The sequence below is a fragment of the Bidens hawaiensis genome, unplaced genomic scaffold (assembly GCF_021521415.1).
Source record: "Bidens hawaiensis isolate Kalapana, Puna unplaced genomic scaffold, B.hawaiensis_p1.1 tig00006092_1, whole genome shotgun sequence".
Lineage (NCBI taxonomy): Eukaryota > Viridiplantae > Streptophyta > Magnoliopsida > Asterales > Asteraceae > Bidens > Bidens hawaiensis.
Window position 1 is genome coordinate 581,890 of NW_027491406.1, and position 72,089 is coordinate 653,978.

Genomic DNA, 72,089 nt, shown 5'->3' on the forward strand with positions numbered 1-72,089 from the left:
GGAAGAGTCACAACACTAGGTGGACACTTGAAGCATTTGGATGCCGGATCAAGTGGGAGTTCACAAACACATGCCTTGTGTCATTCTCGTCCCTTAGGAGAGACCTTTTGGCACACTTGTTTCGATCAACAAGTGTTATCATTTTAGGTGACTATGGTTATGAATTTGTGGTTGTTTTATTTATTCTTTCTTGGTTGATTTGTGTTTTGTTTTGCATTTGGATTGTTAAAACTTAAAATCAACAACTTGCGTAAAATTGGTTCCATAGAAATCATTAGGTAATAAAATTGGTTTTATTAAAGGTTAATGATTTCACAATAAAATGGGTTTTATTATAAGGAACTTTGAAAATTGCATTTCCAACAAAGTACCATACATTTGAATGCATGCAAATGCAAGGTACAAAATAGTTTTCCAATCTAGAATTAAGAAAACTTAAATCCCTTTTTAAAACAAGTTTAACACCATCCTTTTATACAACACTCGAATCACTTGAGAATCTTGATGTGGGATAAAGGTCACCTAACCACATTGGAGAAAACTTGTGAGTTTGAGGTGGGTTTGCCATATTTGTGGGATAAAGGTCACCTAACCACTTGTATGTAAATTCACACGTGTGTGTAAGTAGGACGACATGATTTGGAAACCATGTGAATAGGGTCACCAAAGAATGGCGTACAAAGGTGTTGATGGGATTAAACATGCCAACTAAACATGAGATGTTTAACCGATCCCATAAAAATAGAAGTTGCAAAGGGTTGCAAACGTCAAATGTTGACTACCTTGTTAATTCAATAGTAGGATAAAGGTCACCTAACGACTATGTGAATGTAACGTTGGGTTCTAGATTTTAATTTTTCATTGTCTTGGAGACATAAAGGGTATTACCGATTAAAATTGATTAATGATATCGGAAAGTACTAAAGTGAACTTTGTTAAATTGTGTAGATGGCCGTAATCAATAATCCACCCAACGCAATTATCCCACCCGTGCATAACCTATCACTAAGAGCTATTCTTGACAAGGATCATTTTAACTACAATAATTTTATGGATTGGTATCGAAACTTGAGAATTGTTCTCAAGCAAGAAAAGAAATCATATATATTGGACGATCCTATTCCCGACGAACAAACATTGACGACGTTGATACCTATAATGATTGGTTAAAATACACCGAGGATTCGGTGCAAGTTTCTTGTCTCATGTTGGGAACTATGATTCCCGAAATTCAAAAGGATTTTGAAAATCATGGGGCACATGACATGATCACTCAACTTAAGGAAATGTTTCTTACTCAATCTAGGGTGGAACTCTTCGAAATGGTTTGAGCGCTTCATGCATGTCATATGGAAGAAATCCAATATGTTTCATCTTACGTGCTTAAGATGAAAAGTCACATTGATCGACTTGAACGGCAAAACAGTCCCGTCTCAAAAGAGTTAGCCATGGATATGATCCTCAATGGCCTAACCAAAAGATTTGAGACTTTTGTTATAACTTATAACATGAATGGATGGGACAAGAAACGGCCGAAGCGGGAATGGGTAAAAGGATTTTACCGGTTCTCACGATCAATGAAGGTGGCAACAAAAAGAGGCATCACCTGGAACCTAAAGTAAAGGTTGCAAATGGTAAGGGACACGTCAAGGGTAAGTTCAAAAGAAAGGAAAAAGTGGAACCACCCAAACCGAAGAAGCTAAAGTTTAGCTCGGAGGATATGTGCTTTGGTTGTGGTGAGATAGGACACTGGATGAGGAATTGTCCAACCTATCTCAAGAAGTTGAAAGCTAAGAGGGATGCGGGGCAAACCTCAGGTACAACTTTCATGATCCACATTGATCTTAAAATTATCTAACACATGGGTATTGGATACCGGATGTGGAACTCATATCTGCAATTTATTGCAGGAGTTCAAAAGAAGAAGTGACTTCAAGAAAGGAGATATAAATCTCTTCATGGGCAATGGAGCAAAGGTTGATCTCCAAGCCAGAGGAGATTATGTTTTGAAGCCTCCAAAATGGTTTAGAAGTTATTTTGAAAAGCATTTTGTATGCTCCTAGTTTGACTATGAATATTATCTCTGTTTCTTTATTAGGACAATTTGGTTATGATTTAAAGCTTGTAAACGATGGTATTTATATTTTCATGAATGATGTCTTTTATTTTAAAGCGATGTCATCTAATGGAATTTGTGAAGTAGTTCATGATAACACATCTATTGATAACTTGTTGTACCAATCTAGCACCAAGAAACTCAAAATGGATTTGAGTAAGACTTATCTTTGGCATTGTCGCCTTGGTCACATAAACAAAGATCGCATACATACACTTCAAAAGAATTGCCTTTAGGAATCAAATGATGATTCATTTGATAAGTGTGAATCTTGTTTACAAGGAAAGATGACCAAGGAACCCTTTAGTGGAACTAATGAAAGGGCGAAATACTTATTAGGTATCGTACATTCGGATGTATGTGAAAGATACATCATTACCTTTATCGACGATTATAGTCGTTATGGGTATGTGTACTTGTTAAGACACAAAGATGAAGCCTTTGAAATATTCAAATCTTCCAAAATGAAGTAGAAAATCAACTCAATAAGAAAATCAAAGTACTTCGTTAAGATAGAGGAGGTGAATACCTTAATGATGCTTTTCTAGATCATCGTAGGAGTTGTGGAATCATCTCACAACTTACTCCACCCAGAACACCACAACATAATGGTGTGTCCAAAAGAAGGAATCGAACTCTATTGGATATGGTTTGATCTCTGATGTCTAGAAGCACATTGCCTCTATCATTTTGGGGTTTCGCATTGCTCTCGGCAGCTCATATTTTGAATATGGCACCAACCAAAAAAGTGAACAAGACACCTTTTAAATATAGCATGGAAGGGTTCCATCATTATCTTAAAGGTATGGGGTTGTGAGGCTTATGTTAAGCACAATACCCAAAATAAACTTGAAAGCCGATCCACTAAGTGTATCTTTGTAGGATATCCCAAAGACTCTATGGGATATTATTTCTACAACGTAACCGAGCAAAAGGTGTTTATTGCTCGATAGGCCGAGTTCTTGGAAACTAAGTTCCTTATGGATGGAACTAGTAGAACGATGGAACTCGAGGAGGATCGAGAACCACAAGCCGATACACGTTTGGTTGATACTAGCAATCAACAAGAGGTTGTTGAGAATGATCAAATGGTTGATCAAGACACACAAAACGTTCGCAAATCTGGTAGAATTAGTAATCCACCCGAAAGATAAGGATTTTTCATGGATGGATGCTACGTGGTAGATTCGAATGAACCCACCACATACCGTGATGCAATGTCACAATCCGATTGTGACAAATGGATTGAAGCCATGAACGTTGAGATGCAATCCATGCATGACAACCAAGTATGGGAGTTGTACCACCTCTTAACTCCAAACCGGTTGGAAATAAGTGGGTTTTCAAGAAGAAAACCGATATGCATGGAAACTTGGATACTTATAAAGCAAGACTTGTAGCAAAAGGTTTTACTGAAACTCAAGGGGTTGATTATGATGAGACCTTTTCACCATTGGCAATGCTAAAGTCTTGTAGGATACTATTTTCCATAACTGCATATTATAACTATGAGATTTGGCAAATGGATGTCAAAATCGCTTTTCTAAATGGACATGTTGAGGAAGATGTCTATATGGTTCAGTCCGAAGGTTTTGTTGATCCACAACATCCTAATAAAGTATGCAAGTTAAAGAAATCAATCTATGGATTGAAACAAGCATCTAGAAGTTGGAATCACCGTTTTGATGAAGAAGTTAAGAAATTTGGATTCATCAAGAACGCTGATGACGCTTGTGTGTATAATAAAGCTAGTTTGAGCATCATTACTTTGTTAGTATTGTATGTTGATGACATATTACTATCTGGAAATGACATTCCAACCTTGGAAGGTGTAAAAGTCTGGCTTGGGAGTTGTTTTTCCATCAAAGATCTTGGTGAAGCCGTCTATATTTTGGGAATAAAGATCTATAGGGATATATCAAGGCGGTTGATAGGTTTAAACCAAAGTGCACACATCTTTAAAATCTTGAAAAGGTTCAAGATGGAAAACTCTAAGAAAGGTTTGGTACCTATTCAAAGAGGAACGATATTGAGTGCGACTCAATGTACAAGTTCAAAGGATGAGCAAGAGAAAATGGAAGGAATCTCATACCCTTCGGCTATAGGATCCATCATGTTTGCAATGATATGCACTAGACCGGATGTGTCATGCGCTTTAAGCATGACAAGTAGATTCCAACGGAATCTGGAAAGTAGCCATTGGATGGTGGCTAAGAGCATATTGAAATACCTTAGAAGGACTATGGATATGTTTCTAATATATGGCTCTAGTGAGGAGGAACTCGTTGTAAAGGGTTACACGGATGCGAGTTTCCAAACTGATTGAGATGATTCTCGATCACAATCGGGATATTATTTTGTTTTGAATTGTGGTGCAGTCTCTTGGAAGAGCGCAAAACAGGATGTGGTAGCATTGTCCACCACTGAATCGAAATACATCGCCGCCTCATTGGTAGCTCAAGAAGCTGCGTGGATAAGGAAATTCATTGCCGACCTAGGGGTAATCCGTACCATTCAGGATCCTCTAGAGATCTTTTGTGACAAAGAGGGTGTGATTGCTCAAATCAATGAACCCCGTGCACATCTAAAGACAAGGCAAATTGAGCGGAGATTCAACAACATAAGGGATGAAGTTGAAAAAGGAAAGATATGTATTCGCAAAGTTCACACTGATCAAAACATTGCGGATCCACTCACGAAGTCCCTTGAAAGGCCGAAGCATGAGGGTCATATTGCGCTTTAGGACTTCGATATTCTAGTGATTGGATTTGATCTATTTTGTATTTGGATATCGGAACAATTGTTATTTTGACTCATTCATATGATTATGGTTTACGATTATGACATTTGAGTTATGTTCCATTTTAGCATGTTTAAATACGTGAATAAGTTAATTATTCTAAATGTCCATAGTCGTTCATATTTGTGGGAACAAATATGAGGGTAAGATTATTATGAACTTGGATTGGTGGATATTAATGAGGTATGAATATAGAGCAAGGGTTTGCTGCCAAGGTTCATAGATATTTATGGGATATAAATATTAGACTGACCCACCGTCAAATGTTACAGCATGGACTCCTTGTGATTGGTGATCAAAAGTAAATTTGAGTAAAGGCGAATATCATAGTATCCTCCGACCTGAGATACTTATTGGGTCTTGATATCCACCAAGTATTACACTTTGACTTAGTTCTTCGCTGCTATGAAACATGAAAGTACATAAGGCTAATCTCAAGTGTGGTACAAGGTGATTATGAGAGACGTATGTAGTCAAAAGGGGATTTGTCCCTCTTATTCGTTGAGAGTTAGATGTCTAAGGCCTTATAAGTTAAATTAACAGAGAATGATCACTCTGTGTCTCTTGATTTAACATGACATATGTGGCAAAAGGAAAAATGATAGATTCACCTAAATCATTTTCAAGTGAGGGACTTGAAGGGGATGATGTATTGAATGGCACTTAGTCATACGTATTAGGGGTAGTGAACCGTTGTTAGGCGGTATTTGCTATTTGCATTAATCATCTACGTATCTTGTGCAAGTGGGAGATTGTTGGAATCGGTCTGCCCAAGACACATATTAGAGTTGATGTGGCTAGTACGTTATGATCCAAGTCGGGTCATACCCAATAACAAGCTAGATAAACACCCACGATATTTATTTTAAGATATGATCTAACAAATAAATATCAACACTTACGGAATTTAGAATATGGGTTTCTAAATATTTTCACTTGTGTTATAAATAAATTATATGGATAATTTACCTTTTGAGAGAAGACATTTCATATTGTTGTTTAAGTTGGTTAAATAACTTTATGTAAGGCTTGTAACATATGGATGTTACATGGACATGTTATGTTATTTAAATTATACATAACATAAGTAACATAATACTAATATTTGAGTTTGAATTTGGGAGGGATACCAAAGTGGGCCACCCGTTTCCCCCTCTCTCTCATCACTTTATTATTATTATTGATATCAACAACATGCATGTCTTGTAGTTGGTTCTTGGGTAATGTATTCTTAAACATCATCTTTCTCTCTCTCACACACACACATTTGCAAGTAAACTCTCTCTTTTCTTCATCTAATTTTTGGCCAAAAAGAAGGTTGATCAAGAAGGAGTTTCAAGTGTGTAAATCCTAGCAAATTAAGAGTGTCTTGTTGGTGGCTTGTGGGTATACAAGCTTGAGGTGCTTTAACTTTGAAGACTAGCCGTTTAATCCTCATCCTCTTTCATATTTCTTAGCATCTTGAAGGAAGTATGCTAAAACACCCTATGGTTGTTTTGATAGCATGTATTATCTAATATGGATCCGGGCATTGGGTTTATCTATATAAAATCAGTTTTATATTTATCAAACTAACAAGATTTAAAACTTTATTGTCCTCTGCGTTTTTCATATAAATGATATGACATTGATAATCTTGTTAAAACCCAACAATATCTTCAAAGATCTGATCTTGAGTTTGTTGGGCAGTAGTAGATGGACCTTGATCATTTTGAGCTTCCACTGTAACGGGCTCAAAACTATTGGTTGGTTGGTTGGTGTAACATCAGTAGCCAGCACACCTTATCTCGGATCTTACTTTCGTCGTTTTCGTAGAATGAGATCGGCGGCTGGCTCTTCTTCAACATTATCTTCATCTTGTGTCACAATAACTAATTGAGGAGACTTCAATGTAGTCGACTGGAGCTTCTCTTTAAACGCTTCAAATTCTTTCATCAATTCAACAGTAGGTACTGGTTGTTGTACCTGGTGTTCAGTCTCCACATTCTGTGCTGGAGAACTATTTGGCTCAACATCATCAAATATTGTCTCAAAGGCAGTTGTGGGCTTTTGAGCAGTAATCACATGCTCCTCATCGACAAAGGCCCTAGTAGCAGTAACAGCCTCTGTCTCAGCAAACTTTCCAAACTTTACAAGTTGATGACGTCCATGATAGACCACTTTAGACCCTTTTCTTGATGGCTTCATCAACCCAAAAGTATTGGCACCCATAGCCTTCAAGTCGAGTATTTCTACATATTTAATCAGGTCAGGATAATGAGAGTCAAAAATCATCTGTAGAAACCTCGGGTACATTAAGAACATCTCCTTCTTCTTAACCTTGAGATTGCTTATCATTTCATCGAACACGAACATCCATGATAAAAACAACCATAGCAGACATCTGGGCGTGGCTTTTCTCACCAGAACCCCCTTTCTGTCCTGACATACACGTAAAGAATGTATGAATCAAGAACCTCTAGTCTGGATGGAACAACTTCTTGATGGCTGGAGGGTAGGCTCCCTCGTATCCCATTCTTTGTGGATTCATAGCAACATCTTCCGTAGAATACTCTGTAGGGTAATCGGGTTGATCACCAAACAACAGCACCTCATGAATTATAGCCTCAGAAATAATAAATCACAACAGCTCCCCCAACACCTCTCTGATTTATGGAAGCATAATTCCAAAAATCAGTCACCATCTTCTTACAAATAACAGGAATTTCTCGTAAAACGTGAGAAATCATGCAAGTATTTAGCCCCACAATCATTGATTCGAACTCCTTTTGAGCTAAAGGAGGGTCAAAGAGGCATCTTGCAATATTATGAGTGTCAACAAACTTCAGAGATGCTTGATCAGCCATGACTGCAACAAACGAGTCAAGTTAGTTATATATCTTTACTATCTTAAAATACATATAGGAAGGACAATTTTGTCATTTCATCCAAAACTCTTAAACTAAGAGTTTTACAACTCTTAAAGCCTAAAGTACAACTACACGTAGTTTTTTGTTGATTTTAATATCTAGGGCAGCCTCATACCACAATCTCTCGTATTCTTTTCAAATCCCGCCTCCCAAACTTCATCTTCTCTCACCACCAGACGGATTTTCAGATCTAGGGTTTTCTGGTCTTGCGATTAAGATAGTGTCATCTTCTCTCATGGTGCAGATCTGTCATGGTTCTCTTCTCTATTGTATGTTCTTCCCCTTTTGTTTGTATTTAGGGTTTATTTTCCTTGTTTTGATATTATTGTCTATGTTGGGTTGCTTCGTCTTTGAAGGTCGATTGTGTCGTTAGCGTTTAGGACGTTCTTGGACTTTTGGCAACCAAGATATGACAAAAATCGTTCTTGTTTGACGAATCAGGTAAAGCCCTAAACTCAAGTTCGATCATATTTAATTTCTTATACTTTCTTTAACTGTTCATATATTAATTAGTTTCATTTTTCTAGGAACATATTGTTAGAGAAAAGAAAGAGAAACCTGATTGTAAATGTTGTTTACAAGTGGTTCGTGTTTCCGTTCTCTTTGATTATATTGCATAATGTGTGTGTTTAATTATTGGGATTTTGACGATTGTTCGTTGGTTATGATGATGTAGCAGCGTATTAACGAAATCGAATGACACTCAACTTACTGAGATTTCCAGGAAATACAATATAAAGATATCATCAGACCATCACTTTAAATTTTTAGTTTTGTTGATTGAGATTTAATGGAAATACAGTAAAGTGAAAATATCATCAGCCCAAAAATATTTTATGTTGATTGAAAGTTATACTTTGATGGATGACAAAGTCGAACAACGTATCCAGCCCGAATAGGTTTAGTTGTTATGGGTTTGGGCTGCAACTGCTCCTTTGAATAATTCGGGCCATAAATGGTCATTTTGATTCGGGTCATAAATGGCTCATAAGATACCGTCTGGTGCAGTTGTTGAGGCGAACAGAGTATTCTGCTCAAAGTTGTGCAACCATTGCTGATTCTGGAACCTCTTTGTTGGCTGGTCCAATGGTATGTATATATTTTATGTAATTATAACTTTGGAAAAAGAAGTTATGAGAGACTAACGTTCCTTGTTAACATGAAAACTCTTTTCAGGCTGTAATTACTAAACTAAATCGAGCAGTAATAGGTGTTGCTGGTGTAATGATCCAAATACAAGGAATTTATTAATCACTATGTAAAAACTATAATTGAGAGAATTTAGCTGTCGGGTTCAAAACCTGATCGAAAAAGGTTACAGCTTTAGCTGCACTGTTACAAATGTAAGTTTCTCTCTTCTTTTTTTATTTATGTTGAATTATATGTTAATATGATTAAGTTAATGGAGAGAATTTTAATGTTTATGGTAACACCTGACTGGTACTTACTAATTTTTCCATCAACTTTACTGTTATTTGACATTTATACTCATGCTTCAATAAAATATGTGCAGATTTCATCGGTTGTATCGATGCAGTAACGCTTTGCAAGAACAATGCGGCAGGATACCAAGAAAAGTTACTCACAAAGGCAGCACGTAAAAGCCATTTGAAGGTTGACTTTTTCAGAGTTATTTTTTTAATAGTTACATGTTGTTCAGGAAAAATACAGGTTTTTCGTTAATATTAAACTTTCTTTCGAGTCAATGTTGGATCAAATGGGTAACTTAGGAATATTTTAAAGGTTGGTTTGGAGTTATTTGAGTAATTGCTGGTATTTTCAAAGTGGAAAAGCCAGAATATTTTAAAATTATTTACATGAAATTAAAACACCGGAAATGGAGTCGTCGTGAGCTCAAATACATGCTAGGTTTGGATAAGAGGAAGGTGTCCATAACTGATTTAAGCTGGGCCTAATTTTGGAGTATATTTACTTTTACACAACTTTGGTACATGTATTTTTCAATTTTCAAATTTTTGTTATTGTGTTAGTACCGTTTGTTAATATATTAAATCAGAAAAATAATAAATTAAATAATACAGTTTACATGCATTTTTCAATATTCACATATTTGTTTTTTTGTTAATAATACAGTTTGTATATACTTTACAAATTGAATCTGCAGCAAATACAACGAATATGTTATCAACTTAATTTGGTTTGTTTCGTATATTTGTTTAGGGCTGCAAACTGTTTGAGACATTGAGGTTGATATGCTGAAACGGAAACAGCTTATCTTGGGAATGGATTGAGGTTGTTAACGGGCCACAATTAGGTTTCAGTCGAGTAGGGGTTAGATTTGTTAACATGGGTCAAAGGATTTGGTGATGAGTTTGTTAAGTACTTAAGTTGTTGTAGGTATGATCTAGTATCTAGCAACCTACTTTGAATAACGTTTCTTGTAGTTTTTGTATCATATTATCAATTATGATATTGAAAATGCTAGCTTTTTTTTTAATTAGCAAGCTCAAAGTGAGGCTGCCGCTGCATTTGGTGATGTTGGAGTATAACTCGAGAAGTACAACTATGATTTTATGCAGATGCGGTTGCCTCTCAGGTCGATATTATAGTTGCTTGCCAGTTACCTTTTAATTAGGGTTGTAAATGAACCAAAACGAACAAGACCTTGTTCGTGAATGTTTATTAAGATTTTTCCGGACAATGGATGATTCATGAACAGTTTATCGAAAGAAATTTTGTTTTAGTTTGTTAAGAAATTGAGCTTGTTCCTGTTCGTTTGTTAAGGAATTGAGGTTGCTCATGTTTGTTCTTTTTCGTTTGTAAACTTAGTGAATGGATACTAATGGAAACAAACAAACGTAACTGACACTAACGGACATAAACGAAGATAAATGAGTATATATTAATTCAAGAATTATAATTTTTTTAAGTTTGATAATTCTGTCAAGTTTGACTTTCGTGAGGCTTTGACTTCTGGTGGCAATGGAATGTGTGGATGATCATTGGAACATTTACTTCAATAAAGGCAATTTGAGATTACTGATGATGAGCGTAAACGATTGAACTTAATCAAAAGTAAACTAATGAACGTAAACGGATTACTCTAAACGAACGAACGTTAATGTTCACAAACATAATGCACGAACAAGACGTATTCACGTTCATGTTCGTTCGTTTGATTAAATGAACAAATTTAATTTTCTAATGTTATAATAATAATAATAATAATAATAATAATAATAATAATAATAATAACCTTATTGCCTCATATCTTCATGGCTTTACTCTGGAATTTATTTGGATTATTTATATCAAGTGCAGGCCTTTTTTTTGCTTTGCAAATTATCTTAGGCAGCAAGGCCACAACCATTGACAAATCAAAGCTCCCGAGTCTGGTATAAAGTCCCAATTTTCTCAATAACTAAAAGTTTAATATTATGTGTTATAAAAACCAATATTATACAAAACTTGTGGCACGGTTTTCTTGATGTGAGATTTGCAGTAAAGATTATGATTTGAGCTGTTTATCAAATCTGCAGTTCACTTTATTTTCTGAGGTTGGATTAAACATTTAAGAAGCACGTGCTTTCTCAACTGTTGATGACTTCTCAGTGGATGTCTTTGTTGTTGACGGATAGCCTCATGAGGTATTATTTATCATCAATAATGTATCTTTTAATTGTTGGGTATTTTTTCTATTTTGGGTTCATTTGTATATGACTAATTAAAATGGCTAGATATGTATTTTGTAGTTAGGCGGTAAATAAAAACTATGTGTAGCTTCTGACCTTTTGTATCTACATGACTTTTTAGTTATGTATATGCAATTTGTCAATTTTGATATTAGACTTTTATAGAGGGTGTAGTGCTTACCATTACAGTGCAACGTCATTTTGTTACATTATGCAGACCGGATAAACAAAAAATTCATTTTTGTTCTCCGGTTTTTGTGTTCTCGGGTCGGGTTGTTCGGGTGTTGGTTAATCAGGTTTCCAGCTGCTTTGGGTTGCGTTAGGTAGCTTTATATGTTTAATCAGGTCCGGGTAAATCAGCTTTCGGACTAATCAGGTCGGGTTTAGGAATTAAGTTTGACCAAATGTGTTGGCTGGGCGGCCTTAAAACCGGTCTGGTTTGACAAAATTGTTTTCAATAATTAGTTTGCATGGAAATGTCAATATGATAAGATGTTTTTTTTTGTGAATATCTTGTCATATACAATACATTAGGGGTGCTCATGGTCCAGTTTTACGGATGCGCAGGAAATTTTCGGCCGAACCCTAATTATAACTTTAGAAAAATACATAGATAAATGAACACATTTTTTTTTGTTCAAGTTCATTCATTAAGAAATTGGGTGTGTTTGTTTATGTTCATTCGTTTAATACATAAACGAACATATTCCGAATGCCAACGTTTATGTTAATACCTATGGTATTTGTATTTGTTCCTATTGTTTTTAGCAGATTCAAAGTTTCAGCTCATTGGTGAGATTGGAGTTCTTTGTTATAGACCACAAGTCCACAACTCTTCATGGTTTGAACCAAACGGGTACGTTAGTTACTTCGGTTGAACATAAACGAACATATTACGAATGCCAACGTTTATGTTAATACCTATGGTATTTGTATTTGTGCCTATTTTTTTTAGCATATTCAAAGTTTCAGCTCATTGGTGATATTGGAGTTCTTTGTTATAGACCACAACTCTTCATGGTTTGAACCAAACGGGTACGTTAGTTACTTCGGTTGAACCAAACTACCTTTTTGAGCATAATTCAAGCCAATGTTGGTGTCATGAACAACCTCCTCAAGGTTTGTGATTTGGATTGTATACATTTATCAAAATTATCAAGATTAATAAATATAACCATGCTTATTTTTTGCCGGTTAATGTAAACAGCATTTGAAGGAAATTAATGATCCAGTTATGGAGGGAGTTTTGCTAGAAACTGAGCATATGTTGGCTCGTGGTAGGATGGATTTGCGGCTCGTGGTAAAAGTTGAGGTCCGTATTTGAGCTGGAGCCTATATAGTAAGGAGAGAGTCTGACGACTTATTCAGTCACTCAGTATTTTTTATTTTTTTTAAGTCTTAATATGTGTGCATCATCATCCATGTTTTTATGATTACTTAATAACAGTTATGAACTTTATAAAGCCAACTATTATAACTTTATAAAAACTTATTATTTGTTTTATTTGAAATGGTATTCATGACTTACATTTTCTTATTTATAATTTTGACTTTTCTTTACTTAATTAATTGAGTTATGTAATGCTTATGGCATAGACAGAACATGCCGATGTGACGAATACGAAAACTAACAAAACTAATACATAATGTCACGTGAGCATATATAAACTAACACAAAACGAGTGTCACATAGTAAATCAACGTTGTCGCTGAATCGCGCGGGCACTTACTAGTTCATTTAAAAATATGATCAGTTATTATATCGAATATATATATATATTTGGTAGAGTAGACAACTTGATCATAGAACAGGGACCAAAAACATAAACATAGACAATATGAGTCCTCATTTGTAAATAAGTCCAATTATATTGATAATAATCTGATTAAAATCGATTTCGGTCCAATAAAGGGTTTCCAGTCCAAGTAAATAAGATATCGGTCCAAAAAGAGAGTTTTCGGTCAAAGATAAGCGTTTTTGGTCAAAAAATTTCATAAGTGACTCTGGACCACCGAGAACAGGAGTTCCCGAGTAACCAGATGGGTTCTTGATCTAAGTTTGACCGAGAACTCTTGAGATCTAAGTTAATCACTAGGTTCTCTGGTTGACCAAGGGTTTTCGTTCAACCAGTACCGAGAACCCATGATCCCGAGATCTCAAAGGTCATAGTCTTAAAAAACCCTTTGAATTTCGTCTTAAACTTCGAGCCATCTTCCTCAAACCCCAAATCGCCATTAACAAAAACCTGCAACTCACTACAACCTCATAACATCAAATATATCATAATCATCCATCACAAACATGATTCACAATCCATCATCACAATGCAATCAATCACATAATCGAAAAACCCATTCAGTCCATATATGATTCAATGGTGACCTGAAAACACATTCATTAAGTTTCATGTACCTTTAATATATATTAACACCTTAGATGATCAAGTATGAAAGAGATATAAGACAAGATAATTTGAGATGGGAGAAAGAAGGTTCTTATGCAGATTTGATAATGATGACCAATAATGAACACATAAAATGCCTTTTTAAACTTCAATATCTTTTGCTTGGGCCGAGAACATACATATTGTAGGCACATTTGGGCCAAAATAACTGGGCCGAAAACACACTTATTAAAAACCTTTTGGGCCAAAATAACTGGGCCGAGAACACCATTAGCAGCTATCAGTTTTCTTGGACTCAAAATATAAGCCTGATCCATGTTTAAAACGATCAATTAAAGAATCTGTTTCGACAAGAGTAAACATGAGGTAAAAATAGGACGAATAAAAATAAAGTAATAAAATAAAGACAAAAATAAATCAAAACAAAATAATCTAACCATCCGGCCTTCTTTAACTTGGGATCAAATATCAGTTTCGATAAACGAGCAAACTTTTATGAAAAGATCCGAACATGGAATCATATTGATTAAGATGCTTTTACAATGATTCATTTTCAGCATTATCATGACATAGAGAAACAGGTTGATAGCAGGTATTAAGATACTTAACATGATTTTTATTGCGTCAGTGATACAAATTAGATTCAATTAGGCATAAAGCTTAGATGGTCATTACTTATGCACCGGTGATGCCTCTTATCTCTTCTCAAAGCATATTTGGCTTTTCCCAGATCACCCCAATTTAACTCTAACCCCCTATTGCTTGATCAAAATATTTTCTCTATACAAACAAAAATTCTAAGCTTTAAGGTTGTGCGTTGGACTTACAAGCCATCTGGACTTACATGCCTTACATTCAGGGTGTTTAGGACTTATGTGAATGCCCCACGCTTGTAGTTCTAGTTTGACCCTATAAGCTTTAAATAGAATTTTATGACACAATATTATATACAATTTTTTTATAATATTTAAAGCAATAACTAAGAAAACATAATATTTTTGATGATCAAGACATTAACGGGCTCGTGTATGACTAGGTAATTGCTCATCTGCCTATCATTCGGAGAAATGTATCTAGAGAATTAAACAAGTACATGTACCTCAGGCTCAAGTAACTGACATATATTAAACGAAAGAATTAAACAAGACACACAACAGTCGCCCATCACTTTCAATCTTCAGGTAAATGGCTATCCCGTATGTCTACAAGTAGATAACAGGACAAAGCATATACGAGTATGTCCTTCAAAAATAAGTAACACAAATTTTAAGCGAAAGAGTGCAAAAATATTTTGAATTTTTTTATAAGAACACACACACTCTTTTTGTATTTTTTTTTTTAAATTTTTCTCCCCCTAAATTTGTGCAAAAATTTTACCATAAATACTTTTATATACAAATTTAACTTCAAAAGACTCAATCATCGAAACGAAACATTTTAATAAACCCTACAAGCACATTAAATCTGGTTGTTCCGACCGGTTTTGTAAATAAGTCTGCCACAGTATTATCAGTGTGAACTTGTTCAAGATGAATCAATTTTCAGTCGTAACAGTCACGAAAAAAATGAATTTTGATGTCAATGTGCTTGGTTTTTGAATGCTGAACATGATTTTTAACAATAGCAATACCAGCATCATTATCACAAAATATTGGAGTGTCAAAAAATTCCAAACCGTAATCCAGCAATTGATGTTGCATCCAGATAACCTGTGAACACTAGGCAGAAGCAGCAACATACTCAACCTCAGTAGTGGATGTAGACACCGTTTGTTGTTTCTTGCATTTCCATGAAATGAGTCGATCACCCAAGAATTGACATCCAGTAGACGTAGATTTCTTGTCAATATCATCACCTCCATAATTGCTGTCAGCAAAAGCATATAAATCAATTTCTGAGTTTTTGGGATACCAAAGAGCTAGCTTCTGTTGCCCTTTCAGATATATAAAAATACGCTTAAAAGCAATTAAATGAGAAATTTTAGGATTAGCCTGGAAACACGCACATTGACAGACTGCAAACATGATGTCTGGACGACTGTCGGTGAGATACATCAGGGATCCGATCATCGATCGATAGTATGTTTGATCTACAGAGTCCCCTTCAGGATCAAATGAATGAAGAGGTCTTTCCTCCATTAGAGTCGCTGCACTCTTAGAATCTTGAAACTCGAATTTTGCTAATATGTTCTCGACGTATTTTCCCTGATGTAGAAAAATTTATGTCAAACTTTGACGAACTTGTAAACCCAGAAACGTCGTCATTCCCCCCAACGAAATCATCTCAAATCTCTTCTTTATCACTACTTCAAATTCAGAACATAGAACAGTACTGGTGGAGCCAAAAATAATATCGTCAACATAAATCTGAACCAAGATCAGATCTTTCCTAACTGTTTTGAGGAATAAATTATGATCGATGGTTCCTCGCTTTTACCCATGCTCCAGTCTATAAGCCGTCAACGTTGCATACCATGCCCAAGGCGCTTGATGAAGACCATAGAGAGCTTTGTCTAACTTATAAACGTAAGTAAGATGCATTGAGTCAACAAACCCGATGGTTGGTCCACATAAATATCCTCCATTACTTCTCCATACGGAAACGTTGTCTTGACATCCATTTGGTAAATTGTGAACCCCATGTAAGAAGCATATGCCAAGAAAATAAGAATGGCCTTCAACCTGACGAAAACCACGAACTACAAGTCACGCTTTGTTTCGAACAATAAACCAGTATCATCTTGCTTGTTACGAAAAACACATCTTGTATTTAAAGCCACTCAACCAATCTCCAGACCTTAAGTTTCTCAAACTGATTCAATTCCTCAGGCATGGCCTCCACCCAGCTTGGTTCTTGTAAGCCATTTCAACGAACTTAGGTACAATCTGAGTTATGAAACATGAAAATAAGCAGCTGTTGATACAATCTGAGTTAAGAAACATGAAAATAAGCAGCCGTGTCCCGTCTGACTTCTGGTTTTGACGCCTGTTTCAAGGGGACCTATGACATTTTCAATCGGATGATCCCATTGAATTCTTGTTGGAATAGAATGACCGGGAACAGAACAGTTAGATGGTAGATTTGTTGGATCTTCAAGGATTTCAGAGAGGGGGTTCTTCCATCCAGATGCCGCAGTACTGTGCGAGTACGAGGTACTGGCAATGCACTCATTTGGTATGACATCTGGAAATAGAGTGCTACCGAATATTTGATGAATGACACTCTCCCCCTCAACTGATGATGCATCGGCCACAGAAGTCTCAGTGGTGTGTAGTTCACGAACTTCAGGAGATTCTTGTGAAGACACATACTCAGTAACACTTTCCTGTTGATTTGCAGACAACAGCTGAGCAGTATCCAATGATTCCGACGGGTCTATATGCATCACTGGAGACTTATGAAAATCAATAGAGATGTCGTGTTTTTCATCAACAACATTTGAAGTCCCTGCACCTGAGTTTTCTGCATCCACAACTGGAAACACATTAAATGGTTTCAACAACTCATTTATAATCGAATAACCAGTCAGGACCGACACGAGCATCGGCCTCGTTCTCTTCTAGCTAGCTCACATCATAGGATTCCACTATCTGCTTTATTTCCTTGTTGTAAACTCTGCAGGCAGTGGGACCAGCGTATCTAACAAAATAGAAGTCATCAGCTTTAGCCCCAAAGTTTGTAGTCGATTCGAGATTTAGTAGGGTACACGAACAACCAAAGGCTCGAAAGTGGGCTACCGTAGGCTTGTGACCATAAACAATTTCATAGGGAGTCTTCATTTATGATTTGTTAATCAACACCCGATTTTGAACATAACAGGCTGTGTTGACCACTTCAGCCTAGAAGAACAGATGTGGTTTTGAATCACGCATCATAGTCCTTGCAGCCTCAATTAGAGTTTTGTCCCTTCTCTCAGTGACACCATTTTTTGCGATGTGCAAGCTGAGATGTATTGTCTAAGTACTCCCATTTCGGCATAAAAATAATTTAACGTCGAGTTCTAGAACTTCGTGCCATGACATCGAATTCCTTTTAGCTTTAGGTTGAGTTGATACTCCATTAGCACCGCAAAGCGCTTTATCAATTCTACATTTCACTCTTATTTGACAAGAAAAACACCCAAGTAAAACGTGAGTTATCAGTAATAACCAAACAAGAAGAACTGCGAGAGAGATACATGAACGAGAACAAACAAGTCTATATGAAGCAATTGAAAAATTAAGGAAATGGTATTAACCAGTTTGGCTTGTGAGATTTACGATGGTGTTTTCCTAAAGCACAGGCTACACATTTTTCAATTGTTACAAAATCTTTAACAGGAAAGCCACGGACTATGTCATTTTTAGCAAGACGGTTTAAAGTTTTGACATTAGCATGACCAAAGACGTCGATGCCATGGCATGGCATTATGTTCCGAAAATTTTGAAAATAGACAGGTAATTTCATCTGGAACGCTTTTGTTCATGTCGATCACGTATGCATTATCTTTTCTTTGTGATCGAAAACGAACCCAATCTTCTGGTATAATGATACCATATTTTCAAATTAAACACTCTTTGTTAGTGAAATGAGTTGAAAAGCATTTATCACATATCTGCGAGACGCTGAGCAGAATGTGTTTCAATTCCGAAACAAAGTTAACATTCTCAAACTGAAGAACATCATTACTTACAATACCCTTCTGTGCAATCTTTCCCTTTTCTCCTCCCGCAAAGGAAATATACCCACCATTAAAAATTGGAATGTCGTGAAGTTGAGAGATGTCTCTTGTCATGTACGTCAAACAACCACTATCAACATACCAAGGTCTGATATATTCCTCGGTAACTGTTCCTGCACGATATGCGATATTAATTAGTTTTTGGTACCCGGTCCATAGTAGTGTTGGGTAAGCCAGATTTATCTAATCGTGTCACAGGTTGCCATGACAAGTCTTCCTGATTCTCTATAATTGAGCAGGAACTTTTGATGGCTTAGACACCGGAGATTTGGGCAACCATCTATATTTGGGTTTTAAAACTTTGTTATTAGCATAAATGGTTAACTTCGTCTTTGGTTTGTGGACGGAAGACGCATTTGACTTTGACTTCCAGACCGATTTCAATCCAAAGTCGGACTTGGGTCTCGGGATCGAAAACGAGTTTCCTTCACGCTTTTGAAACATGGTAGGTTTAGTCTGATGGGAGTTCAACCTGTCAACTTTGTTTCTTTTCCAATCACCGTTAGAGGGATTTTCCTTGTAATACATTGATTTATTATAATTAAATTTATAGAAGGTATCTCAAGGCATATTCCTTTGATGATATCCATAAACGGTGTGGACAATTTCTAGCAATATGACCAGGAATGCCACAATTAAAACATGTTTACCTTTTAACATAAAATTCATTTTGGTCTATTCCTGGTCTTGATCTGTTGTGTGAGCTAGATTATCTCGCTTTGGACTTGACACTTGATTTATCACTATAATTATCACAATTGTGAATACATGTACTTCCTTCTTTAACAAACTTAGGTGACAAATGTTTATGAGAACTTTTATTATTATCAAGTTTATTTGAAAAAACACCACCAGATTTAAAATTTTTAGAGGACTCAACCACACAATTGTCTTTGCTCTTAAAACCAGAGCCCACACAAGCATTTGTAGCAATAGAATTTAAACATGCAAATTTAAAGAAACAATAGAATTAATGTGTTTATTATTCAAAGCAGATAAATCATCCTCCTCATCCATCCAAACCTCAATAATTACTTCATCTGCACGTGAGGCAAACACATTAGTATCGTTCACCATTGAGGTTGATTCAGTAGCTTTTACTGAACCAAGAATTTGACACTCGTCAATTGCAGGTTAACTTCGTTAACCCGAACTCCGTTAATTCAAACTCAAGATCACACGAACTATGTCATTTCGTTTAACTCATTCCTCATTGCATTTAATTAGAGTTTAAATGATACGTGACAAACATTACACAAGTAGTCTTTCGTAGTTTCGCCGAACCACACATGAGTCGACTCAAACCGTTGGTGAACAAATAATAAATACTATAAAAAAGTACTTGAAATAAATACGTTTTATATTATTGGTAACTACATGCTTAGTGTGTAACATTACATCATAGAACTAAACGAATTTGCCTTAGAATTACATTAACTAGAAGTTTAGGGTGTAAAGTGTAAGTTAATTAAATAAATTAATATATAAACAAACTATTACCCAAACCCTAATCTCTTCCGCTCTCTCCCTCTCCCCTTGCGACGGCAGCCCCCCCTCTCTTTGTCGACCGAACACCACACACATACATACAAGACATTTTCAAATTGTTTGAATATCCAAGGTGCTAGCTAGGTAAATTAAACACCCTATCTAATCTATTCTATCGATTATTTGCATAATTAAGCATATTAATCATAAACCCTAAATGTTAAAGTTATTGATTATTGATGAGTTAGGGTTGCATGCATGGTTAATTGTCCATAGATTAGTAGTTTGTTGAAGTTTGGTGAAAACTGATGCTGGACAGAATCATAAATGCATGTTAAAAAAGCTGTAACTTGATGTTAATGACATGTTTGAAATGATTATTTACTCTATGATGTATTAGGTTGAGTGTAGTTTCTAACGAATCCAAGTTAATTTTTGGACGTTTGGAAGTCAGTTTTTATTAATTTACAAATTAGTTGTGCAGTTCTGATTCGGGAAGCCTTTTTATAGGTTGTTTTGCTAATAATTTATCTCACAAACGACAAGACCAATTGAGTTGATTCCACTTGTGGTAGTTAATAAATTGAGTGTGGAATCTAACCCAATTGTCCTTGCATTAATGGATTAACCATGTAACGGGACTAGTCAAGAACCTTTTGTTGCGCATGATAATGACTGCTGTGTACCTACAGTGTTGACTTGACTCTTGTGATAAAACCGTGTAAACTAAAATATAATAAAAATACTTTAAGAAACCTAACTCACGTGTGCTTCTGTGGTAAATTTTGGTGGTTTTATCTAAATGTTATGGATAGTGAAATAGAGTAATCTTGATGTGTTAAATTCTGTCTCGGTAACTTAGCTGTTGAATGCTTGATTTAAATGTGAAAAGTGATTGTTTTATCGATGTTTGAATTGTGTTTGACCTAATAGCCCTTGTGGTAGATGTTTTACTGATAATGTATCGTAGTAACATTTAAATACCATATTTAATCAAACCCGTAATTTATCACCAACGTGTTGTCGAGTCGCACTTATTTCACAAACGTAAAATGAACACATCTCATGCATAATTTTTATGTGTCGAGTCTAGAGACTCACTCGTGGTTCAAAACACTTAGAAATCTCGTTTTTGTTTTAGAGCACTAGTGAGGATTTCTTTGACGCACGCTTTTCTCAGATTTCGATAACTTTGCAAACAGTGAGTTTCACGTCCCCTTTTACTCTTTAACGCTTTTGTTAGGGGAGATAACATACTCCAACGCTTTAGATTTTGTTTATTTCTTTATATATCACTTGTAAGGCTAAGTGAAAACAAACCAACTAAGTCCTTATGAACAATCGAACTGGTTAATATTGGATAATAGCGAGTCAGTGTTGAGTAGTACTACTGGGTTTGACAAACCACCCAACTCTCAACTCGACTGTAGCTTGAGTAGGTGTAATTTTGGCTAACACATTACCATTGTCTTGGTTGACATGGTGGCAAGGCAAACGTATAATCAGTCAGCTTCGGTGTCGAACACTTAGTAATACATGCTTGATAGGTTAGCTACCTATTGATATATATTGACATAAGTCTATCTGGTAATGCTAAACGCAACGCTTAATTTACTTAAACTAGTGAACTCACCAACCTTGTGTTGACACTTTTAGTATGTTTATCTCAGGTAGACGAGGCGAGCGAGCGGTTTAGGACATGAATTCACTATGCTCTTATGATTTAAATTTCTTTTAATTTTATCATGACAACTGTTGCTAAAAGTCGTCCTGTGTGACGCAACCATTTTACAGTTACGCTTTCGCATTTACTTAAGTCGTCTTTACTTGCTTTTAAAAGACTTTAATAATGGTGTTTGATATAACTAATGACTTCGATCCTGTTAGTTCACACCCTTTGATGGTAAAAACTCTATTAGTGGATTTTGAGGGTGTGACAAAGAGAACCATTTCTTTTGCAGTTGACTTACCATACTACATAAACTTTTCCATTTCTTCCTCTTCTTTGGTAAGAGGAAGTCCAGTGTAGTTGTCATTATATGGAGGGGGAACCACACTGTATCAATACCCTCACCCTTGTTTTCTTTCCATTTTAATTGTTTCTTAATCATGGACTCAACTACAGCACTAGAGACATCGAATTTCCTAAAATTAAATTCAACATTTTCAAATTTATTAGTTAACTTATCAATCTCCAACTTAGTGGCTTCTAATTCAACGGTTAGTTCAGCAATTTTCTGTTTAGCATCTAAGTGGTGACAACATTTTAAGCTAAATTCGGATTGAAGTTTAGAGAAATCCTTTTTTTGTGCCTCAAGTTTTTCTTTTAAATCCTTTTTGAATTTCTTAAGAGTGAAGTTTTCATGTTTTATTCTCTCCATTTCTCTAATCAGATTACTATTGTGAGATTTATATGAATCTACTTAATTAACACAAGATTGAGAACGTAATTCAGAACTTACCTCAGATAAGCTTGAAGAAGTGAAGGCCATGAAGGCAAACTGAAGATCCTTAACCTGTTCCTCAGCATCGTTTTCTTCTTCAGCAAACATCAATTCGGGCAAAATTGGCAGCTTGATTGCTGATGTTGAGAGCTGTCATCTAGTCATTCCAAGAAAATTGTTGAGCTACCAATCCCTACTACTAGTTGTATTATCACCTCTTGAATTACTCACCGGAACCAATGCCCTCTCTCTGTTCCTCTCCTTAGTTGGATTCATGCATTCACGAGTGAAGTGTCCCAGCTCGTGACAATTATAGCACCTCAGAGTGTCTATTTTAAATCCCACCTTCTGGTTAGCTGGCACGTTCCAGTTGTTTATGCATGTTCTCTTGGTAAACTTTTTCGCTCGAAACACTGTCATGGCTATTTGCCAAGAGATATCTATTTCATCCATGTCATCAGGATGTATTTGATCTAGCTTAGCAGCTATAACTGGTTGAACCAGATCTCCAGCAAGAAAAGCATTGTAGCAATTCATGAAACTTGCCATCAAGGCAATGTTATCTTGTGTCTCCTTTGAAATTGTAGGAACCTAAATGGGAGACGGACTGGAGGATGCAGCAGTTGATTAAGGCTTTGTAGCAGGAACAGGTTGTTGAAAGAACACGGGAGTAGACTGTGGTGGTGGCTGTGTGAATTAAACTAGAGCAGACTTAAACATTAAGAAATTGTATTAAGATTGATGTGGCTGAGCATACTGACCCTGAGAGGATTTGAATATAGAGAAGTTGTCTTGTGAGATGAGAGCATTATTAGAAGCAACATTGTAGTCGGTCACATTGTAAGAATTGGCATGCTTAATGCACGCTGCTTATCATCCATGTCACGTGATTTAATGATTGCCATCAATTCTGACAAGGTTAGCCTGGCTAGATCCTTTGTCTTCTTACTCACTGCAACATTCATGTCCCAACTTTGTGGCAGGGAATTGACCAGCTTATTATTTGTCTCAACAGAGGTTAGGTTCATGTTTGTGGAACGCATTTCAGTGACCAGTCTGTAAGGACCCGTTTCCGGGCCTTACTTTGGACGTTGGATTTACTCATAAACACAGTTCTAAATATCAGAGTCAATTAAAACTTTTCGCGGAATAGATAAATGTCAACCATTCATTACATAAGTCTTAAATTAAAACAATATAAAACATGTCTTTTATTTCAAACATTACTAACTAAGTCTTCAGATGCCAGCTTCTTTATTCGCCTGCCATGTGTCCCTCTTCAAGCCAGCTGTCTCATCCTACTCACCTGCATGCATACTAAAATTCAGCTACTCTGAGTATGTTTTAGTAAATCAGGCAACATACATTCATACACTTACTTTCATATACGCATCCGAAGATACATATTATATACTTTACATGTTACCTTTCTTTCATGCTTTCATACATTCATTCGTACATTCTTTCATACCATCACAGTTTCTTACTTTCATACTACATACATAACTATCATTACCATCTCAGATATTAGTAGGGTCTGGTCCCTTTCTTTTCTATCAGATATTATTAGGGTCTGGTCCCTCCTGTCTCAGATATTATTAGGGTCTTGTCCTTTCTATCTCATATATTATTATGGTATGTTCCCTTCTTTCCATACAACCATACATACATTTCTTTACATACACATTTCATTATATAATTTAAACGTCTTACATATATCGTTCATACACATTAACAAATCATACACATTCACATATCATACACATTCACATATCATACATTTACCACTTAAGGTAAGTGTATTAACTATTCACTTTGAGTATGCACACAGCCCCGAAAACATAGCAAGGAAATGGGGCTAGAAACTTACCTGAGCTCGGTTCCTTTCAGAGTTAATGGTAACTCCTTTCCTTAACTGAACGCGGCTAACTGTATAACAATTACACGTATCAATTAAATATCCCTAGCCATATCATATTTCTAGTTTAGCATAACCCTCAACGAAAGGGGGCCCAGAGAGCTAGCGGGGTCCAAGAGCTCTTAGGTCAGCTTGGAAAAATTTTGCCTTTCGCCCAGGTCAGGTTAGAAAATTTTTATTTTCATTAACTACCTTAACACAAATTTCATTAGAATTCTTAAATTATTATTTTATTTGCTATCCCATTTGTTATAACGAATGGTCTCTCGTTAAGCCTCATTCTCTATTTCATTCGTTATGAGGAATGACTTCATTTGTTATAACGAATGGTCTAATTCGTTAAGAAATCTTCATTCTGGTTTAAGTATGCTTCGTTATGATGACTGGTTCCTTTCGCTATAGCGAATGGCTAGATTCGTTACTTTATCATGACGAATGATAAATAACGAAGGAGTAGTCCATTCGTGACATCTATTAGAAGAATGAATGGTTCATTCGTTACCCATACATTCTCATTCGTTATGATTGCCTAATGAATGACCAGCGATTCATTCAATCTTGACGAATGAACATCGGTCTTATCCAAAACTTTAACTCAAGGGTCAAGGTCAAAATTGCCAAGAACACCAAAACAGTCAACATACACCAGATCTGCGATTAACCCTTAAATCTTGATGAAATAACACAAAATTGGTATCAATCTACTCGTATACCTGTCGCCTACAAACCCCAATCAACTAAACTGTTAATCATTTTGTTTTTAACAGTGGGATAGATCCATTTATGTGCATGCTCCTTTATACCACTTATTAACCTATCAATCGCTAATGAATTTTAACGAGAATCATCATGTTTAATTAGTCTCTATCATTTGTACAGATCTAGGAATCCTAAACGAGCCAAACAAGTGTTTCATTGTAAAATATACCTTTAACGAGTGGCTTTGCGAACAAGATTTATTCTTGATGTTGGTTTTGGCTCGTTATGATGCTCTAAAACTAACAAGCTCGGGTTTTTACTTTCGGATCTTGGCTCGAGATATAGGAGGGTGCTTGTGTGTGTTTTTGTAGGTGTAGGCTATGGTGTAGATATGGATGGAAATGGAAAGGATTTGGGTTTAAGGGGTATTTATACTCCCTTAAACCCATGGACCTAAGGCCCATTCCACCTCTTATTCCATCGTTTAAAGTACAAGCCCACCCTTAATTAGTTTATTCACCCAATAATGATAAATGACATATTATTGAATAAACAAAATTTCCTTTATTAACATTACCGAAAGTAGGATGTTACACGGTGATATAAATCTCTGAAGCTGTGTCTTCAAAGATTCTCCCAGGTTATAATTGAACATGTTAAAATTTGCCATAACAGATCTTGTCGGCTTTTTCTCATGTCCTCGTTTCCCTCATACACTTCAATAAGGGCTTCCCATAATGCCTTAGTAGACTGTAGCTCTCTAAATCCCAAGGCAATTTCAGGTGAAAGTGCCATTGTTAAGGTAGCAAGAGCCTTTTCATCCTCTTCAATCTTCTCAAAGTCTGTGTCGACGTACAATTCGACATGCTTAATAATCACCTCATCAGAGTTTTCTCGTTGATAAGTAATAATTTGAGGACCCCGGACGATGCTCCTCCCACTAGTACAAAATCGACTATTAGTGACATACGCCCCGTCAGGTCTATGTGACACTTTTGAATAACAGTGTCACCGTATGTATGCTTGAAAATTCATGGAATGTTTGGAATGTGACCAAATGTGTGACTATTGCGTAGAGAATCAGCTCTTTAGTCACACTAAACATAACGTATGCCACAAATATTAGTGACGTTTAATTGGAATGTGACCAAATGTCACTATTTGGTCATGTTTTTCGTTTGAAACAAATGCAATTTTTTTTGTGATACCATAGATAAACATATGGTCACATATGGCAATTGTTTGTGTCACTATGTAATGGGGGCACATTCAGTGAGATAATGTTAGCGTGAATAAATGTAATTTACAATGACAGTTACATTTGTTTGTGTGACGTTAAGTTTATGTTTATTAGTCACACTAATTAATTGTGTTACCATATGTTAAAGTTTATGGTGACAGTTAAAATTACAGTGTGTCACTAACGATAACTAATAGTCATGTCAAATGTAAAATACCTGTGACTAGAAGTAACAAATGGTCAGCTTCCATTTTATTATGTGTGACAACAAATTTAAACTAACGAAATAGTTATTGAAGTATAAGAAGTTTATGGTCACAGCTAGGATATGGATGTGTGACAAATTATATATTATGGACATGGTTAATGGAAAAAAACATGTGACAAGAATTACAATTTGGTGATAGTTCACTTTATTAGGTGTGACTAACGGTTAATACTAAGAAAACGATAGTGAAGTCTAAGTAGTTTATAGTAACAGTTCATTTTAGTAGGTGTGACTGAAATTTTGAATACTAAGGCAACGTTATTGATGTATAAGTATTTATTTGTCACATCTCAAATTCGGATGTGTGACAAAATATATACTATAGTGATGGTAAATGCATACAATTTGTGACTAGAAGTAAAATATGCTAATTGTTCACTTTGTTAGGCGTGACTAAATGTTCAATAGAAAATTATCGTTTTTGATGTATAATTTGTTGTGTTTTAGCAATATTATCAAAGTCCAAAATAACCAGTTTATTAAGGAAAACGCAGCGTAAATTAAAAGTTTTAATTCTTGTTTTTACCAAACACATAAACCCGTTAATGTTAAACCCAATCCAGGATCCGTATACAATATACACACTATCAAAATCACCCATAGGGTGTTTCAAGAACATGCATACCTGCAAGTCCAGAAAACCGAAAAGGGATGAATGAGATTGAACGGCTAGAATTCAAAGGAGGAATCCTCAAGCTTGTATACCCAACAAGCTCTAACAAACACCCAAGGTTGCTAGGGTCCTTTTAACACTCTTGCAAATTATCCTTTTGTTCTTCTTTTGGGTTTTCGGACGAGAGTAAGAATAGAGAGAGTTTGGGTGTGTGTGTGAGAGAGAGAGTGTGGAGTGCAATTCTAAAACAGTGATCCACCACTCTTGTTTGTTGCTTGTTGTGGAAAATAACAAAAGGAAAAGAGGAGAGAGGAAGAGCCGCCCCATTGGGCCTTTTTCCCCCAAAACCATTTTTCAATTTTTTTATTTCCATATACATATTTTGTTATTTATTCAAATAAACAACATTTCTCTCAAACATAAATTATCCATATAATTTATTTAACACACAAATGCAAATATTTAGAAAACCCATTTTCCAAATATATAAGGGTTGATAATTATTACTTAGATCATATCTAATAATAAATATCGTGGCATTTGTCTAGCTTGTTATTGGGTATGACCCGACTTGGATCATAACGTACTAGCCACATCAACTTTAATATGTTTTTTGGGCAGATCGATTCCAACAATCTCTCACTTGCACAAGATACATAGAAGGTTGATGCAAATTGAAAATACCGCCTAACAACGGTTTACTACCCCTAATACGCATGACGAAGTGCCATTCAATAATATCATCCCCTTCAAGTCCCATACTTGAAAATGATTTAGGTGAAACTATCATTTATCCTTTTGTCTCAAATGTCATGTTAAATCCAGAGACACAGAGTGATCATTCTCTGTTGATTTAACTAATCCGGCCTTAGACATTTAACTCTCAACGAATAAGAGAGACAAATCCCTTATTGACTACATACGTCTCTCACTATCACCTCGTACCATACTTGAGCTTAGCCTTATGTACTGACATATTTAAGAGCAGCGAAGAACTAAGTCAAAGTATAATAGTCGGTGAATATCAAGACCCAATATGTATCTCAGGTCGGAGGATACTATGATGTTCGCCTTTACTCAAATTTACTTATTGTTTTGGATAAAAATCTGCTAAGGATAATGTATCCAAATCTGTTATGTGAGGTTTAGTGCTAGATAGATAACATCGAATATGTAAACGAAATAATGAGGAACACAAGGATTTGTTACAAGGAAAAGCCCTTGATCTTGGTCGGATCGCCGGCATAAAAACCCCGGGTGATGACAAATCGTCTATCTAAATCAATCAATCAATCAATCATACCCAGTGAAGTCTCACCAACAGCAAAGCTATAAGTAGTGTCTGGGGAGGGTGGGATGTAGGCACACCGTACCTCTATCCAAAGGGATAAAGAGGTGGCTTCCAGAGATACATTCAGCTCTAAAGTGCATATGAATAAAGAAATACAAAGGAAATCAAAGTTCAACAGTAATATAAAATACTAATAATAATTATAATAGTAATAATAATAATAATACTATTTATATGTAAAGAGAATATCATTCTGGTGTGTGACCAAAATAAGGAAAATAGAAGCCCTAATTTATTATTTTCTCCCTAAAAATCCTTAACTTTAATTCTACTTCTCCAAGAATTCCTATCCTCAACCATGTCCTCGGAGAGGTTTAGGTCTATCAAATCATGCCTAATCCTCTCGTCCCAAGTCAATTTAGGTCGTCCTCTACCCCTCCTCCCTTCTATAGTAATGCTTTCTACGGATCTAACAGGATTCGTCGACTGTCTTCTCTTCACATGTCCAAACCATCTCAATCTCCACTCTCTTATCTTGTCTGCTATGTTCGCTACCCCTAATCTCTCCCGAAACACAAAGTTTGTTATTCAGTCTAACCTTGTATGCCCACACATCCAACGTAGCATTCTCATTTCTGCTACCTCCATCTTCCGCACTTGTGCCTTCTTGATGGCCCAGCAATCTACTCCGTATTTCATTACAGGTCTAAATGCAATCCTATAAAATTTTCCCTTTAGTTTCGTTGGGAAACTTTTGTCGCACAATATACCTGTGGCTGCTTTCTATCTACACCATCCTACCTGAACTCGATGGGTCACATCACTGTCTAATTCCCCATCACTCTAAACAAATGACCCTAGATACTTGAACTTCTTTACCTGCGGAACCTCCTGCCCTTCAATGGTTATCTGTACGTCCTCATTGTCATTTACCCCACCAAAATCACAATGAAGGTACTCCGTCTTAGAGCGACTAATCCTTAAACCTTTTGTCTCTAAGGTTGTTCGCCACTCCTCAAGCCTCATGTTTAGATCTTGTTTCCTCTCATCAAGTAATACAATATTGTATGCGAATATCATGCACCACGGGAGCGTCCCCTAAATCGACTTTGACAACTCATCCAAGACTACTGCAAAAAGAAACGGACTCAACGCTGACCCTTGGTGAAGACCTACCTCTACAGGGAAGAAATCAGTATCCCCCACTGGCGCACGGACACTTGTTGCACTCCTGGTATACATATCCATAATTATCTCTATGTATTTCCTAGGTACTCCTCTACCCTCCAAGCACTCCCAAAGCACCTGTCGAGGCACACTGTCGTAGGCCTTTTCTAGGTCAATAAACACCACATGCAGGTCACGCTTCTTCTCACTATACTTTTCCATCAATCTTCTTAATAGGTGTATTGCCTCTGTGGTGGAACGACCCGGCATGAAGCCAAATTGGTTCACCGTAACCTGAGTTTCTCGTCTAAGTCTAACCTCAAAAAGGGTGTTACAATGATGTCTAAGTTTCTCGTCTCGTCTAATTCACTGTAACAAATCGTCTATCACCATTTTTATTAATCAAAAAAGGGTGGTACAAGGGTTGGAAGCTATGATCAGTGATTACAATGATGTCTAAGTGTGTGTATAATGCTAATTTCGTAGAGAGCAGAGTGTGTTGTGATATCTAAACGTAGCTGATCCAGCTTCTATATATACAAGAAGTAGAATAACTAATTCTCCTATTTTCTAGCCTTTAATCAAGCATTTCCATAATTATAGATGTTTCCTTCATTATCCACGCGTTTTCTTAACTTGATAGCGAGATTATAGGTTGAACCTGGTCATTAGCCGTTGTACTTACCAAAAATATCAACATAACAAAGGAAAATCGTTAATAAGTAATAAGTACTAAGGGTCATTGATCCTGACAGGATCTGCAACATATTCTAATGATAATTGATCCAGATTATATGCCATGATAACATATCCACAGTGTCAAATTTCCGTGCACTAACTATTGCCCCCAAAATGGCGGTTGTGATAAGATCACATCTGTCATTTTGCCTTTGAAATCAAGCTTCCTGCAATCCAGATGAGATTTGACAAGCTGGGTATAATTGTCATATATCAATGGAGTTTCCTTGGCAACTTCCTTTCCGGTTGTGTATCCAACACCATTAAGTTAACATAAGTGTTGATCCTTCTGTGATCCTTGTAATTGAACTTAGGATACCTGATGCAAATAACTTATGATATTAACTGGGATTAAACCCAACAAACTGGGGACAAACGCAAATAAACTGGGGACAAGCCCGTGCAACAGGAGACAAGCCCGTGAACTGGGGAAAAGCCAAAAAAACTGGGGGCAAGCCCAAACAGGTGACTGGCCCAAAGATACGGATGTTAATTGGGGACCCGCCCAAACCGGGATTTAGCCCAGACGTGGGATAACGTGAAAACGTTATAAACCGGTGGTATGGTACGTCTACCATAAATCGTAGGATCCTCCATATAGCCGAAGACAACGAAATTCTCAGCCACTAAACGTGTATTGGTCCCGCTGCCCCGGACTATACGTTGGATAGCGTGCGCTCCAGGCGAGAGTGTAGAAACTCTAATTTATAAGAAAGGTGAAAACCTTTAAACCTTAGGGGATATGACCATCGGAGGTCATATCCAATCGTGGGCTAGGCCAAGGGAAATAGTAAAGTACCTTAAATGTAAAGAAGAGGTGGCCAACCTCTTAGACATTGAACCTCTTATTGAAATATGCATTGTTATTTAAAACATGGAAAAAAGACAAACGTTAAAAATATATTATCCTTAAATTAATAAGAATCTGAAAGGAATAAGTGATCAGATAGATATTACCAATTTCAGGATCCTTGATCCTTCTGAGGATATTTGATCCTGATTACAAAAAGTATTGCTTGAGATGAATAGCATTCCATGCTCTAGGTAACCTGTTGCCTTCCATAGTCAGCAGGTGATATGCCCCCCTTCCAGCTTCTGACTCGATCAAGTAGGGGCCTTCCCACTTAGGTGCTAGCTTTCCATCTGCTGGATTAGTTGTGTTTTAGAAGGCTTTCCTCAAAACTAGATCTCCTTCTTGAAATCTTCGAATCCTGATATTTTTGTTGTATGCCCCAGCTACCCTTTGTTGATATGTTTCCATTCTGATCTTTTCTAGGTCTTTGAGCTCATCAACAGTATCCAGATCTTGGAGAAGGATTTCATTGTTGGCTTGAGGATCACGGATGCTTGTTCTGGCATTAGGAACCACCATCTCCTTAGGGATTACAGCTTCTGAGCCAAACACCAATGAGAAGGGTGTTTGACCTGTTGCATTCTTTGGTGTTGTTCTATCAGCCCAAAGAACATATGGTAGCTCTTAGGCCCACTTGCCTTTCTTGGATCCTAGTTTCTTCTTCAAGTTGTTGATAATAATCTTGTTACTTGATTCAGCTTGACCATTAGCTTGAGAATGAATTGGTGTGGAGGTAATCATCTTAATGCCCCAACTGTCACAAAAGTTAGTGGTTCTTTTCCCGATAAACTGGGAACCATTGTCACAAATAATTTCTGAAGGGATACCAAATCTAGTAATAATATTTCTTTTAATGAAGGATATCACCTCTTTTTCGTGGACTTGAACGAAAGCTTCTGCTTCTATCCACTTTGAAAAGTAATCAGTCATTGCAAGCATGAATACTTTTCCTCCTGGCACTTTAGGTAGCTTACCCATGATATCCATGCCCCACTTCATGAAAGGCCATGATGAGGATATAGGATACATAGGCTCTGCTGGTTGATGCAGAATATTGCCATGTCTTTGACATGAATCACACTTCTTTGAGGACTCCATGGCGTCTCTCTTCATGGAAGGCCAGAAGTATCATGTTCTCAGAATCCTGGAGAATAGGTTTCTCCCTCCAGTATGATTACCGCAATCTCCTTCGTGAAAGTCTTTGAGCACCTCTTGAATTTCAGGATCTTCGATACATCTCAAGTATGGACCTGCAAGAGATTTCCAATACAGAATATTATTTAATAAAATGTATTGTGATACCTTAAGTTTGAAGGACCTAGGATTCTCTGTGGCTGGAATCTCTCCATTTTGAATGAACTTCTTGATCGGGAAGATCCAAGATCCTTGATTACTTGAGGATAATGGATCAAAATGCACAATCTCTTAGTTAGTTGTTATCTCCCCAACTTCTTGTTCTCATATTGCTGGTGAGAGTATATGGATTATTGGGATCTTCGTATCTTCTGGAATCTTCAATAATGAAGCTAAATTTGCTAAGGCATCTGCCCCAACATTCTCTTCTCTTGGTACCTATATAATACTAAAAGAATCGAAGAACTTTGATAGTTCCTTCACAACATCTAGATATTTGATTAGTTTTTCACCATTAACAGCATATGAGCCATTAAAGTGGTTAGTCATCAATACCGAATCTACATATACTTGAAGATACTTGATCCTCATGTGTTTAGCTAATTGCAAACCTGCGATTAGAGCTTCGTATTCCGCTTCATTATTGGTGGCTTGGAATGCACACGCAATGGACTGTGGGGTATTATGTCCCCCTGTGGCGATTTCAGTAGGATACCCAATCTTGTTCCTCTTACATTGGATGCTCCATAAGTAAAGAGGATCCAATGATCCTTGGTTTCTTCCAGTTGTTGAACCTCTAAATCAGCTTCCTCTTGCATGTCACTATTGAAATCAGCCACAAAGTCTACAAGCGCTTGTGACTTAATGGCTGTTCTGGGCTCATACTGAATATCATATGCACTCAATTTCACAGCCCATTTAGCCATCCTTCCTGAAAATTCTGGTTTTCTAAGCACATTCTTAACAGGATAATTAGTTCTTAAAATAATAGTATGTGTTTCAAAATAGTGTCTCAACTTGTTTGAGGCCATAATCAAAGCAAGAATTAATTTTTCAAGGTGAGAATACCTGACCTCTGCATCTAATAGGCTTTTACTTACATAATATACCGAGTGCTGTTGTCCTTCATGATCATTGGCCAGAACAGCACTGATTAAATTACCTGACATAGCTAAGTACAGAGACAGCGGCTCACCATCTATTGGCTTCATCAAAGCAGGCGCTGAGGATAGATAATCCTTAAGAGACTTTAGTGCATCTTCATGTCTTTGAGTCCATTCGTACTTTTTATTTTTTCTCAAGATATCATAGAAGTCTTTGCACTTCTTTGAGGATATGGAAATGAATCTGTTGAGAGCAGCTATTCTTCCCGTGAGTCTTTGGACATCTTTAGCATTTATAGGAGACTTTAAATTAATGATGGCTTCTATCTGCTCCGGGCTCGCTTCTATTCCCCTTTTGGTCACCATGTATCCTAGAAACTTTCCAGCCTTAACACCAAAATGACATTTTGACGGGTTCAGTTTCATGTTATATTGGTCAAGGATATTGAATGCTTCTTCAAGATCTCTAAGGTGATCCTCAATCCTCTTCAACTTCACTACCATGTCATCTATGTAGACTTCCATGGTTTTGCCTAACTGAACCTTGAACATCATGTTTACCAATCTTTGATATGTTGCCCCTGCATTTCTTAGTCCGAACAGCATAACAATATAACAATATATGCCAGTAGGAGTTATGAATGTTGTATCCTCTTGATCAGATAGTTCCATCTGAATTTGTTAAAATCCAGAGGAAGCATCCATAAAGGTAAGCATATCATGCCCTGCCGTTGCATCCACCGAGCTTCCATCGTCGACTAGGATACTGCGTACATAATGGTTAGCAATAAATAAAGTTAAAATCAAACCATCGTGGTGAGGATCCTGGATACTTTTCTTATCTTCTTCGTCAAAGAAGTTTCTTTTGTCAGTCATCAAAGTAGTGGATATGACTGGTCGGTCTCCGTTCTCCAACTTTGTTTCTTTGGCGTGTCTTTTTGCTGAGGAGAAAGAAGTACCGCATATATCTGAGCCACCGGAGATGATGTTTATTACTTATGCGTCTGGTGGGGGCGGTGTTGCTTTCTATGGTACATCTTCAGGATCCTGGATCCTAGACTTTTTTTTCCAAGATCTCTTTGAAATGGCCCTTTCTCAGGAGGTATCCAATTTCCCTCCTTAAACCAATACAACATTTTGTCTGATGGCATGCACACCACTTGGACTTGTCTTTGAAGGATGTTGTTTTCTCACTTTTTTCGAGGCCACGTTGCTTTCTCTCCAAGATCCTTCATGTCACAAATCAAACCATGAGTATCAACAGAGAAGCAATATTCGGAAATACTTGGGTAGTCTTCAACTTCCCAAACATTTTGTTTGTTGAATTTGGAGTATGGCTTTGATTCGTTGTTCCTGAATGAGGATCCTTGTTTTTGGTTAGGTGACTCTTGTTTCGTTGGAGCTCCTAACCGTTCTTGGATCTTCTTGTCATCCTCTAGCCTTATAAATCTGAGTGCCCTGTTTCTGACTTCATCTAAAGTCCTGCATGGGGTCATCGTCATAAAATGGGGAGCCCCTTTGAAGTCCCATCTTGAATGCTTCAACAGCCGTAGCCATATCAAGACTAGGGATCTCTAGGGCCTCCCTGCCAAACCTAGTAACAAAATCCCTAAGGGATTCATTATAAGATTGGACAACTCTATACAAATCACTAGTTAACTTCTCAAATTTCCTACTACAAGAAAATTGGTTGTTGAACAAGTTAACTAAATGTGAAAAAGAAATAATGGAAAAGGGAGGAAGACTTAGCAGCCATTTTAATTCAGATCCTGTTAGTGTGGATCCGAAACCCTTGCATAGACAAGCCTCATTGAGTTTTTCGGGAATTGGATTGATTTCCATTCTCTCCCTGTATTGAGCCACATGCTCTTCGGGATCAGTTGTTCCATCTTACACCTTCATATTGGGGGTCTGAAATCATTTTGGGACTTCAGCATCACAGTAAGGTGGAGCAAATCTGGACAACTTGTGGCTTCCTTCTGGTATTTCAGGAATCGGACGAACTACTCCTGGCACGCTGGATATCATATCCTTAAGCTTCTGAAGTTCCTTAGCCATAGCCTGGTTGATACCTGTGTCCTGCATAGGGCCAAGGTTAGTGTCTAAGGATATATGATTATACATGTTACCTCTCGGTTGATTGAACTTTGGCATCCCAGATGTGTAGCCATGGTAAGAAGCATCTGCCATGGTAGCTGGTCCACCAGAGGCAATGGTTTGCATGGGGATGATGTCTCCTTCATGAACCTATGATGATCTTTGATGTTGAACCCTTGAGGATCCTTGATTCTGCCAGAAGGATCCTTGAGGTTGGGAGCTGAAGGATCCTTGGTAATACATCCCAGAGGATCCTGGTTGAAGGAACGAGGATCCTTAAGTTTGCTGACCCATGGATCCCTGTTGAAGGATAGATGATCCTTGTTGAAGGATAGGTGATCCTTGCTGGAAGATGGAGGATCCTTGAGTCTATTGAGCTACAGATCTTGGAGTAGTGAAATCCAGAATCCTTGGCATCGAAGTAGTCTGATCCTCTAATGGCCTCTTATTCTTCTTGAGATCTTCAATTTCACGGAGGATCTTCTAGTTGGTTTTGTTCTGCTGCTTCATGTATGCATTAACCACCGATGTGGCAACAGTGGTCTTTGAGCTTTGGAAGACTGGAATTTGTAGATTGTTTCCAGCAGCAGCAGCCCGTGATGCTCCCGTGATTGGGGGAGGCATCGGCGGCAAAGTCCTTGATGAGAGAGGAACCAAAGATGGCATGGTTGATGAAACAGAGGTTGATTGAGAGGCCATTGATGGTGATATGGGTATGAAAGGTTGAATATTGATAAGGTATTTTCTGGATTATAGCACCAATTGCCCCACGGTGGGCGCCAAATTGTTTTGGATAAAAATCTACTAAGGATAATGTATCCAAATCTGTTATGTGAGGTTTAGTGCTAGATTGATAACAACGAATATGTAAATGAAATAATGAGGAACACAAGGATTTGTTACGAGGAAAAGCCCTTGATTGTTTTGTTGAGTTGATTTTGTACTTAATTTTGGAAGACTTTGAACATTTTAAAGGCTTCAACTTTGTGCCATAACAAGAACACATACCCATAGCGACTATAATCATCGGTAAAGGTAATGGAGTATCTTTCACCATTCCTTGCTATTGTCTTAAAAGGACCACATACATCCGAATGTAATTACCTAATAAGTCTTTTGCCCTTTCATTAGTTCCACTAAAGGGCTCCTTGGTCATCTTCCCCAATAAACAAGATTCACATTTATCAAATGAATCATCATTCGCTTCCAAAAGACCATTCTTTTGAAGTCTATTGATGCGATCCTTGTTTATGTGACCAAGGCGACAATGCCAAAGAAAAGTTTCACTCAATCCAATTTGAGTCTTTTGGTGTTAGCTTGGTACAACGAGTTATCAATTGATGTATTATCATGAAATAATTCATAAATGCCATTAGACGTCATTGCATTAAAAAAAAGACATCATTCATGAAAACATAAATACCATTGTCAACAAACTTAAAATCATATCCAAATTGTCGTAATACAGAAACAGAGATAATATTCCTAGTCAAACTAGGAGAATATATAATGTTTTTCAAAATAACTTCCAAACCATTTGGAAGCTTTAAAACATAATCTCCTCGGGCTTGGACGTCAACCTTTGCTCCATTGCCCATGAAGACACTAATATCTCCTTTCTTCACATCATTTCTTCTTGTGAACTCCTGCAATGAATTGCATATATGAGTCCCACATCCAGTATCCAATACCCATGTGTTAGAAGAAACAATATTAAGATCAATATGGATTATGAAAGTTGTACCTGAGTTTTGCCCCGCATCCCTCTTAGCTTTCAACTCCTTGAGATAGGTCGGGCAGTTTCTCATCCAGTGACCTATCTCCCCACAACCAAAGCATGGATCCTCAGTGCTAACCTTTAGCTTCTTGGGTTTTGGTTCCGCCTTTGCCTTTCCCTTGAACCCCTTCTTGACATGCCCTTTACCAATGGCAACCTTTGCCTTTGGTTCCGGGTGATGCCTCTTCTTCGATCCACCCTCATTGATCACAAGATCGGGTAAAACCTTTTTACCCATGCCGGCTTCGGCTGTCTTAAGCATTGCGTGAAGCTCACCAATGCTTTTGTCCCATTCGTTCATGTTGTAGTTCATGACTAATGTCTCAAACCTGTTAGTTAAGACATTTAGGATCAAATCCATGGCTAACTCTTTTAAGAAGGGACAGTTAAGCCATTCAAGCCGATCAATGTGGCTTTTCATATTAAGCACATAAGATGAGACAGATTGGGTTTCTTCCATATGGCATGCATGAAGTGCTCAAACCATTTCGAAGCGCTCCACCCTCGCTTGAGTAATGAACATTTCCTTAAGTTGGGTTATCATGTCATACGCCCCATGATTCTCGAAATCCTTTTGGATCTCGGGAATAATTGTTCCCAACATGAGGCAAGAAACTTGCACCGAATCCTCGGTGTATTTTAGCTAATCGGCATAGGCATCCAAGTTGTTGACATCGAGTTCATCGGGAATGGGATCGTCCAAAATGTAGAACTTCTTCTCTTGCTTGAGAACAATTCTCAAGTTTTGATACCAGTCCATGAAGTTGTTATAGTTTAGACCATCCTTATCAAGAATGGATCTTAATGATAAGTTATGCACGGGTGGGATAATAGCGTTCTGTGGATTGTTTGCGGCCATCTATAAAGATTTAAGAAAATTCAATTTAGTATTTTCAATATCAATAAATTTTAATCATTAATACCCTTTAATGCCTCCAAGACAATTAGTGATTAAAATCTAGAATCCAACGTTTCATCCAAATAGTAGTTAGGTGACCTTTATCCCACTATTCGGACTAACAAGGTAGTCAACGTTTGACATTTGCAACCCTTTGCAACTTCTAGTTTTATGGGATCGGTTAAACATCATATGTTTAGTTTGCATGTTTAATCCCATCAACACCTTTGTACGCCATGCTTTGGTGACCCTATTCACATGCTTTAATTGTCAACATCCAAACATGATAAAACAATAAACATAAATCAACCATACAAGCATAAAATATAATCACATGTTCATAACCATAGCCATCTAAAATTAACAACACTTGTTGACCGAAACAAGTGTTCCAAAAGGTCTCTCCTAAGGGACGAGCATGACACAAGGTATGAGATGGTGAACTCCCACTTGACTCCGCATCCTTATGCTTCAAGCGTTCACTTCTAGTTGTGATCCTTCTTCTTTAATTGGGCTTCCGCTTGGGCTTCAACCAAAATGGTATTGTAGTTGCATCTCCTTTACAAAATATATCCTAATACATTTTGTCTAATAAAAGAAATACAACTATTCTACTTATTATTACAAACCATTTGAAAGAATAAATAGATTACAAACCCGAATAAAGAATATTACAAACAAATGAATAAATCACAACAAGTATCTTCAATATACACAAGGTCATGGTTAAGTTATGAACATCCACACAAGCAGGTCAACCCTTGACAAAATAGGTCAACCTTTGACCAGAATGGTTCCCCTTGTCCCTTAGTTCTCGGCCTAAAACAGAGAAAACATAGTTCTCGGCCAGAATACCAAAGCTTCAGAGTTTTCGGCCCGAAAGCTTTGGTTCACCGAGAACCTATTGTTCTCGGTCAAAACCGAAAACTAGTTTTCGGTCAACTCTGAGAACTATGATTCATAACCATGAGTTCTCGGTCCAACCGAGAACAGGGTTTCGCGTGTCTTCGCCCAGACCGAGAACCATGGTTTCCTACCATTGAGTTCTCGGCCAAAGCTGAAGAACACAGTTTCAACCCAAACAAAATTTGGCAACCAAAATGACCAGTTTTTCTTGTTTTTACCACATGCATGTATGGTACAAACTTGAAAAACCAAGGTGCAACCAAAAGGTCTAAAGTTCTTGGACAAAATGGAAAAAAAATACCATAAAAAACGAGCACTTTAGAACCCGATTTGAAGCATGTAATCGTATAAGCAGCTCTTGATGCCATTGTTGTGTTTTAGCAAGATTATCAAAGTCAAAAATAACCATTTTATTAAGAAAAACGCAACGGAAATTAAAAGTTTTAAATCTTGTTTTTACTAAACACATAAACCCGTTTATGTTAAACCCAATCCAGGATCCATATACAATATACACACTATCAAAATCAACCATAGGGTGTTTCAAGACATGCATACCTTCAAGTCCAGAAAACCGTAAAGGGATGAATGAGATTGAACTGCTAGAACCCAAAGGAGGAATCCTCAAGCTTGTATATCCAACAAGCTCTAACAAACACCCAAGGTTGCTAGGATCCTTTAACACTCTTGCAAATTATCCGTTCTTCTTTTCGGTTTTCGGCCGAGAGTAAGAATAGAGAGAGTTTGTGTGTGTGTGTGAGAGAGAGAGAGAGAGAGGAGTGCAATTCTAAAAAAGTGACCCACCACTCTTGGATGTTGCATGTTGTGTAAAATAACAAAAGGAAAAGAGGAGAGAGGGAGAGAGCCAGCCCCATGGGGCCTTTTCCCCCAAAAACATTTTTCAATTTTTTTATTTCCATATACATATTTTGTTATTTATTCAAATAAACAGCATTCTCTCAAACATAAATTATCCACATAATTTATTTAACACACAAATACATATATTTAGAAAACCCATTTTCCAAATATATAAGTGTTGATAATTATTACTTAGATCATATCTAATAATAAATACCGTGGCGTTTGTCTAGCTTGTTATTGGGTATGACCCGACTTGGATCATAACGTACTAGCCACATCAACTCTAATATGTGTCTTGGGCATATCGATTCCAACATAATTACTTTATGGTCACATCTCCAATTTGGATATGTGACAAAATACATATTATGGTGATGGTAAATGCATACAATTTGTTACTAGACGGAAAATATGCTAATTGTTCACGTTGTTAGGCGTAACTAAATGTTCAATAGACAATCATCGTTATTGATGTATAATTACTTTTTGGTCACATCTCCAATTTGGATGTGTGATAAAATATATATTTTGGTGATGGTAAATGCATACAATTTGTGACTAGAAGTAAAATAGGCTAATTGTTCACTTTGTTAGGTGTGACTAAATGTTCAATAGACAATCTTCATTATTGATGTATAATTACTTTTTGGTCACATCTCCAATTTGGGTGTGTGACAAAATATATATTATGGAGATGGTAAATGCATACTATATGTGACTAGAAGTAACATATGTTAATTGTTTATTTTGTTAGGTGTGACTAAATGTTCATTACTAAGGAAATGTTAGTAAGCGTAAGTACTTTTTAGTCAACATGTGATCGTTATGTTCTTTCCATTCTTTAAGGAAACGTTAGTGTGTTGTCTTAGTAGTTTATAGTCACAGTTACACTCTTTACAAAAGAGTGTGACTAAAGGTGTGTTAGGGTCATGTATTTATGTATCAAAGTGACAAAAAGTTAAACAATAGTGACTCTAAAAACAATTCCTGTCTTTATAGATCGTTATTATCCGGATTATAATTTTTTATTCTATTAGGTGTGTAAAAATATTACTAATTAATTAGGTGTGATTATAGTGACAGTTCTAATTTTTATGTGTGACTAAAGACTATTTTATGTTTTTCAATGGGCCATTTTGCTTGAAAGATAATTAATTGGGCCTTTTTGTTCAAAACACGATATATAAGCACTTTGATTTATAAATAACCAGTGTATGCAACCATGATTTTGTCATCCTTTCTTTTCGTGTTTTGCATAATGAATGTAGTTAAAAAATGAAGGGTTATTAATTATATAATCTATTATATGAATCCAATATTGATTTTTTAAAGTTTGATCAAACTATTTGATTTGTATGCATGTACTTTTGGATTTACCGAAACGTTTATATTTACTATTCGATATGGTATAGCAGAATTATAACATAAAGTAGTCACAACACATTCACTCTTAACATTCAGTATATTGCTTATACGCTCTTAGACTTATACGTTTCACTTTACATACTTTCATCTATTGATAGCTTAGCCCTTTACAAAATACAAATGACACATTAAGCTCACTAGACCTAGAATTAGACAAAAATGCTCTAACAAAATCCCCCTTGGATAATGCTAGACCTAAATTAAAAACTCAATTCCTAAACTTGATTTAGCCTAGCTAATGATATAGTAGACCTCGGTCATATTAACTTGAAAATTTGCATCTATCAAATTACTCACGGATGTCTTGGCAGCACCCAGGCATCTGAAGTTCCGGTCTGTTGACCTCGGTCGAATGTATAATAATGATGGTGAACAAAACTTTTACGGAAACACCATCATAGATTCAGATCATCTATCCGAGATTCAGACAGATGATATTATGAGAAATAATCCACCAACTCGCGGATAATAGAATTGAACCGAAATCTTGTGATCTTCCTTTCGTCCTTTCCTTGAAAATATGACCAAATCAGCACTTTATCATCTTCCATGTCATCTTCCTCTACATCAGTAATCTTCATCGATCTGTAACAACAAAATCAACACAGTTAACACACACAACAATGGATACACACTGATGCTTCAAATTGTTTATAATCTAAACAGTGCAACTCACACACACTCAGTTCCAGACTATCATATACATGCATGTAATATAAAAACCAGTAGACTTACCTTGATAGTTAACACCCAGAGACAAAATCTAAACTAGCTAAAAGATATGAACAAAATAATATGCAGGTGTCATTTTAAGTCAAAAAGATATAAAGGCAATGTTATTAATACTGAAAAACCAGTATGTCCCTTAGCATTGGAATACGTAACAACAGTAAGTCCACAAGTTAGTTTAGGTGTAACTAAATGTTCATTACTAAGGAAATGTTAGTGAAATGTAATTACTTTAAAGTCACATCTACAGTTCGGATGTGTGATAAAATATATTTTATGGTAATGGTAAATGCATACAATATGTGTCTAGAAGTAAAATATGTTAATTTTTCACTTTGTTAGGCGTGACTAAATGTTCTATAGACAATCATCGTTATTGATGTATAATTACTTTTTGGTGACATCTCCAATTTGGATGTGTGACAAAATATATATTTTGGTGATGGTAAATGCATACAATTTGTGACTAGAAGTAAAATATGCTAATTGTTCACTTTGTTATGTGTGACTAAATGTTCAATAGACAATCATCGTTATTGATGTATAATTTACTTTTTGGTCACATCTCCAAATTGAATGTGTGACAAAATATATATTTTGGTGTGGGTAAATGCATACAATTTGTGACTAGATGTAAAATATGTTAATTGTTCACTTTGTTAGGTGTGACTAAATGTTCACTACTAAGGAAATGTTAGTGAAGTGTAAGTACTTTTTAGTGAACATGTGACCATTACATTCTTTAAGGAAACATTAGTGTGTTGTCTTAGTAATTAATAGTCACAGTTACACTCTTTACAAAAGAGTGTGACTAAAGGTGTGTTAGGGTCATGTATTTATGTAACAATGTGACTAAAGGTTATAAAATAGTGACTCTAAAAACAATTCCTGTCTTTATAGATCGTTATTATCCGGATTATAGTTTTTCTTTTTATTAGGTGTGTAAAAATATTACTAATTAATTAGGTTTGATTATAGTGATAGTTTTAATTTTAATGTGTGACTAAAGACTATATTACGTATTTCTATCGGCAATTTTGCTTAAAAGATGATTAATTGGGCCTTTTTGTTCAAAACACGATATATAAGCCGTTGTGTAAGCTCCTTTTCGTCATCCCTGTTATACCCCAAGTCAGTTTTCAAAAGAATTCAAGATCATGGTGATATCCATCACGTTGCTATACCAACGAAGGTATTTCATGCTTTACAAGTTTGATTTATGAATAACCAGTGTATGCAACCATGCACGATTTCGTCATCCTTTTTATTCGCGTTTTGCTTATAATGAATGTAGTTAATACATGAATTGGGGTTATTAATTATACAATCTATTATATGAATCCAATTTTGATTTTTTTAAAGTTTGATCATACTATTTGATATGTATGCATGTACTTTTGGATTTACTCTAGAATACTACACGAACGTGCAAGGGCTGGAATACGATTACACCTTCAAGAGGATGATTAAGGGTTCTCTGGTAAGTTATAACTATTCTCTTATTTACTATAATTTCAATAAATAAAACATTATCGTATAATAAGTTAATTTATACTTGAAATTTCGTTTCAATATCGCAGAAACTACCGGTTGCATTTGTGAACCGGTACGACATCCAGTCGAGGAACTTCAGATTGAAGTTCAGACTTGGTGATAATGGGGATCTTTTTGAAACAGTTTCTTGCCAGAATGACGCGTATTATAAGTCGCGTCATTACAAGGTTCGTAAGTGGGGCGATTTTGGACAATAATCCCCAACCAAGATCACTGGAATAGCTTTGTCGCATATACCCAATCCGACAAATTCAAGGCATAGGTCGATCTTCTAATTATTATCAACATATATAATTTCATCATTTTTCATATTTTCATATTTATAAAATTTAATTAAGAATTGACATATGTGAGATTTAGTTTTCATGAAGTATTCGTCGGACTTAAGGAAGGAAGCTCGTGCAAAGTCGCGTTACAACCACCGGTTGGGAATAGGTGGATATGCTACTCTTGAATGAAAAATGGTAAATGTTTTATTCTTTAAAAATTCCCTAAATAGATGCTTAGGACTTAAAAAAAGATTATGTGATTTAATAGTAATGCACTTTTCTTATAAATTATAACAAGCTTGCAAACAACGAAGTTGAGAAAGATGTACCTCCCTCCTGGTGTCTGATGTGGTATAAAGCCCGTCAAAACAAATATGGTGAAATAGAAGATGAGGAGGTTAAAACGCTCGCACAGCAACTAGTGAGTTCGGGAGACTGTCTTTAACTTATTCATATCGTCTTGCTAAAGTTTAACGATTTTACATATTATTTGAATTTGAATGATTTTACATATTATTTTGTGTAGCTGGAAAATGAAAAAAAATCAATACTGGGAGTTGAAGGTTGACCAAGGCGAGGATGCCATGACACTGGTCTTTGGCCACGAAAAACGTGGTTGCGTAAGAGGGGTAGGAACTGGAGTCATGTCTTCTATATATCTTCACAGTCCATGAAGAGTTAGAGGATCGACGAAAGAACAAATAAACGAGCTTCAACTTATGGTCCACTCTGAGAGAGACGAAAAGGAAAAAGAGAGACAAGAAAGACAGAAACAAGGTGAAGAACTTATGTTGATAAAAATGCCCTTGATAAACAACAATCTGACATGAGAGTATTACTATCCAGCCTTGCTATTCAGGGGATTCAGGTGGGGACAAAACCGAATCAACCGCAAGTAAGTGAAACTGTCCATATAAAGATTGTAGTTTAAATGCTTCATTGATCAGGTCAATTCGACAAATCGTTCAACTGAATTGCAAAACAATGAGGCTGCACCTAATAACACAGTGATCGGTAATCAGAAACATCCTGCTCATGATAGCGTAACTCCAGTAACATATTTTTTCACTCTTATAATATTTTTATAAATATAAATCAATTAATCCATTATACTTTAAACATCCTAATCCATTGTGCTCATGAAAAGCAGTCTCCGAGTCATTCAAGTGGGTCCCAGAAGAATCAAACTGATGATATACTTCAACTGAAACAGTCCATAAAGGTTAACATAACTCTAGTAACTTATTATTTTATTTTAATATTATTTTAATTAATTCAATTATATTATAACATTGTATTTTAAATATGAGTATTTGATCAAGCAATGAGACAGGTCCTGGAAATCTGTCTCCAAGTCAATCAGGTGGATTCCAACTGAAAAAAACTACAACTTTGTCCGGTAAGAATGATCGAGCCACTTCTGCTACAGTCAAAATGAAACATTGTACACATGATAAAGTCAATCAAGTAATTTATTCTTTGAATACTTCAGTAATTTACAATCTTCATTAATTAATTGTGGGAATATAAATTGGTATTTTGGAATCTTCCAAAACCGTCAAAAAAACGCGGAAAGCTCACTGGTGCCAGTAAATACTCCTTCAACAAAAGGAGAACGGGTATGTACTTTTACAAATATGTCTTCGTATTTTTTTTTCCTTTTTTCCATATGATATAATGACAAAAGTTATTATAGACTATCAAGTGTCGACTAGCAATTGTGTCCAAGAGAAACATTGTCGCTTCTGGTTAGATTTACTTGTCCGAAGGTCTACAAAAATGTCACAATGTTCCGGTCCAAGACGACTGCTACAAAATGTTGATTAACCGATCGATACAAGATGCAGCATTTTTACCTCATGAAATCCCTGATGCGCGAACAGTCGGGGAAGCAGCTGGCAGTTTTGTTCCTTGGCCGAAAGATCTTTGCATTATTGATGTGAGTTTCTGTAATTACTTTCTTTAATGGTCTTTAAATTATTAAACTATTTCAAACAACTTAGGTATTTTTTTTTTCTTTTTAAATAGTGTTGACACAGGATGATCAACAAATTGTAAATCAAAAGGTCAACGACTTTACAAACGGGATAACTACTAAAGATGTTGATGGTCAACAGCGGAATCAACCAAAAGATTCAAAGGTCAAAAAAACACCTAAAACAAAAAGAACAGTAGAATATATCCAGTTTAACAATCTTAAATCGAAGTTCACCGGAAGTAGTACTAATGCAACAGCTAATCCGGCTTAATTTATTCAACTAGTGAGATTTAGATTAGGATGCATATTTGTAATTACTCCCGTTTAAAAATTTATATATATGTAGAAGAATTTCATTTTATTTTAATAATATTTTTGTATCGTTTCATTTATATATTATCCATTATTATACTTATTTCACAAATATCACTAAATGTGAATTGAAATCAAATTCATGTGATTATAATTCATTTTTGATCACATTTTAAATTATCATATGTCACTAAAAGGTTACATTTGGGTGATTATAAGCTATATATAGTAACATTTTACTAAATAATTTGTGTCTAACATACACACACACACACACACACACATATATATATATATATATGGTCACATTCATTAAAGATAGTGTCACTAAAAGGTATGCATTGGTAATTTTGTGTTAACAAGTGTGATAACCAACTACACATAATCACTGCCTACATAAATATTTGTGACTACAAGTATGTTATAGGGTCACGTAACTACGTAATATATGTCACTAAAGGGAATAAGACAAGTTTATATTAAACATTTTAGGTCACATTTTCATTTGTGTTCTGTCACTATAAGGTATGTAATAGTCACAACTTAGATTAACAACTTGGTTTCTAATTGTGATCAAATACCAACCAATAGTCACACTGAACGTAGTGTAATGCGAAAAATTTCAAGCAAAACGTCACATTGAAAAAAAATTCATGGTGACCAATTGTTGATATATTGCCATTAACCAAAAAAGCACGTGTCACTGAAAAGGGTTTATAATGACATTATTTGATAAAATTGAAACAAAAATCATTGGTCTATAGTGACACCTCTACTCTACGGTGACTGATTTTTATATGCTACAGTGACGATTTTTTGTGTGTCACCAAACAACATCTACAATGGCGCGACCTTTGGTGACATATTTAGCTGGAAAAAAATCCTCACTAACTACCTACGGTGATGATTTTTTTGTGTCACTGAAGCCTAATTTTGTACTAGTGTCCAAATCATCGCATCTTTCTTTTTCACCACATATTTCTCAAATATAAACTTCCACTCGGTAAACCCTTCATGAGATAGTAAATGGGGCACACGAGTAGTAGTTCCCCTGATGGAGTTCAACTCTTGATGTATAGCAGCGTTTGATGATGTATTAGTTAGTTGGTCCATTTTAAACTAAAGTCCAAGTAAATAGTCCAAGTGATTAGTCCAAGAATAAGTCCAGAGATTAAGACCCAATATAACAGGCCCAAGAACAGAGAACCCAACAAATAAGGCCCACCAAAGACAGAGAACCCTGATGATTGACCGAGAACCCTGTAGTCTAATCTATAACCCTCAATATTAATTGAGAACACCTGAAAGTCAACCGAGAACTCCCAAAATCTCCCGAGAACGCTGAACTTTTGCCGAGAATAATCCGGAATGCCCGAGAATGACCAAAAATGCCTGAATACACACAAAATTTGGCCAAGAATGATTAAGAGAAGCCAAGAACCCTTGATTACAACTCGAGATCGATCAAAACTTATCCGAGAACACCCAAAAGATTGATTTGGTATACTAGGAAAGTAAATCAAATCCCGAGAATGATGGGATTTGAATTTACACCAAAGATCAAGTCAGATCTATCCCAAAACAGTCTCAACCAACCCCCGATGAACACGAAGAACACCGTTTAATGATTTCCATAAAACTTCAAACAAAAATCAACCAAAAAAACCCTTTGAATTAATGATATCACTTTAACCGAGCCTAGATTAGGTCTACAGGCTCTGTACCAATCATAAGTCGCATGAGAGGATCTTTCAATGTGATATCACGTAAACTTGTTGGGCGGAATCTAACAACGAATTGATTCAATATAACACAAATAAACACAATAAGAACCCAATAATAATGCTTCAAAATACTCGTTTATAACGTCGGGTGCTTAAGTCCTTTGTAAGAGAATACAAACTGATAATACTTCTCTCGTCTCTATCTCTCTCTCTCATGAACGTCCAACCCAAAACAGTTAACATTACATCATATATATACACATGGTAACCCTAATCCCAAACACACCATACTAAGCCCACCGAAATCATGACGGTTTACATAAAGTATCCCAAAACTAAGCCCAATAGTATAAGCGTAAATCATTAAGTGTGACCCAACATAGTTGTTTGTTGTTTGATCCATCCAAATGACCTACATTTCGCAGGTCTCATTCCAACCATACTTCAAATATAGGTAAGTGATTAAGTGAGTCACTCATCTGATGCTTAGTTTATTATTTTGAATTATTTAATTAGAGAATTTTGATGGGCTTGGTTTGAAAAATTTTATAAGTTATGAACTTAGATTAAAAACATTGTTTGTATGAGTAGACACCTTTAGGTTACATTTGTTGTAACTTTGTCAATTCTCTAAAATTTGCTTTTATTGTTCTTTTAATATGAACTGGCTCGATCTTGGTTAAAAAAAACTATACAGTATTACACAGACAATCCTATAAATTCCGCTCACCGTAAAAACCTTTTCTAGGTCTGCCACCAGTAAAACGTCAATTTTAACTCCACTTATGAAATTTATTAATTTATTAAAAATATATGCTTATATGTTGAAGGGCCGATATTACCCAAATTTGAGAATCTTCTCTTGAAGTAGAAGCAATATCAATGAACTTGATAGATATGATTGGTAACTATACTCAACAATGAAAGCAGATTATTGAGGAGCATCGGAATTAGTGTATGTTAAAGTGAAATATGAAAAAGGGAAGTGAAGAATAGACACTTCATGTTACTTGAAAATAGCCAACCCCATTCAAGAGAGAAAGCACTTTCATTAAATTAGCAAAAACACTTCTACTTACTCAACCTTCTTCCCACTTCCCCTACCTTTACATATTTAGTAACCTTCTTTATGTACTCATAATTTTTCTACGTACTATTGGTCCCATTTCATTTTCTTCAACAATTTTCACACACGTATTATTGTTTTTGGGCTATAAAAAAGAGTTGAAACTCCTGATTACCCAACTCCTATCTTTTGTTTGATAATTTCTAGAGAGAGAGATGGGGAGGGGGAGGATAGAGATAAAGAAAATAGAAAACAATACAAACAGGCAGGTGACATACTCAAAGAGAAGAAATGGGTTATTCAAGAAAGCTCATGAGCTAACTGTTCTTTGTGATGCAAAGGTTTCTCTTATTATGTTTTCCAACACTGGAAAATTTCACGAGTACATCAGCACATCTACAACGTATGTATAATATATACACATATGTATCTGTATCTTTATCTCTTTTACCACTTTCTGCTTTCTTTCAAGGATTAACTTAATGTCATCTCTTAAAATAATCTTGAATTTTGTGAATTGTACACAGGACTAAGAAAATTTATGATATGTATCAGACTACTCTACGGTTTGATCTCTGGACCAGCCACTATGAGGTCCTCTTTTTCTACTCTTTTGCTTCAATAGTAGTTCTATATCAAAACATAAAATATTTTGTTTAGTAGATGGCTTAAGATTTCACCAGGTACTATATTTTACGTGTGTGTTTTTTTAAGCTGGTATATTTCTAGGCAGTTCTAACATTTATTTTGGAGTCATTAAATTCAACTTGTAACATTTTTTTTCTGAACGAACTCAATATAGTTTTTCTCCATATTCCACCTGTCGTTTATATTATTATTATTTTTTTGTCAAATTCTATGGACTTAGCTTGGCACCCAAGCGAATTTGACGAGTTTGTGAGTCTGTCCATTAAACCTTAACTTTCTTGAACGTGGAGGTTTGTAGGTTTTTAACTAGATGACCATGGTTAGTCTTTATTCTTGATTCTTGTGAAATAAACATGGTAATGTACATGTATATGTATGTTGGTACAATCCCTACGAGACCCAACCCATCTATACAATTGGGTTTGGGTCAAATAATAAAACTAATCTACACCATCTAACAGTTTACAAACGTGTAGAGGATGCAAGAAACAATGAAGAAGCTTAAAGATACCAACAATAAACTTAGGAGGGAGATCAGGTTAGTCTAATATTATAAATATAACTTTTTTGTTGTGGGATTAGTTCTAATTAATTGGGTAACTGTTTAAAGTTTAAGAAATTTGGAATCTGGAATGGGTTTGCAGGCAAAGAGTTCTGGGTGAAGATTTAGATGGTTTGGACATGAATAATCTAACCATCCTCGAGCAACAGATGCAAGATTCACTTACAGTTGTGCGAGAACGCAAGGTTTTGTTCCACCCTTTCAGTAAATAAATGGATTAATCTATGTTTTTAGTTGTTTGACATTTGAAGTTAATGAATGTCATTGATTACTAATTTTCTAGAAACTTTGATACTTCATTAATGATTTGTAATTGTATGCAGTATCACGTGATCAAAACTCAAACCGACACCTGCAGGAAGAGGGTAATTAGTAACCTTTCTTTGAATGTTAAATGTTTCTTGCCTTGTGATTGCCTCTCTATTTCATTGGATAGAAGAAAGACTTGCCCTGGTCCCATCCTGATCCCCATACCATACCGTATGAGTGAGATTTTACTGAGCGCTTTGGCTTGTGTGTTTGTTTGTGTATGTCAGGCAATAAATAGATAATTAAGATGAAAATATATTAAATATTGTATCTCCTGATACATACAAATGAAACCTATCAATTGAATTCTAGCTTTCTATTTGGAAAATTCACTAGACTATAATTTCTTGAATGAAAGGTAAAGAATTTGGAGCAAAGAAACTGTAATCTTCGACTAGACTATGTAAGCACCCGTTACAAAACAACTATTGATATTGTAAAGATGCAAAAGCAAAAACACAGGATTAGCTAAAAACGTTTTCCTAAATCAATCGAAGTTTAGAAAACTAACGTGGTTGTTTGGTAACAAATTGATAAATTTAATGGTTTACTAGGATATAACCCATGTTACACACGGGTTGAAATTTGATATGTAACAAAGTGTATATAAACAACCATAAGATATCATAAAATTTACAAACAAAAAGATATCATATATCTCTATACTGTAGATATAGAAAATAACATTGTCTACATATAAAGTTACTAATTACACAAACTTAAGGTTATAACAAAAGTCATAAAAATATTAGATATTAACAGTCTTATACCAACATGATCTTCATAATTTCCGTCCTCCAACAAAATCATCTGGCCTTAAAGCCTGAAAAAAACAAACAAACCATGGAACTCAATTAAGTATTAGACAAAAATGTTAACGTATTTCATAATGACTTTATGTGAACATAAATATGTAAATAATTTTGTTGCACTAAACACAAAATGTGAAAATGTAACACAACTTCATAGCTAGAAAGAAAAAAAAATGCATAAAACCGGTTATAGAATTAAAGAATATTTAAACTATCATATAATTGAATCAAACATATTAAACATAACCTCTAAAACAAAAAATTAAAAATTCAGATTCGTTTAATAGAAGCTTAATACTAACAAAATCTAAATATAAACATAAAATTGAGACTCTAAAAGAAGATCTAAACTTGTGAAAGTAAATTTACCAACCATCACCATCATCTACAATCCACCAAAAAACCAAACTGCCATCACAACCTGACAAATAAAATAAACGATTACAACAGTTTATTGCACGTTTTTGGAACTTTGTATTTATTTAATAACAAACAAAACACATCAAACAATAAACTAAAAATTTAGACTTATCAAGTAAATAAATAACTTATTGAATAACTGTTAACTTAAACTACAACATCAGAATCCTTAGAGGTTGCAAGATTATCACAATTGGATTCATAGTTTTGACATTCTAACAATCATTTAACCTTCTCACCGACCTCCTTCTCCAAATCAAAATGTGCGCTTTCTTTTCTCACAATCGAAAGCTTCAACTCATCCAAATCTCTTAAAAGATAAAAATCATTTGATTGCAATATTGATTTAAGATTAAGAGTCTTATGTTAACCATTCACATACTTTATAACCACCTTATTTTGGAAAGGATTAAAAAACCACTCACTCACATTGACAACCGGAAGAACTTGTTGATCATGATGTTCAATATTTTGTTGTATAACATTCATCAGTGCATTCTCTTCATCTGTTAGAACTTGTTTTCGATTCCCGACGCCATATATTTGGTACTTATTCAGAATACTAAAAGACATAACAGAATCGATGTTATCCTTGTGGATTACCGATAGATCACTAAGAACAAACTCATATCTATTGTAATCGGTGGAAAATTTCCCGTTAACATTGATGGCCATGGTGGAAGAAAATGAAAAAATAATTGTATGGAGTGTATATTCATCTTCAAAACCGTATTTTTTAATCATAATTAGTAATGGTGGTTTATTGAATCAAGAAAACTCATTATTAACCCTATAGTTTCATACTGTTTTTGAACAATAACCCTATATTTGTTTATTTATTTTTAAATCTGGAAAATTGATAAGTTATATAATGTTTATCAAGTATATTTTTCTATAGATATAAAGTAGTATAATATACTCGGCTATAAATAAAACTTTTGAAATTTAAATTTGTAAAAGATATAAGATATACCAGAAACATAAAAAACACTAATGAATGGATAATTAATATACAAACATATACCTATAGTTAGACAAAATAAAATAATATAATCCTTTTATTAAAAAAACTTAAAGGTAATTAAAACACAAAAACATACACGAAATAGTATTGTAAAAAACTCATACAAGGTTTCCAAATATTTCCTTATAAACGACGTTTTTTGTTTCGTTAATCAGCTTAGATTCCTTATCTAATAAAACAATCTTAATACATTCTCGAGTCTTAACTCTAGACAAAGCAACATAAAGCTGGTCATGTGTAAATACAGGGTCTTTTAAATATAGTCCAACATGCGCTAACGATCAACATTGAAGTCGAAAAAATCAAACAAACTGCCAAACAAATTTATAATTATATAAATACAGAAATTCAAGGAAAATAATTATTGAAAAAACTATTAGGACATTTAATAATAATATTACCGTGTCTTATAATCTTCAATCTCAGAAATAATATCATTGATGAACACACGAGTAACGTCAAAACCGTAGGAATTTGACACATAGGGTTTCTCTAAAAAAATAAACACAAGACGGTCAAAATGATATTAAAATAATCAAGTCTTTGAAAAAAGGAATTAAATATAAAAAAAATAAAACAACCTTTATGGTATTTAACCCTACCAAATTGCATGAGGATAATCATATGTGATTCATCAAAATGCTCGACAACATACTTAGAGAACTGTGATACGTAATCCCCCCAAAGAGTGACATAAACACTGTCATCGCTATAAAAATAACTAATATTAGAACTAAAATTTTATAGTGTTCAAATATTAAGAAATAATAAAACAAACGGCCATATAAAAGTATGAAAAACATCTACCTGATATCAGAAACCTCCATAGTTAATCTTGCATTTCTTTTGACATCTCTCAGATTGGAATTGTTATCTTTAAAAACATGAACAACATGTCCAATTATATCTGTAAGACATCCGATTAAAGAATTAGAAATACATAAAATATTCATAAATAATAAAAACAGGAAACTATGTAAATAATACCTATAGTAGCTTTCAACGGGATCTCTTTATCAATAACTGACTTGAATGAGTAAAACTTAAAACCGAATGTAAGACCATCAAACTAGTTACAAGGATTAACATGGATATTGGAGTTCAAAACTAACTTGTTAGGGCAGTCGATAACCTGGTAATTAGACGCATTAGATCCAAGGCTAGGGTTTACTATAGTTAAAGTAGCATTCTCGTTTAAATAACGTTTGAAATGGAATATATCTTGTTTAAAAACTGTTGACTGCATTCGGGTACCCTGAAGTTAAAAAGAAATAAATAATTGTGAAACTTAAAAAAGGGACAAATAATCATAAAAATAAATGGTAAAAAAAATTGATTACCGATTCGTCCATAAAACCCATCTCAATCAAGAATTTCTCATTAGCTTTATTGTTATCCTTGACACTCCAAACCTTCAACACTTTTACCTTAATGGTAGATGGAGTAGATCTAAGTATGTCAATCTCATGTAACATAGTAAACTTCTGGACCTCCATTGACCTTAAGAAACAAAAACACAATTAACTTGGAAGAAGAAAAACAATAAAGGTTGGGATATTAAAAGGTGAGTAAAAAATGATTAACAAAGTAACGATTATATAGTATAAATTAGTTACTTATTTATGTAAAGTATAATATAAATTGAAATGATTTGGAATAATTGTAAATTATAATCTGGAAAATGGTTGAAGGTGTGAATTAGTAAATATTAGTTATTTATAAAATTATATGGTTGTCTATAACGATTATCTATTTTTGTAAAATATGAAAGTGTAGAAATAATATGTACATGAATTTGTAAAATATAATACAAATCGAAATGAGACATAATTTTGTAAATTAAAACATACTATAATATTACCGAGAAATCATGTCGTTTTTTACTCCATATTATGTAAATTTTTTATTTTACATGACAGTATTAATAAATAACATCAATAAAACATCTAATTATTTGTCTTTAATTTGTTTGAATATTTACTTATTTCCTTATTTACTCAACATTAACTTATTAACTTTAATCTTTGAAGTAACAATATTCCATTTTAAACTTTGACAATTAATTTATTCTTAATATAAAAACAATTAGCTTATTTACTTTAATATTAACTTCAATAGTTTGGAAAATCAATTTAGTCATATACCAAAAATATATGGATACTTTAATATTCAAACGAGTTACCTTAATTCGTTTAATTATTTACTTATTTCCTTATTTACTTATTTACTTAATATTAACTAATTAGCTTTAATATTTGAACTAACAATATACAATTTAAACTTTCACAATTAATTTATTGTAAATATAAAAACAATAAACTTGTTTACTTTAATATTAACTTCAATAGTTTCGAAAATCAATTTAGTCAACATATACCCAAAATATATGGATTCTTTAATATTCAAACGACTTATTCGTTTAATTATTTACTTAATTCCTTATTTACTTTTCAAATAATTCAAATGTGTTAGAACTTACTTAAATCGTCTAATTAATTATTTATTTCCTTATTACTTATTTACTTATTTATAGAGCATGTAGTATAAATTAATAACTTATTTATGTAAACTTTAATAAAATTAGAAATGATAAATAAATATGTAATTATAATATATTGTACTATAAATAGAAATCATATCATTTTTAAATTTATCAAAACACGGAAATAATTTTTTTTTCAATTTTAGTAAACTTATTATTATGTAAAATATGGATAATTATTTTTATATTAACTTGTACCAAAAATATAACAAATTAACTTATTTACTTGATGGTCAAAAAACATTATAATTAAGTTTAATATTAACTTGAATATTTTCGAATACCTAATAAACATATTCACTTTGACTATCAAGTAATTATTTTGAAATAATTCAAATTAAATTAAAAATCTGTTTATATATAAATTAAGAAAGTCAAAGTATATCAAATGTGTTAATGGGATAATTAAAGTATATAAATTACAATATTCATGTTAATTAGGCTATTTAAAAAAAATAAGGAAAGTCAAACTAAATAAATTGTATTAATGGGATAATTCATGTCTAATAGATTAACACACGCCGGAAAAAAAATACAGATCAACTAATCTCGGATCTACGATATACAATAATATTTTCTTTTATGTAACAAAATTTAAAATGAATATACATGAATATTCAAAAATGAAATATAAATCAATATTAAAATTAAAATCTATACATATTATAAACTCATGATCAATCAGTGAAATTAGATTATATGAGTCGGACAATTACCTGAAATAATAAAAACGAATATTAATATTGATATTATGGATTATTTTAATTATAACTAACAACCGGAAAAAATTAAAGGTGTTACCCGAAACAGGAAAATTAAAGATGTTACCGGAAAATAGATTGTATAAACCGTGACACTCACCAGAAATTATAAAGTAGAATATTAATGTTGATATTATGCAATGTAAGGCCCTGTTACCGGTGTCTCATATTTGGACGTTGGATTTACAAATAAACACAATTCAAAACATCAGAGTTAATTAAAACATTCACGGAATGTTAAAACTTTCATAACATTACAATAATAAGTCATAACTGTCTTAAAACATTCATCTTGTCTTTCAAAATCAAAACATAACATAACAAGTCTTCAGATGCAAGACTCTTATTCTTCTGCCATGTGCCTCGCTCAAACCAGCTGCCTCATTCTACTCACCTGAGTGCATACTAAAAGTCAGCTACGCTGAGCGAGTTCTAGTTAATCAGGTAACATACAATACGTCCATACACATTCATATATACGCACCCGAAGGTACATATACATACATAGTTCTTAACCTTCCTTCGTACGTTCATACTATCATACCTTCTTTCTTTCCTTTTATACATACACATATACATATACCTCGTCCTAAAACATTCGCAAATATTATTTGGGTCTGTTCCCTACATTCGCGGATATTATTAGGGTCCGTTTCCTACATTCGCGGATATTATTAGGGTCCGTCCCCTGCATTCACGGATATTATTAGGGTTCGTTCCCTTCATTCGCGGATATTATTAAGGTTCGTTCCCTTTCTAACCGTACCTTCCTCTACATTCGTAATTATAACTTCCATACGTACATACATCATTTGCATATCATTTATATATATATATATATATATATATATATCAATCATATCTTTAAACTATCCATTGATGATACACGCAATATTCGAAGATCGTTCATGCATCATCAAGCATTCATTCACACATTAATCATATAAGACATACACTTACCACTTATGGTAAGTGTATTAACTAATCATATCGAGTATGCACACAGCCACGAAAACATAACAAGGAAGTGGGGCTAGAAACTCACCCGAATGCGGTTACGTTCACTGTTAATGGTAATCCATTTCCTTAGTTGTGCACGACTAACTATACAACAATTACACGTATCAATTTCTATCACTACCATATCGTCTTTCTAGTTTAATTATTACCCTCAACGAACGGGGGTCCGGGGGCAGCGCCCCTGGCAGCGGGGTTCTAGGGGCGGCAGTACCTAGCGGGGTCCAAGCGGCAGCCCCTAATGAAAAATTTTTATTTTCATTAACTGTCTTAACACATTTTCAATTAGGATTTTAAATTATTTTCTAATTCGCTAACTCATTCTCTATAACGAATTAAGCCTAATTCATCAACTAATTTGTTACTTTCATAATCTAGTTCGTTAACTGATTCGTCATCTGATCATCACCTGATTCGTCCTTCCAATTCGTTATCTGAACAAGCCCTGATTCTTTACCTTATTCTTTACGAATTGGCGAGTAACGAATCAGCTGATTCGTTATCTGGTTTGCTAGCTGATTCGTGATTTGGTTCGCTGTCTAATTCGTTATTTGGGCATAACGAAAGGGGTGAACTGATTCGTTGTTTGAACATAACGAATTGGCGAACTGATTCGTTGTCCTGCCTTAACAAATTGGTTAGTTGATTCGTTACCTTACACCAATCTTATCCAGACTTTGACTCAGGGTCAAAGTCAAAATTATCAAGAACAGTAGACGGTCAACAGATACTAGATCTGCAATTAAACCTTCAATCCTTAACGAAACATCATGATTTAGGTATCAATGAACTCGGAATTCCAGCGCCTACAAACCCTAACCATTCAATCGTTCAAACATTCATGTTTATAGGGTGCGATTTTACATATATACATACGATCTAGCACCAACGGGTTCGGGTTTCCACCTTCGAATCTTGGCTCGGGTTATAGGATGGTGTTTTTGTGTGTTTTTGATGGCGTAGGCTATGGTGTAGAGATAAAAATGGAAAGGTTTAGGATTTAAGGGTATTTATACTCCCTTAAGCCCATGGACCTAAGGCCCATTCCATCTTTTAAAGTTCAAAACCATCATCTATTAGTTTATTAATCTAAACCGACACACGACACTTTATAGAATAAACGAAATTTAATTAATTTATTATAACCAAAAGCAGGATGTTACATGCAACCATTGTTATAGGTAAAACAAATATCCGGAAAACCTAACCGGAAATACTTACCGGAAAAACGAAAAAATGGAATATAAGATTTTGATTAACAAACTAAAATGAAATCTTGAGCAAATAAATCGGGTAGATAACCTGAAATAATTAAAAGCAACCATTGTTATAGGTATAACACATCGCCGGAAAAACTTAACGAAAAATCTTATCGGAAATACTTACCGGAAAAAATTAATACGTTCACATATAACCTGAATCGCCGTTTATGATTTACAACCTAAACTGATTTTATTACTGATTTTAATAAAATCAGTTAACAATGAGAATAAATATAAAAAGGTTAGAGGAAACAGTAACCGGAAAAAAATTTAATGTTGCCGGAAATACATAGATCAACATCGGAAGTTTATTATAAAATATATACTTACCGGAAAATTAATACAAATCTACATCCATATTCGTCGGAATATATGAATAGGAGAAAAGAGATCCGGCTAAACTATAAAAAGAGAGAAAAAGTTGATTAGGGTAAAAATTAAGAAATATTATGGTTTAAATATAGGTTAGTGGATGAGTTGGCATGATTATGAAAGGCAATGGGTAACATGGCAATGAGGTGGCATTGATGTGGATGGCCTAGAATCTTGACAAGTGGAAATTATTGTTTGCTTTAATAGTATGTATAGATAATGCAAAATGTTTATTTTGATTAAATAGCATGTCTCAAACCTTAATTTATTGCAAATCCATTTGCAACCTCGTTTGCATTTAAAATTACAAATTGCAGGATACCATACATCAATTAGAACAAAAATATGGCACAAGAGAGAATGAAGGAGGCTATTGGTCCGTTATTGCATATTCAAATGGTGTATCAAGTCTCAACGGCTTTTGTGAAAGTCCTAACACAATCATTCCACATGGTCCGGGATACGAGCCTCTTGGTCTTCGTCTGGATTGAGTTTTCAATCCCTGGGATGTCATATACACTAGCTCTTGGTGCTTAAATATGTCATTAGTATTATGTTAACAAACTAGCTACTTAATTGATATTGACCGTAATGTGAAAATCTAATACTATATAAAGAAAAACTTTTATTATGTGTTTTCTTAGTGGATTATGGGAAAATTGTTAAATGAGACATATGGGTTTATTAAACCTAATTTTTCCTCACGTGAAGGGCATACTGATGAGTTTAACGACTAAACTTAACAAGATTGATGGATGCAAGTTTAAATGCAAGTGAAATGAAATCATTGAGAAGAAAATTGCAAATTTGAAACTACTGGACTAAACTGCAGATTTGGACAAACCAAGGGGACGAAATTCGCAGTTCACTATAAGTATTATAATAAAGAAAGAGTGAAAACACATTTATACCCCTGACTTAACAATTAAATTTAACGAAGTTAGTAATTTTGATATAATTGGCAAAACTGAGAAACGTTGATGGTCCATATGCTAAACATAAGCTTTTTGTACAAAAGTCGCATTATTTGCTAAACCACAAGGACGAAAATGACACTTTACTCTAAAAAACATATAGTTGTGCATATATAATCAAATATCAACTAAATAAGAAATAATTGATTTGAACCGAACAGAACGAACCTTTTCTCGTTGTTTGGCTCATTACAAATCAAACCGAGCAGAGCAGCTCATTTACAATTGAACAAAAAGAACAAGCGAGCATTTTTTCGAGAAAGCATTTTCATTGAGCGGGTATGATTTAATCTACGATGTGATAATGGAAGAATTAGAAGCAAAATCTTAACACGTCTATTTCCCTTTATCATATCACTTTCTTTATGTAATTATAGTGAGCCTTTTTTCTCTTTGGGGAAGGGGAGTGCATAAAATTCATCAGACTTAATAGCATGGATGTTATTTTACTTCTCACTTTATAAAATCAAATATTCATTAAAAATAAATAAAATAACTTGATTTAAATTAAAAAACACACACAAATAATTTATAGGTAGTCGTAAGTATGATTCACTAAATCCCACTTAAGGTTAAGATCCACCAAAATGGCATGCATTAAAACATGTTTAGTAAAAATTGTTAGTTTAAAATAGTTAATGATGACGGTAGCAAAACATTTTTCGGTAACAATAACACAATTTCAATAAAGATGCACGGATAATAAAAGAGTTTGTGTAAACAGTAACTCAAAACACTTTCATATAAGTCCAAACAATAACGTATAAAATTTCGGATTTTCGTTTTCCTGTATATGTAACTGTTACCCAATCCGGGTTCGCATTCTTTTAATCCATCGATAAAGTTTCGCATTCATTTAGTATTTTTATTGTTTTAATCTTAATTTATTTTGATAATATCTATTGAAACATGTACATAAAACACTAAAGACCGGGGACCAAATTGCAATTAGATCAAAATTGTTTCTTCTTCCCTCCTTCTCCCTTCCACATCGACTCCATATATTTCTTGAACCTTAATTTTCGATCAAAAAAAATCAAGAAATTAATGTTACCAAATCATTTAGTTACCTTAAACATGTCACACCATCACTTTAATCATATAAATTGATAACCAATTGACAATTAATTGATTCTTAATTCCAACCATAACAAACCACGGCTATAATCAGCCTATAGCATTATAAACACACGCATATAATGCAATTAACACAAGAACACACCATCTCTACATCACCACGGCACTAAACCCTAACTCAATTTTCACTAATCAAAGCAGTCTAGATCTGTTTAGAGTTCGAGAAAGAGTCGTGAGCCCTAGGCTTCGTTCTCCCTTAATCCGTCATCAATTTCGGTAATTGAAACATGCTTTTAGTTCGATCTAATAATTGATAACACCAAACCAATTTTAACCAACATTGATCAGTCAAGGGAATTGAAAATCTGGGGTTTGTATTTGTACTTGGGGAAGAACGCTCGCCTTGTGCATATCAATTTCTATTTCCAACTTTAAACAAGATACGGCGTTGGCCTAATGGCCAGCACGTGTATTGTTAAGATTTAAGAACCAGGTTGGGGCGCGGGTTCGAGTCTTCTAAGCCCATAGTTTTGGTTTTCATTTCATAAACTCCTTTTTAACAGGTTTTGATTATTATTATACATGTATAACATTAGATAAACATTATTTTTTTAATAAATCGAACCCTAGTTATTGTTTTTCTTATTTTGAACATTTGTTTCTTAAATAATCTATAATATATAAGTCATATATGCATATAAAAGATATGATACTAATATTTTATCATTCGCTTAATGAACCAAATTATTTTATATGATCAAAATAAATTCTCGTTTAATTTTTCCATTAATATATATATATATATATATATATATATATAATATTACTTGAGAAATCTAACGTAAATAATTCTAGTTATAGTAATAATAATAACATCGACATCAATAATAATAATAATAATAATAATAATAATAATAATAATAATAATTAACCGTAATAACTATGATAATTAACTAATAATATTTTAATCAAACTTTTACTTAAAACCCAATTGAATCTCAAATTCGTTATAAGGCTTGATAATATTTCGTTTATAATTAATTAATATTATGTTTAAAAACTAGGAATCTATGTTGACGCGTCACGAGGAGCTCGATCGCTTTATCTTAAGTTTTATCATCGTTTCATCACTATTTCCACCCGATAAGGAGAGTAATCACAACCCCCATTTTTACCGTTTTTATATTTTTGGGGGCATTATGCATTCACAAATTAATAGATTATAGTTTTTTATTCACTACAATTTCACTATTTGCGTGGATATGCAATTGCTCAATTAGTTGATATGTGTGAATGTGATTATGTGTTTATTTTGTTATGGTTGTTGGTATCTCATCCTCATCCTCATTAGTATGATCATAAGCCACCAGAGTAACTCGACTCGTTTGGGACGACAGAAATGACCATATTTATTTATTATTGTTATGCTAGTTGTTGTAATTCGTATTTATCACAAGGAATTGTCATTTACAGTATTATATATATATATATATAACCGTGGTTACTTGCTCAACTTTATGTTGACAAACTATATATTTTCACATATGACGTGGGTAGCTTTTTGGGAAGAAACAAGTGATTGAAGCTTAGTTGATACCTTAGGTTGCATGATGAAATAAGAACAATTTTTTCTAAGTTTTTTATTGTAACGTTATTTTTTTAGACAATATTTATGCTTTGCGTACTCTATATATGAAATTAATAATTTAGATATTGACACGTGTAATTAATTTAGTCTCTTTCAAGCTATGATACAATATTGTCGTGCCCCGGCATGTTCCGCCGTAGGTTGGGGTGTTAGATAATGTGTGATAATTCAGAACAGTAACAAATGATTCATAACGGTAACAAATAATTTATAACAGTAACACGTAGTTTAAAGAGTAACAAATAATTTATATCATACGGATGTATCCATGATCCGAACGGTAACCAACACAGTGGTGACGATATATGGGGGGCATTCCTGTATACCAATCACATAGGTTGGCACACTTACATATATTCCGATAAACAGAAACTGAAACTGAAACAAAGCTAGGATCAATCCATAGGCCTTCTAATAGCTTTGTACCACACTTGTACCTAAGGACGTCGTCAACCAATCTATCCATCATATAAGGAGCACACGTTGTCGGTGACACAACAACATGCTTGTGGGACACTTCACGATAAGCGTAGATGTGTCACCAACCAGTCACACCCGGCTTTAGAGGCATAGAAGTGTGATCAATAGTACATACATATTTTGTAAATATATCAGAGTTGTGGGTTGTTTTAGCGGAAGACTTCATTGATTATAAAATATCTCTTAATTTATATTGAAAACTTACTCGAGAATTAAATACCCAAGTATTTGAATTACATATACTATTTCATATGTTTACAAGGATTTTCTAATAAAATAAGTTGTATTCATAAAGCGAACATCTAACTCCATGAGTGACTCTAATCATTGCTACCTGTGCTAAATTGATTTCCTGAAATGTGAGAGAAAATACGTCAGCTATATGCTTGTGAAACGTTGACACTAAAACATTTAACAAATCTTTAAATAACAAGATATCATTCTTGAACAATTATTGAACAAACTCAGTGGGAACATATTTTATTCATGGAATTGTCTCGCTGCTATACGCACACAACTCAAAGGTTATCCGAGCCATGTAGCCCGTTGGAAACTGATTGTGACTGGAATTTAGCATGCCTTCTTGGCATTTAGCATGCATGTTTGGTTAGTTATGTTTGGATCCAGAAACATGTGTATTCGGTCTGAGTTGTTTTATTTTCTTTTTTGTATATAGAGATCACGTGGTCTCATATAAACATTTGACTGACCATTTAGTCAGGTTTTGATAGCTTTAAACCGTAATATATCATTTGTTTGAATAAAATATTTAGACCCGTTATATTCATGTTTATTTACCAATTATGCGCTACGTTTCTTTTTCATAAAAAAACGTCTATGTTAGGCTTATTCTTTTGGAAGAAACATCACTTTGACTATAATCCATGCATGTAAAATCTTATATTTCATACTCATGAAGAAACAATATTTTAACAATAATATTTGTATATGTAAAGCTTATGTAAACTTAAATTTGATCAAGGTTTGGCTATACCTCGACTGGGATCCAAAACATATAATAAAATAACATCTTAAGAGGGACCCCTACCATACACGGGTACTTGGAGTTAAACGCCTGAGTTTGAACGAGCAGCATTACCAGTCTATAACAATCACCAACACCCGTCACAAACCCTAAAAATTTCAATTTTGGAAAGTTTCAGCCGTCTAGGCGAAATTGTCGCTAGGGTTTCTCAGACCCAGCGGAGTTATCCCAGGCGAGATTACAACTTGGCGAAGTTAACCCGACGAAGTTGACCAAGCGAAGTTGACCAGACGAAGTTAAATAATCTAAGTTAACAAGGCAAAGTTACCATTACACGAACTTATTTTGGCGAAGTTATACTCTAATGAAGTTAGCCAAGCGAAGTTAAGACTAGCGAACTTAACCTGTTAATAATAATAATAATAATAATAATAATAATAATAATAAATAAATAAATAAATAAATAAACTTGACTGGGCTTTCATTAAGAACAATTTTTGTTGATTATAATTTTTTGAAAATATTGTTTGATTTTAACGAGCTGGTTATTCAATTTAGAGCATACTGGGAGCCTAGAGAAAAGGTAGATTTGGATTTTGACTCAGTTATTCCAAAATCCATTTGAATCCTTTGTGTTTCTTATTAAGCTGACTTCAATGGCTAGATTAAATGACACGTTAAAGTTGGGAGATAAAACCGAAACCCCAAATAAGCCTCGAAACTGGTGATAAGCTCATATTTTGCAGTTTGGAGAGAAATAATTCAAGTGTTCATTGCATGATTTATGGGTATATCCCACCTACATTGTAGGTGGATGGTAGAGCATGTGTGAAATCATATTTCAATAGGGAAGAGTTCGAAGAAGGTATGTTTGATGTAGAGGAGAAAGTCATGGGTGTAATTATGATGGCTTTAACTGATACGGTGATTCATAATTTTAAAAGGTATCGTACTTCAATGGATATGTGGGCAGAAGTCGAAAAACATTTTGAAGTGAGGCGTTCATCAAAACCTACGGAACAAAGTACAAGAAACTATAATTCTAAGAGCAATGGAGTTAATAGGGCATTGGTGTCTCAGAGGAATGACACGTAGGTTTGGAATATTCCGTTTGAAGAAATAGAAATTAAGTTCATGCAGCTCAGATAGTAAGGAAAGTGAGGAAGGTGTATTAGGTGAAGATGAATCATTAGCTGAGGAAGAAGCTAATATGGTTAAGGATGAAGAATATCAAGAGTTAATGGCAGACTTTCAGTCTAAGGTAAGTTTAGGTATTTCATGTACTAGCTGTGAAAACTTGGTTGATGAAAAGAAATTGTTGACTGAACAAAATAATTAATTACTAAGTGAAATCCAAGAACTCAAAGAAAATAATCATTATATTAAAGTAAAGGAGAGTGGTTATCGCAAAAGTATTAAAATGTATGATAAGATATTAGGGATTTAACGGCCAAAATAGGCGAGAATGTTCAGGTAATCGACTTAGCTTACGAAGTAGTAAAAGAGAAAACTATAGTTTTATCTGAAAAGGATAAGGAAATAGCCAATTATCAGGTTAAAATTGTGGAGATAAGTAGAAAAATTGATCAAGTTAGGAACTCGACACTTATTTTAAATCACATCATAATCTCGGAAAGATCAACCACAGATAAAAAGAGACTGGATATTAATCATTTAATAAAATCCCATCACCTTTTAACGGTAACTATACGCGCAAATCTTGTGAAAAGTTACATAAAAATGAATTTCTATTTTGTGAAATATCAACAGTTGATCAGTTAACTAAAATTAGGGTTGCTAAAACATAAGAGGCGAACTTTTCTAAGCTTGCTATCCCGGATCCAGCGAAATTTCCAACTTCGCCGAAATTAGCCACGCAAAGATAAGCAACTTTGCTACAACTGTTGATGCTGACACTAGTTCTAGCAGGTCCTCGTAACATAAAAGTTTTGAACCAATCAAATTTGTTAGAGGATGTGAAATCAAAGATGAAGTCACTATACTAAATAATGAATCAACTGTAACTTTTGTTGAAAATAAACGTGGATTTATTCCATTTGTTCAATCATATTATCAACAATTTATTCCATTTGTTCAATCATATTATCAACAATGAAAAGTTACAAACTTCATCATCAATCAAACTAGAGTAGAGGATGTTAGTCCTAGAGCTAGCAGTGACAAAAGATTTGAAAGACGATCATGTTTTCATTGTCACAACAAGGGTCATGTGATTAGTGTGCATCCGTTCAAGAATGGTGGTACAAAAATTGAAATTGAACCTAAATTATCTTTTACTCAAAAGAAAACGGCTGAACGACAGCAACAAGGAGCTATTGGGGAAAAGGGGGTTAAAGAAGTAAATTCAAAGTTTCAAAGAAATCCATCCAAATTTACTATCGAGTCAATTATAAACATTTTAACATACCTCGAAGTGCTTCACATATTATAATAAATATAGAGGTCAGTGTAACATTCTCAAAATTTCGATCCAAATTTGACAACTTTGTAAAGTTGAATGATCAAAAATAATCTCAAGACAAGTAATGAGAAAATTATATAAGAAAATAATAGTATCCCATAAGGAAGTTTGTCCCACATGGAAATAAAGAAGAAAGTTGAAGCATTGCACATGTGTATAAATAGGAAAGAGAATTTCCTCCCACACAGAAAGTAAGAAAAAACTTGGAAGCTCTTTATGATAATATGAGTTTCCATAGTAATATTCTCATATGTCAAGATGTACCCAGTGGTCCTAGCGGAAGGGGCGAAGCACCCGATGCGTATGAGCTCCGGGCGATGGGCGCAATGTGGTGTTTTGATGGCACACTTTGCACTTCACACGCTCGCATCGCCGTGAGCCGCTTGAGATCCGACATAGTATTTTTGGAAAATAGAAGTAAAACCAAGACATAACAAGTTACCAAATTACAAGTATCAAAAATGAAAAAAAATTGAATTCGTGTTCCTTCGCGCTACGCGAATTGATAAAGATTTGACCATTCGCGCTAAGCGAATGACAAAAGGAATTGTGGTTCACGCAACACGAAGAATAAACTAAGGACTACTTCACGCTACGCGAAGTGACTATCATGCATGCGCGACACGTATCAGACCACGCGGCAAACCAGATGATGACTCATGAAACCTATTGTCTGTTCGCGCGGCACGAACTGACATATGCTTGTTCCTTCGCGTGACTAAAGAAGCACAAAAATGACTATAAAAGGGGAGGCTCACGACAAAATCCTACACACACCAAAACACACTTTTTCACAGACACTTTGTTTTGGGAAACGTGCTAGGCCTCGTAGTGCCTATCAAACCCCGAAGTTCTGACGATATACACTCAATACACGATATAGAGTAGAAGTTCTGCCTAAGTTGTTATTTTATTATTATATTACTTGGCTTAGACCCTAGTCGGGGGTATAACCTATACCTTGATCAATTTTATAAATACAAAGGTTATAGTTAAAATAATTTTTCTTTATATGAAGAAACATAGAATTTTATATACATGAGGATATAGTTAAAATATTCTTTCTTTAATTTTAAGAAACATAAACTTTTACATACAAGGAGTATGGTCAAAATAGTGTTTCTTCATGATAAAGAAATATAAGAATTTATAAGCAAAGGTTATAGACCAATGACGTTTCTTCTTGAAGAAGAAACCTATCATAGATGTTTCTTCATGAAGAAGAAACTTGACACATGATTCGTAAATAAATAGAAAGACTTCATGTTTGAATATTTTATTCAAACAACTGATCAATCAAGGTTTTAAGCTTTCAAAACCAGACTAAAGGTCAGCTGGATTATGATTCTAATCAATCAAGGTTTTAAGCTATCAAAACCAGACTCAAGGTCAATAGCTGGATAAAGAGACGATCCATATATTTATATATGCCTATTTTATCATAGGTTAATCATTATTCATTCACAAAAGTTTTCAAACGAGATCACCACATCATTCAGAATAGACAATCACAGGTGAATACGTTAAATCTTTACAAGTAATCAAAATATTTATACTCAATAAGATAAACAGGTTGCTTATCTTAAAGAGTCAGTCAAATGTTTCTAAGAGATTACGTGATCTCCAACATATAAATATTTAATAGATTACGTGATCCCTGAATCACAACATAGAAAATAAAAATAACTCAGACCAAGTACACATGTGTCTGGATCCAAACATATATGTCTAGTCAATCAATCAAGGCTACGTGGCCACAGACTAGAAGTCATAACCAAGTTCTTCAATGGGCATCAATTCATGGAGAACCGTAATTGTATGTGTATGGCAAGTGATACAAATTCCAGAAATAAGAGACATTTATGCTGAGATTGTTCAAGAAAACTATCTTGTCAGTTAAAAATTTATTAAATATTTTGTTTTAGTCAACGATCACCTGCATATCGCTGACGTATTTCCCCCCGCATTTCAGGAAAAAAGATTCAGCACAGGCAGCAAGGAATTAGAGTCACTCATGGAGTTAGATGCTCTCTTATGGAGATGGCTCTGTTTAATTATTAAAATATTACAAACAAAACCGAATAAGGTTTTTAAATCAAATACTCGGGTATTTATTATCCGAGAGCTTTCCAAATAAATTTTATTATAAATAAAGTCTTCCGCTAAATAACCCACAACTCTGATATATTTACAAATAGGTACCAATTATTGGTCATACGCCTAGGCCCTAAACCGGGGTGTGACAGGTTGGTATCAGAGCTTTCGATTTTAGTGAATTAGGTATTTAGTTATACATAGGCTTTGATCAGAAATAAATATGATTCGTATTACATAGCTATTAGTTTGTACGAATTTGATACTTGATTAAAAAGTATCTAGGCTTAAACTACATAATATTTAAATTGTTACGGATAAGATATAAACAGTACGGATAAGATAGGAAAACACACTCCTATCCCTAATATAAACTCGTACCGATGTCCGATCGTCAATCTAGCCGAGGTTCATTTCAGTTTCGATCCGGTAAAGGAAAAGGATATTTGGAAACGTCTCTACTCCCAATTTCTATATCTAGTGATGAAAGTTCATACCAAACAACGATGGAGGAAGATTCAGATTCATTTGACTAACATCCCACTAGCTTAGATTATTCCAAGTCAGAATGTGTATGGAACAGGAACAAGTAGATCAAAGAAGCTAATGATGTCCAATGGCAAAGAAATAATGACTTATCTAGAAGAAAATCCTCAGGGACAGGAATATTTTAGTTATCTAACAATCCAAGATTCTTACTTTACTCACACTCAAAATGAACGTCTAAACATGGATTATAATTCCTCAGAAGGAATGTACAACATTGAAGATAATTCAACTCATTATGAAATCAATGTTACTAAACTAGCTGAAGCAATGCTTAAGAAAGAAATGGATACTAAGGAGAAGCAAAAAAAGAATGGGAGAAAGGCTAAAACTTCAAGAAGGATAACAAGATCAAGAAATTGATTGTTCGATGGATGAAATAATAAGAACCTTAGTAGTTGTAAACAATGCAACTGTAATAAATGTTGTGCACTCTTGTAACAACGACATAAATAAAAGATATGTTTTACTTTCTTCGAAGTACTAAACTTATCTTTAAATTATGTCAAAGAGTAGAAAATATTAACTCTTAGAGTATTTCTCATAGCAAATCTGGTAGTTACAGAGTATTAGTTTTGAAAATGAGAAAAGGTTCAGGTGGACAAAATCTGAAGGATGATTAAACCTCAAGTCAATGCAAGACAAAATATTTGGCATAATAAGCATAAAAAGACCATGAAAGAGAATTAGAGAAATTCTTCTACATGTATACTAGGTATGTACTAGTGTTTCAAGAACAAGTAATGAGGAAGATTATTGAAATCACTCAAGAACAAGAATATTTAGAAAATAATATAGTAATGAGAAGATGCATGGATCAATCATCCCAAACGATTATCTTAACATCATTTCTCAACAAAAAAGGCAAAAATTTGGATCCTGCCTTATACAATAGATAACTGCAACAAAGAGTTAGTTGAAGTTAGTACAAAGAAAAGGAAAAGTAAAAAAGAAATACATTCGAAACTCTACAGAATCATTAAATGTGTCATAGACAATTAGAGCTTTCGTACTTGTATCGTTTGTCTCATTGTCGCTCAGTTGTAGCAAACATGTTGTTACTAGTATATAAATAAAAGTATCTTTCATACTAAATCAGTTCAAAGAAGCAACAAGGAAATATCAGCCTGCACATGAGATTCCTGAGTAGTATCTGGTCAAAATGCAAGAGATGATTCATAACGCAATGACTTCTCTCTTCGTTTCAATGAAAGGATAAACTCATAAAAGTAAATCTCAGCCTTTAAACAATTTTGTTAGAACTCATCACTTTTAAAATCCCTCTCGTCACAGTGAGAGTGTTCATAGCTACAATGCTAAGAACAAATTCAATCGTAAGTTAAAGAAACAGTTAGTCATCCAAGGCTGTAGTTTCAAGAACTTCCAAGCCTATGGACCAAAAGAATTATATGGCAACAAAGGTGCCATAACAGCTCTAATATGGCTTGAGGAGATCGACTCTATCGTCATCATCGGCCAATGTATTGAGACTCAAAGGATTCAGTACGCGCCTCAACAATTTAAAGGTGAAGCTTTAGAATGATTGAATGAATACCTTAATTATGCCAGAGGGTAGAGAAACCTTGTACCAGTTAAAGCGGGACGCATTCAAAGAACTTATGTTACAAAAATTATGTCCTATCCATGAAATCGATGTTTTTCAAACCAAGTTTTGTATCATAAGATGGAAGGCACTAATCTCAAGGAATACAATACTAAGTTTCATGAGTATTGTAGATTGGTACCACATTTGGTAACACCTGAATTCAACAAAGTGACCCACTGTATTTGGGATTTACCTTTGGAAATTAGAGACATGGTGAGGTCTCATTTGCCTTAAACCGCTGATTCAACCATGGAATTAAGCGGTTATCTTATGGATGGTCCCAGAAACCAAGAAGAAGACAAGAATGGAAATGGTAAGAAAGAAGAAACAGAGGAAAAGTAAACAATGAAAAACAAAGGTAAGGAGGAAGGGTCATTCAAATTCACAAGACCAATTTGCCAAAGTTGTGGCAAAAGACACCATGGGAAATGTTTAAGATCAATTAACATTCCCAACAACAATCTATTGATAACATGCACCTTCTGCATGAAATTCGATCGTTGTGAAAATGACTGCATGAGGAAAACAATTGTATACTTTAGTTGTGGGGAAAAATGTCATTTCATTACGGAATGCCCGAAAAAGACAAGCAACGCAAGTGGAAGCAGTGCTAAGAAAGGAAATTTTAAAATAAACATGTTAAACATACAAGATGCATCCGACAATCAAGAATAGAAGCAGGCAAGGGTATGCCAAGTGAATGTTCAAGATCCGAAGGCATTAGAAATAACTAATAGTTTAGTTAATTCTTGTAAACTGCTTACAAAACTCGTTTTCAAATGAGAAGTTTTGTAATAGAAAAAGGGTGCTTAAATCTTTTATGTATATATAGAAAGATATTAGCATACATATCGTGTCTTTACACAAAGAATGCATCATAAGAAAAAGAGATAGTTAAAAATTCGAAGATTATATGAAATACAAGAGACTATATATATAATATAGTCCATCATCTATAGAGATGAAATAACGAAAATGATGAATAAACTAAGACATACGAGCATGTCTTTTCAAATAAAATCAGTAATCCGAACTTTGAAAGTTCAAAGGAATAATTGATGAAGATAAACAGAAGGAATCCATCAAGATCATGAAGCAAAGGATTACATAACTAATGTATGAAAATCTTGAAAGTTATCAAGATGAATAAATTAAAAGGGATTCGATAGACTGAATCCAAGATACAACTTAGTTAACATCAGTAAGTATTTAGAATACAAAAGATAAGGTAAATAGTTAAACACAACTGGCCATAGTGCTTAGCAATTTACAATTACTTATGATATTCTGAACTATTGACTGATTACATC

The 72,089-nt window shown here is 34.6% G+C and overlaps 1 protein-coding gene across 1 annotated transcript; it reads left to right on the forward strand.

Moving 5' to 3' along the window:
* Positions 1 to 49,373: 49,373 nt before the first annotated feature.
* On the forward strand, positions 49,374 to 59,414 carry LOC143631558 (agamous-like MADS-box protein TM6). Its single transcript, XM_077100285.1, has 7 exons — positions 49,374 to 49,561; positions 49,686 to 49,752; positions 50,283 to 50,344; positions 50,451 to 50,553; positions 50,692 to 50,733; positions 51,036 to 51,080; positions 59,205 to 59,414. The coding sequence occupies exons 1-7, from the start codon at positions 49,374 to 49,376 to the stop codon at positions 59,376 to 59,378; spliced, it is 681 nt and encodes a 226-aa protein (XP_076956400.1). The 3' UTR covers positions 59,379 to 59,414.
* Positions 59,415 to 72,089: the final 12,675 nt, after the last annotated feature.

Coding starts and splice junctions, on each gene's coding strand:
- LOC143631558 (XM_077100285.1), top strand. CDS start 49,374: ATGGGGAGGGGGAGGATAGAGATAAAGAAAATAGAAAACAATACAAAC. Junction 49,562..49,685: donor TACATCAGCACATCTACAAC/GTATGTATAATA, acceptor AATTGTACACAG/GACTAAGAAAATTTATGATA. Junction 50,345..50,450: donor AAACTTAGGAGGGAGATCAG/GTTAGTCTAATA, acceptor ATGGGTTTGCAG/GCAAAGAGTTCTGGGTGAAG.